General features: G+C 34.1%; 3 protein-coding genes and 2 long non-coding RNA genes across 8 annotated transcripts; 3 read left to right on the forward strand and 2 right to left on the reverse strand.

The window, feature by feature from the left end:
• Window positions 1-35,861: 35,861 nt before the first annotated feature.
• On the forward strand, window positions 35,862-39,598 carry LOC142634842 (uncharacterized). Its single transcript, XM_075809094.1, has 3 exons — window positions 35,862-36,954; window positions 37,081-37,522; window positions 38,797-39,598. Exons 1-3 carry the CDS (start codon window positions 35,862-35,864, stop codon window positions 39,596-39,598), a joined length of 2,337 nt encoding a protein of 778 aa, XP_075665209.1.
• Window positions 39,599-39,676: 78 nt separating this feature from the next.
• LOC142634843 (uncharacterized) lies at window positions 39,677-40,774 on the forward strand. The gene is made up of 2 exons (XM_075809095.1): window positions 39,677-40,550; window positions 40,689-40,774. The coding sequence occupies exons 1-2, from the start codon at window positions 39,677-39,679 to the stop codon at window positions 40,772-40,774; spliced, it is 960 nt and encodes a 319-aa protein (XP_075665210.1).
• A 5,479-nt stretch (window positions 40,775-46,253) lies between these two features.
• On the forward strand, window positions 46,254-46,821 carry LOC142634370 (uncharacterized). Its single transcript, XR_012844128.1, has 3 exons — window positions 46,254-46,383; window positions 46,488-46,645; window positions 46,733-46,821. It is a non-coding gene; the product is annotated as an uncharacterized LOC142634370 (long non-coding RNA).
• Window positions 46,822-51,357: 4,536 nt separating this feature from the next.
• LOC142636855 (uncharacterized) lies at window positions 51,358-54,977 on the reverse strand. 4 transcript variants are annotated; one of them, XR_012844415.1, is made up of 6 exons: window positions 54,747-54,904; window positions 54,529-54,618; window positions 54,017-54,169; window positions 53,024-53,287; window positions 52,793-52,927; window positions 51,358-51,881 (listed from the first exon to the last, which is right to left on the reverse strand). It is a non-coding gene; the product is annotated as an uncharacterized LOC142636855 (long non-coding RNA). The 4 variants fall into 4 exon arrangements; XR_012844414.1 differs by lacking the exon at window positions 54,529-54,618 and having other exon boundaries at window positions 54,747-54,977; XR_012844416.1 differs by having other exon boundaries at window positions 53,024-53,124; window positions 54,529-54,904.
• A 689-nt stretch (window positions 54,978-55,666) lies between these two features.
• On the reverse strand, window positions 55,667-60,403 carry LOC142634844 (uncharacterized). Its single transcript, XM_075809096.1, has 6 exons — window positions 60,116-60,403; window positions 59,414-59,518; window positions 59,150-59,269; window positions 57,778-58,029; window positions 56,822-57,567; window positions 55,667-55,775 (listed from the first exon to the last, which is right to left on the reverse strand). Exons 1-6 carry the CDS (start codon window positions 60,401-60,403, stop codon window positions 55,667-55,669), a joined length of 1,620 nt encoding a protein of 539 aa, XP_075665211.1.
• Window positions 60,404-68,691: the final 8,288 nt, after the last annotated feature.

A 68,691-nucleotide genomic window follows, 5' to 3' on the forward strand; every position in this document is an offset into this window, starting at 1 on the left:
AAGCCTTATGCTTATCGTGATAGATTTGTTTGATATTGTTTAGGTTCTAGCTAATCTTATTTGGAGCTTGGAAAATTAGGCTTTTGTGAGTTGCAAGGTAAGTAGCTTTTTAATGGGATATTTTTGGAAAATAACCATATTGCATAAAACATTATTTTTGGGTTAAGCACATTTTGGGAAATGGTTTATGGAAACTATATTTTCCTCAAAAGCTTTATGTTGTAACTTTAATATATGTGATTATTTATGAAAATGGCATCGTATTTGGCAATGCATATGGGGAAATGCATGATTTGTTAGCATGGAAAAGATTAGCATCTTTAATTAAATTCTTGAGAATGGATTTTATTTCTTATTGCATTATTTGCAAAATTAAAGATGCTTTGATATTTGGGAAAATTGATACAAAATCTTCTTGACAAGAAATGAGTTTGAAGGCTTTGGGAACTTCGTGAATATTTTGGATATTTTAAAGGTTTTTGTAAAACTACTTGAAATTGAATTGTGTTTTGATCTCATGTAAACTGTGAGCTCTTCATGTTTTTACCCTTGGGCTGTGACATGTGATTACCCGGTGATTACCTAGCTAGATACTATAGTCTCTGTGACATTGGTATCTTAGCACCCGTCTTTGTGATGGTTATGAGTTTCGGCTTTGTATCGGCAGATGAGTTCTGCTTTGTGTCGGTGATGAGTTTTGGCTATGTGTCGGCAGATGAGTTCCGGCTTTGTGTCGGCAATGAGTTTTGGCTTTGTGTCGATAGATTAGTTCCGGCTTTGTGACGGCGATTGTCATGTGGCCTTAGGTTAGATTTCTGGTTTGAACGGTGTTATTACTCACAGTTTATAGTATGTAGTTTCATGAGAGCATTTTGAGAAGCTTCATGCCATGTCATTTTATCCATTCTTGTCATATTATTTTTGGAAATGGTTTTGTAGAAATTATTTGGAAATTCCCAAATTTTAGCATGTTTGTAAATTTTTATCATCATGAAACTTGCATTTCCCCCACCCCCATTAATTATGCTACTTACTGGGCTTTGTCTCATTCCATTATCTTTTATAAACTTTTCAGAGTAGGCAACAATATTTTGAGACAGCTTTTTGGTGACTAATAGTAGTTAGACTAACTACTGATGGAGGCTGAACTTTGTAATGGAAACATCTTAGAATAGGCTTGACTCATTTTTATTTTTTTGTATATTATAGTGGTTGTGACTTTATTCCCACTGATGGGACAAGCTAATTATATGTAATTATTTATTCAAACCTCTATTCTTTTGTGGCCAATGGTCCTTGTAATTATTGCTTAGAACTCTGACTTACTTTGAGAGTATATTCAATGGAATTATTATGATACTTCTTGATATTGGTACCTGATAGGATTTATGTGGTTTGAATTGTCAAAAAAGGAAAAATTTACAGGTACTTGAGATGTCTATCTCATGCTTTGGACCCTTTGGGGTTTGGGGCATGACAATATTTTTTACTGTCAATCTCCAAAAATTAAGGTTTAATCAAAATAAAGGACTGTCCTTGGACAAGCGTTGTGGGTTGCCTAACACCTTCCCCAAACGTAACCAAACTTTTGGACTCAAGAATCAAGATTTTTTGCTATCCACATTAGATTAGGGAAAATGCCTTTTTTCTTAGCCTAGAATTGGTAATAAAATCAATTAGAAACAGGTGACCAATCACATCTTTGAAAAACCCAATGATTGGTGGCAACTTCACTCAACTTTAGTAATTCCTTTAAAATTTGGCCAAGATTCCTGCCACACCTCCAAAGGTAGACAAATACCTTCCTCCACCGAGAGAGAGAGCACCCGAAGCACCATGCAAACCACACACGATTATCGAGAGGGGCCTCCAATGGGTCCCGCGTGCACAGGAGCGTCACCACGGTGGGTGGTCAAACAAAGGCCCGATGGTGGTTTTCCAGCCACTAGTGACTCCGCTAGGGATCGATGAGAGTTTAGCCTTTAGAACTTTTGATAAAACCATATTCTTTGGACATTGGCTTTCAATGACACAGAAATTGGCATTGGCCACCAGGGCTTTCCTTTTTGAAAAAGGCTTCTACTAAATCCTAGTAGACTATTTTCAAAAGAACAAAAACGTTTTCCAAAAAGGGGTGTGGGGTATTTTCATAGGGCTTTACAGCTTTCCTCACATGCTTTACCACTTTCTTCACATGCTATATTGCTTTCCTTCACATGCAAACATTGGGTAGCAAAACTTAATTTCCGCTACACCTTTATCTACATATATATATACAGATATAGATATGATGTGCTTTGAAAATGTCTTTCCCTTTCATTGATATTGTATTTTGTCTGCCCTCAAATTGTGTGCCGGACCCCAAGAAATCCAAAAATATCATTTTCTCTCTGTGGGTCCATGAGAGTATCCAGAATGGCATGGCGCAACCCGTTCGGGCACCGAAGCACCCAAAGTGCCTTTTTTAGCTAAAATAACCAAAATGCCCCTAGTCAGCCCTAGGTTTGATCAAAGGTCAAACAAGATCCAAACTCTCATGAAACATCGTTTTCTACAATTTTACATCAAACCCGAGCTTCTTAGAGATTTCTAAAAATTTTGACCAAGTTTGACCCAAAGTCGATCTTGGGTGGGCCTAAAAACCCTAATTTTGATCCAACTGTTAGAACAGGTTGAAACCAATGCCATTGCAGAGATTATAAAATCCTCGTTCCAATGACTATTCATGGGTCAAAATCGAAGTTAGAACAGCCGAGATATCACGAAAACTAGGATGACGTACCTTTTCAGAAACAGGGAGTCAAGATCTTTCCAAGGGTTGCCAGATTGGCACATTTTTAGGCCCTTTGGCCCTCCGAGGGCCACCACCTCAAAAAGCGCCAGAGCTATAAATAGCCTCAAGCATCAGTCAAACCAAAAAAGGAGACATTTTCCTGGATTTGCCTCTCTGCCCAACTTATCTACATGTTTTTTCTCTCTTCTAAACTCCATAAAACACACAAAAAACACCCAAATAATACATCAAAGCTTCTTGATTCTTCTCTCTTCACAAAAAATACAAGGTATTGTTCTTATACCCAATCTTCCTTTCCTTGGTTCTATACTTTGGATTTGGGGTTTAGGGGTGTGGATGTAGCCTTTTTAGCTATCATCCACACCCCTAACCTTCTAAATCTCTTTCTAGCATTTGCCTTGCTATTTTTGCTTACATAACATGATTTATTGCTTTATTTAGCATGTTTCTTGCTTTATTTGTGTTTCTAGCTTAGATCTCTTGGTTGTTATGTCTTATGCCATGTTTTATGCTTAGATCTACATCCTTACATGCTTAGATCTATATACTTAGGGTTTTATGTCATGCTTTCCTTTGTTTTGTTCCTCTTTTTGCTCTATGTTGATGTTAGGGTTATATGCTCATATGTTTGTTATGCCTTGCTTGGATCTATGTTTTTATTCACTTTTTGCCATGTTTCATGCTTAGATCTACATCCGTACATGTCTATGTGCTTGGATTCATGTTCTACCATGTCTAAGTACGATATTTCTATATGTTTACGTGTATATTTTTGTGCCTATATGTCTCGATCTATGTTTCCACATGCTTGTGTGCTTGGATCTATGCTCTCTATATGTTCTATGCCACCTTCCATGTGCTTGTGGGCTCCATGCCATTTTATGTGCTTAGGCCTAGGCTATGTTTGTCATGCCATGTGCTATGGTAGCCCTTTTGTTCCTTTTATCACATTTTCTTATGTTTTTGGCCTAATGGTTAGGACTCAATCTAGACCCTATGGTCTTTGTCATCATCCATATGCCTTGGCCCATATCAAAGGGTTTGGATCAGCCTATTTTCATGTCTATGCTTGCTTTCTTCTGTGCTTTATACTTATGATAGTCTCTCTTATTCTAAGCTTTGCCACGTTTGGCACCCTTAGTAGGTGTGTGGTTGTGTGGTTAAATCTGACGCCTGCAAGGCCTTGTCATGCTTGTTTATGCCACCCGTTAGTTTTATATACATCTTTACACGCTTGCTTACATGTCCATCCATGAGTATTGCTTGCTAGTGTGTCGTCCATACTTCAACACAATAAAGCTATGGACATTCAATCCTAACCTACATTTGTCCCTTGTGGACACCACCTTTTGTTTGCCTTTTTGCTTATTTGTCTTCTTTCTTGTTTGCTTGCCTACCTTCTTACTTTTTTGCTTTCTTGTTCACTCGTTTTCCTATTTGTTTGCTTACCTTTGCCTGTCATGTCTATCGCCACATGCTATACTTGCCATGTCTATCATGCTTATTTACTTTATGCCTTTTTCGTATACTCTACGTATCTCTTTCTTTCCATTGCTAGTCTACTGGTTTCTTCTTCTTGCCTTTGCATGTACACACATGGAGCAATGAAACATAGATCTAGGGCATGGTCTCTCAGGAATAAGCAAAATGGGCACGGGTGGAAGCATGCTAACATGAGCCAAGCAATTACAGTCAGTAGGTTTAGGAGTTTAGCCTTTCCCTTTGGTTATGTACTACTTTAAACCCCTTTCTTCCTCCTCCCTTTCTCTTTTAGATGGGTTGTATTAGGTATATCATGTCGTGTACCATTCGCCCTCATCTTTAGAGCATGGCAACCCCTATTTATTTTCCTACACCTATATTTTAGGCCATGCTCTAGGGATGTAGGCATTTACTTTACTGCTCTGTGTGCTTGCATTGTGCATTATGTATGTATGTATATATATATATATATATATATATATATATATATATACCTGCTCACGCCCTTTCTGTGTGATTGTCACAATCCGTGTCACCTAAGGCAAGCGATGCCTAATTTCCACCGTGAAAGTAAGGTGACTTGTCATCGGATTTTCACCATGGAAATCTAGTACTTTGCTAGAATTCCTTAGGAAAGCATAGATTGGCACCACATCCATTCCAAAGCCAAACCTCAAAGCCCCCATGCATGGAAAGCCCTGAAAGCCAAAGCCAAAGCCAAAATCATATTTTTACTGCTAATTTCCAAATATTAAGATTTTATCAAAACAAAGGACTGTCCTTGGACAGGCGTTGTGGGGTGCCTAACACCTTCCCCACACGTAACCAAACTTCTGGACCTAAGAATCAAGATTTTTTGCCATCTGCTTTAGATTAGGAAAAATGCCCTTTTTCTTAACCTAGGATTGGTAATAAAATCAACTAAAAATATGTGACCATTCACACCTTAGAAAAACCCAATGATTGGTGGCAATTCCACTCACCTTTGGTAATCACCTAAAATTTGGCCCAGATTCCTGCCATAACACCAAAGGTAGACCTACCTTCTTCCACCGAGAGGGAAAGCACCCAAAACTCCACGCGAACAACCACCATCAAATACATAGAGAGGGCCCTCCAACAGGGCCTCGTGCGCGAGGGAGTTGTCGCCACGACGAGTGGTCGAATGAGGGCCCACGATGACGGCGGCAAATTTTTTGCTGCTTCATTCCGATCAAGGTCAAGTGTCGACAGACCGGTGACTCCACTAGGGATCGATGAGATTTTTGCCTTTAGAGCTTTTAATAAAACCATAATCTTTGGACATTGGCTTTCAAAAGACAGAAATCGGCATTAGCCTCCGAGGCTTTTCCTTTTTGAAAGAGGCTTTTACTATATCCTAGTAGACTATTTTTAAAAGAGCAAAAATCTTTTTACAAAAAAAAAAAGGGGGGCCTTTTCCAAAAGGGAGGCTTTGAGATATTTTCACATGGGGCTTTACTGCTTTCCTTACATGCTTTACCATTTTCCTCACATGATTTACTACTTTCCTCACATACTTTATCACTTTCCTTCACATGCAAACATAGGGTAGCAAAATTTAATTTTTGCCACACCTTTATCCACTTTCATATATATATATACACACACATATATCTGATGTGCTTTGAAAAAGTCTTTCCCCTTCATTATGGATTGCATGGCATATACACCCTTTTTTAGCCGAACCCGGGCTCCGTACTGCTGGCGGAGTCACAAATCTTTAGGGCTTTCATCATCCCATCTACAGAAGCCCAGACACAAACATCGGTAGTGTTACCCATAGTTAGATTCAAGGCTAATGTTGTAGACACTTCTGGGTCTATGGGTGGACAGGAGTAGCTGAAAAGGCCCCCTCGATCCTTCCTACGCCATAACTTCCATGAAAGGAGGGGTATGGCGATTGAGTACCCTAGGACAAGAACAACCTACCAGTTAAGCTTTTGAATACAATTGGCCTAGCTATATCAAACTCGTGAGGACTAGATCATGGCCCATCAAGACTAGGGAAAACCTAAAGAGTGAACATCAAAGCCTAGGAAAGTGCACCCTTATAGGGCTAGAGGTCAGGGGAAAGTGTCTCGTAACAGGTGCACCCTTTTTGCTTGCGCCAAAGAAATCGTGCTCTAACTCTAGGTTCTTTTTATCTTGTTTGTACAACATCCTTGATTAAACCCCTAAGGAAAGGAATCCCCGTTGCTTGTACATGCTAGATCATACCTTATCCTTAAAGGTTTACAACCCTACAAGGGCACTCACGCATACACTTTGATAGGATAAAAATGTATTGACCCCTTATGATGGATTAGTTGATTAATTAGCCAAGTTTAATTAATTAATCAATTTAACATGCAATGTACGTGGTAGCACAAACAAATCAACAACTAAACAAATATGAAGTGGAAAATAAATTGATAGGTGATTTCTTTATGAATAGGGAAAACCACCAAGACAAAAACCCCATCAAGTGATTTTAAGGTCACCGCTCTTGAGAATTCACTATTATCAAAACAAGTAGTTACAAGTAAAGGAATCCTAGTACCTTATACCAACCTATAGTTGAACTCTTACCCCAATACCCAAGTGGACTTGTTCTGTTGTGAGAATCTCTCCTTGTATTGCACGGCTCCCAGTATGTGACTAACCAATAGATGCGCGGATCCCTGTACGTAACTTAATCACCAACTTGAGAATAATGTTGGCTACAAAGTTTTTCTGCTCATCACATGATCATGAAGTTATTTGGTCACAAAACCCTACGGTGTAAAAATATAACAGCTTCTTCAAGATGAACTAGGGCAAATTCTGTCTCTAGTCACAATTTGCATGAACAAGACTTTGCTTAATACTCGCACAACCCTAGACGGCCCTTAAAATAATCTTTATATATGTTTAGGGTTGTAAGAAAAGAAAGTCCAAACGTACATTCATGGATTGGATGAAAATCAGCTTTAAAAAACTAAACTTCATAAATCTCGACAGATACCCTAGCTGTCAAGCAGCTGTCAAGCCTTGGGCTGAAATAGCTCTTTTAAACCTCAATAGATTCTAGCTATCGAGCTAGCTGTCGAGCTTTAATGAACAACACTTCTTTATTTGATTCTGGATAGATTTGCATGGCTTTAACACTTGAACTTGAAAACTTGTTTCTTGAAGCATTAACACATTCTAGATCTACCAAATTACAAGAAAAGTGTATTTTGTCAAACGATTAGCCAATACATAAAATGTTGACATATGTTCCTAACATGAATCACATATATCCTAACAATCTTCCCCTTTGGCAATCTGTGACAAAAGCACAACAAACAACTGAACATATGAGAGAAGTCATAAATCGCTCAACTCATACTCACTTGTTAAGTACAGTAAAATCTATTCTAACACAAACTCTTGAAAAACTTTGTAAGAAGAGAGTTCATGGCAAGAAGACTTTGACAACTTGTATTTCTGAAACACTTTAAACAAAACTCATCGAGGCATCTTAGTGTGAAATAGAAATAAAAGATTGCATACGATATATAAAAAGCATGTGCATAAAGAGAGAAAAGAAACAACACATGTAAAGATAGGTGAAAAAACTATAATAAAAACCTCAAATGTATTTATATCATCAACAAGTACAAGGTTTGTTATCACACTATGATCACAAGATCTAAGGTACATGAACAATGTATCTAAAATAGAAAGAAAAGAAAAAGATACATAAAAATCCTCACTACATCTCTCGAGATATGAACACTCCCCCTAACAAAAATCCCTTATACTAACCCTCCCTTATGAGTATGAATACTCTCATATCCAAAACTACTCTCCCTTTTTGTCACGAGTGATAAAGGGTAAGTATATCAAGCAGACATCTCACCAGCACTGGAAGCGCTAGCATCATCATCCTCAGCATCAGAAGCATCAGCATTGCCATCTGTTAGGATTAGTGCCCTTAAATGATATTGTATGATGCTATGTATGATATTATGTATGACATTGTGTATGACTTAATATTGTGATTAATAAAGTTGTTTTATTATTATCTAAAATAATGGTAACATGAATATTGGGACATTATCATATAGTCCATGAGATGCATAGTATGTGATTTATGTGAAAAGTCACAGAAGATATAAATCACAAGTTCTTTGTAAACTCAGAATTTTAGTTCGTAGTCAGTGATGAAATTGGGCATTTCATCTGTGAAGACTATAACGTATCAACTAAGATGATTTGTCTTGATCATGGAAGTGGAGACTTCTAGTTGATATGTTTAATTCATGGTACTACAGAATATGCTTCTTAATGATGGATGATATGTATTTTTACATTAAGAATGACCACACTACCGTGGAGTTACTTAATGACTCACATAGAATTCAGTCAATGGTGTACACTAGACTAAGTTTAATGTTAACCTCCCTTCGGAGCTATGTCATTATTACTTAGAGGCTAAAGGAAATACGGCATGTTATTAGTGTTTGATAAGAGTTATCATGATAGCACTAATAATGAGAATAGTTCTCAATTAATCATACTGTTTATAATTTACTTGCTTCCAAGGAATTTTAAACATGGGATTGGGTTGTCGTTGCATATATTATATTATAGTTTTATTAAGGTTCCATACTATATGTTTATATGCCAAATTGATGATGTCCATTTTACTTATTATATTTATGTTTATTATTTTCAGATTTTATCATGGTATCATTTAGCCCACTTGTTACTATTCTTAATTAAAACAAACTGACTAGATCTAACTATGTTGACTAGAAAAAAAATTTGGACATTGTTCTTACAGCTAAAGAGCACAAATATGTGCTTACTCAACCATGTCCTAGATTTCCATCATTAGATGCTCCTCTTGAGGAAAAACAACAATATGATCATTGGCAGAAATCTAATGAGATGGTCAAGTGCTATATCCTAACATCTATTTCAAATGTTCTACAACATCAAATGCAGGATGTAGAACTAGTTTCGGACATAATGCTAAGTCTGAAGAAGATGTTTGGTGAGCAAGGTCGTTCTGCAAGGCAAGAAACTATGAGGCAAATTTCTAATACCAAAATGGCTATAGGAAGTTTAGTGAAGGAGCATTGTCTTAGGATGATTGCTAATCTGAACACATTAGAAGTTTTAGGTGCCGACATTGATGGAGAATCCCAAGTGGATATGATACTTCAGTCACTACCGGAATCATTTAAGGAATTCAGACTCAATTATAATATGAACAAAAATATTTATTCTTTGTCTGAATTAATGAATGAGTTAGTAGCGGTAGAACGCATCCTTGGTACTTCTAGTGTTGAAGCCAATGTGGGTGAAGCTTCTACTTCTCAACCTAAGTCGAAAGGCAAGGGTAAAAAGAAAAAGAAGAAGAAGAAGAAGAAGGACTTCACTAAGAAAGATGGTAAACAAATTACCTTAGGGGTTGCTGACAAACGAAAGAAAACCAAAAGAAAGTGTTTCTATTATGGTGAGAAAGGACAGTGGAAGAGGAATTGTCCAAAGTTCAAAGCTGCCAAGAATAAGGGTATGAAAAGTTCCTTTCTTCTTGAAATATGATTGGTACAAAATCTCACGGATTCTTGGTGTGTGGTTTCAGGTTGTACTAATCATATCTGCAATTCTTTGCAGGAGTTTCAGGAGACCAGAAAGCTTAATGAAGGGGAATTGTTTCTTACTTTGGCTGATAGGAGCAGGATTCCGGTTGTAGCTGTCGGTGTTGTTAATTTATGCTTTGAGTCTAGGGTTTTAATATTGGAAGACTGTCTATTTGTACCTAATGTTTGTAGGAATCTAATTTCTGCAGCTTATTTAGGTAAACATGGATATTGTGTTATCCTAAAGGACAATGTTGTAATAAAGAATGATAAAATGTTTATCTGTTCTGGCAATATTGTGGATGGTCTTTATATTTTAACTCCTAATAAGCATGAATTATATAATTTTGAATTAGATAGTAGCTCTTATGTAAAATCATTAAAGAGAAAGTTTCCTTTTACAAATGATGCATATCTATGGCACTTGCGTTTAGGTCATATTAATTCAAATAGGATTCAAAGACTAATCAAAGATGGACTTTTATAACCCATGGACTTTGATGGATTTCCAGTTTGCAAATCTTGTTTGGAAGGTAAGATGACGAAATAACCTTTTAATGCAAAAGGTTGAAGAGCCCAAGAATTGCTTGAATTAGTTCATACAGATGTATGTGGTCCTATGGCAACCCAAGCAAAAGGAGGTTATGAGTACTTCATCACTTTTACGGATGATTACTCAAGATATGGTTATGTGTACATAATGAGACGAAAGTCCGAAATCTTTGAAAAGTTCAAAGAGTTTAGGGCTAAAGTTGAGAATCAATTGGGTAAACGTATAAAAGCTATTCGATCTGATCGAGGTGGCAAATACCTTCTTGGGAATTTCAAGGATTACCTAATTCAAAATGGGATTGTCTCCCAATTGACTGCACCTAGACCTCCTCAACAAAATGGTGTAGCGGAAAGAAGGAATAGGACTCTTTTGGAAATGGTTAGGTCCATGATGAGTTACTCAACTTTACCAATTTGTTTTTAGGGATATGCTATAGATACAGCAATACATCTTTTGAATTTAGTTCCATCAAAATCTGTTCCCAAAACTTCCATGGAATTGTGGAGTGGGCGTAAACCTAGTATGAGATATCTCCACATTTGGGGTTGTCCAGCACATGTACTAAAAGGGAAGTCTAATAAGTTGGAACCAAAATCAAAAGTATGTTTAATTGTGGGTTATCCAAAAGAAACTTGGGGTTATTTATTCTATAGTCGAAATGATCACAAAGTTTTTGTTAGTATAAATGCTAAATTTTTGGAAAATGACTATATGAATAATTTTACTCCTAGAAGTAAAGTTGTATTGGCTGAAATGAATGAATCTGTAAATCAATAAACATTGGATAAAACTAGGAATGATGTGGCTATATTGGGTACACCACAAGATACTACTCATGAGATGTCTAGTACACAAGTGCCTTGTCGTAGTGGGAGAATTGTTCGGCCTCCTATAAGATTTATAGGTTTGGGAGAAACTTATAAAGCTATCTCAAAAGAGGCTGAATCGGATCCTTACACTTATAAGGAGGCAATAAATGATATAGATGCACATCAATGGGTCAATGCTATGAAATCTGAATTGGATTCTATGTATTCCAATCATGTATGGGATCTTGTAAAGGCACCTAATGGCATTAAACCTGTTGATTGCAAATGGGTTTACAAGAGGATGAGAGGGATAGATGGAAAGGTTGAAACCTTTAAAGCAAGACTAGTGGCGAAAGGGTATACGCAAAAAGAATGTATTGATTATAATGAAACTTTTTTGCCAGTAGCCATGCTTAAGTCTATCAGAATTCTCTTATCCATTGCTGCTCATTATGATTATGATATTTAGCAAATAGATGTCAAAACTACATTTCTTAATGGCAATCTAGAAGAAGAAATCTATATGATGCAACTGGAAGGTTTCATAGCAAAGAATCAAGAGCATATGGTATGCAAGTTGAAAAGGTCCATTTATGGACTTAAGCAAGCATCTAGGTCATGGAACATTAGATTTGATCAAGCAATCAAATCATTTGGTTTTAAACAAAATCTTGATGAACCATGTGTGTATAAAAGATATCAAGACAAAGTAGTAATGTTCTTAGTGCTTTTATGTTGATGATATTCTACTCATTGGAAATGACGTAGGAGTAATGTCATTGGTAAAGGTTTGGTTATCAAGCCAATTTGATATAAAGGACTTGGGTGGGGCTAACTTTATTCTAGGGATCAAGCTTTGGCAAGATCGCAAGAATAAGATGTTAGGCTTATCACAAGCTGGATATATAAATAATGTTCTAGAACTGTTTAGCATGCAAAACTCCAAGAAATGATTGCTTCCTTTTAGACATGGAGTTCCTCTGTCTAACGACCAAAGGCCTAAGACTCAAGAGGAAGAAAATATGATGAGACAAGTTCCTTATGCTTCTGCAGTGGAAAGTCTCATGTATGTCGTGCTTTGTACTAGACCAGATATCTGTTATTCATTTGGCATGGTCAACCGATATCAATTAAATCCAAGACCAAAACATTGGCAAGCTGTAAAGCATATTCTCAAGTATCTTAGGAGAACGAGAGATTATATGCTTGTTTATCGGTGTGAGGATTTAATTCCCATTGGCTATACAGATTCAGATTTTCAATCGGATCTAGATTTCAGAAAATCCACGTCGGGTTATGTATTTACCTTGGGAGGTTGAGCCATAAGTTGGAGGAATGTTAAGCAATCTTGTATTGCGGACTCCACCATGGAAGCAGAATATGTTGCTGCTTATGAAACAGCAAAGGAAGCTATTTGGCTCAAGAAATTCCTTTTTGATCTTGGTATTGTGAGAATGGAGCAAGTTCCTATCACATTATTTTGTGACAATAGTGGAGCGGTTGCTTAATCCAAAGATCCAAGAAATCATAAGAAAGGAAAACATATTGAGAGAAAGTACCACATCATCCGAGGCATTGTCGCTCGTGGAGATGTAGTGGTAGCAAAGATTGAAAGTGCAAACAATCTAACAAATCCCTTTACCAAAACCTTGCCTTAAAGGACTTTTGAGTCACATTTGGAAGCAATGGGAGTTAGATTAGTGCACAATAGTCTTTAAGGCAAGTGGGAGATTGTTAGGATTAGTGCTCTTAAATCCTATTGTGTGATGCTATGTATGATATTATGTATGACATTGTGTATGACTTAATATTGTGATTAATAAAGTTGTTTTATTATTATCTAAAATAATGGTAACATGAATATTGGGACATTATCATATAGTCCATGAGATGCATAGTATGTGATTTATGTGAAAAGTCACAGAAGATATAAATCACAAGTTCTTTGTAAACTCAGAATTTTACTTCGTAGTCAGTGATGAAATTGGGCATTTTATCTGCGAAGACTATAACATATCAATTAAGATGATTTGTCTTGATCATGGAAGTGGAGACTTCTAGTTGATATGTTGATATGTTTTAAGAGTTAAGACATATTGAACTGGACCGTGTGAGATTTATTATTCTCCTAACGACTGTCAAATGAATAATAAATCTCACGAGATCTGTTTGCATGAACTCTTAATCCTGAGAGAATAATGGACTTAATCATAAGGTGTAGGTTGCTTTGATATATCAAGAGTGAGATCTAAAGTAATGGTCAAAACCTCAGTATGTTGGACAGCCACATTTAGTGTTGATGGAACATATATTCTCAAGATGGAATTCATAATCTCTTAACGGAGATACAAAATATTCCCTTAAGATAAGTTTAATGGGTTTGTTATTCAGAGAGTTAGGCCTAACCACTTTGGTAAGAAGTTACTAAAGTATATATTTATGATATTGGATTTCATAAATATATGATGAATAACTTTAAAGGATTAAACCGGGTACTCAAGGATAAGATGTAGTAATTTACAAAGTGGCAGTCTACATTCATGACTTTGTGTTACTATGAATATTTTATGAAGGGATTGCATGTATAATAAAGTCTTGGGATATAATTTATTAATTCAGCCTAGAGTGCAATTATATTTATATAGTGGTATTAAATATAATCAATAGTAACTTTGGACTTGTCAAGAGTTGATGAAAAAGCCCAAGGCCCATTGGAGCTAGTGTCTTACTAGTCCCTTTTGATCCCACTCCAAGCCACACACTAAAGCCCAATTGGAAAGGCTCAATAGGCTAACCCAATTAGATAATTAGTTAGATATAAAGGGAGAAACATACATAATTTTTTATTGAGAAAAAGAATTAAAGAGAGACATCATTGTAAAATGGTGTGTATGTGAGAATGAGACACTCTATCATTCTCCCTTGAAAAACTGATTGAGAGACCACACATCTTGGGCATAAAGTGGAATTGGAGTGAAGATTAAAAGTGTTCCCAAGTACTTCTAATCTTTGTTTTGAATTTCTACACACCAAAGTATGCTATCTTGTTCTTAAATTCTGAAATTTACATAGTGCATGTTGTCAATCATGAATGAAATAGATCTTTGTTTGTTGCATCTACTATGTGTTTTGTATGATATACAAAACCAGTTGTTTCCAATACCATCATCGTCCTCATCCTTAGAAGCCTCTAGAGTAGGAGGAGGAGAAGCAACGAAGCCACCTATGACAGCTTGTCATCGTGCAAGACGACTAACACGAGTGTTCACTTGACACAACTCATCACTGAGAGTGTCGAGGCGAGTATCCATGCGCACAAGCTGTGCCATGATGCCCTCGAGAGTCACACTGCCCATAGAAGAAAAGGGAGTGGATGTGGATAAAGCTATAGAAGCTGGAGGAATCGTCATCCCGGACTATCTCGAACATAGTTACACCTCACTCCGTTTAACGGTAACGGGGTTTTTTGACACACATAACATGGAAGTGGTTGGAAATGAGAAAAGGGACAAAAAAAATGGCATAGAATCCTCTTGATAGTCAAAGGGAAGATGAGCTTATCATGGGCCGCTATATCCCTATACACATCTATGAGGGAAAGAATGAAATGAGAGGGAAAATCTATGGTAGGATACTCTAAAAGGGAAAGCAAAGATTGAGCACGGGGCTCTATAATGGAGTTATAATGAGATAAAGGATGCAACACAAAAGTCATAACCATATTAATGAACCTAGGACCTTTAGCAAAGGTCGAACAAGGAGTGAACTAACAATCACCCCAATCAGAGGGACGCTCGCAAAAGGTGGACATAAGCTCATCTTTAGACACGATCTTAAGACAATCACAACCAGGGTAGTCAGGATGCGCTACCCTAGGGACATGGAGCATGTCAATACAATATCCGAAGTGACCACGATGCGTGTACCTCAACCGCAAGTAGAAAAATAAGGTACTAATTAATCAAATCCATGCATGTTGGAGTAGAACTCCTCTATAAGCACAGACGGACAAGTGACCTAGACGTCACACAATGACTCCCAACCCCTACTGTAAATGATAGTGGGTAGGTTAGTATTGGAGAAGTTCGATATAATGACTTGGCATTCCGAATTAAGGCCTCATCTAGAAAAGTTCTCCAAAAAGTCCTTGTAGGCTTTATCATCATGAAACCAAATATAAGAAGGTGTAGGGTCAGAAGAAAAGGATGCCCCGGAATGAAGAGGGTTCTAGGATGGAGTAGATTTTCATTTAGGTGCCATAGAGCAACTAACTGGAAGAAGAATGAAGGGAGAGAAAGACAAACAGAAAAGCATCAATCACAAATATATAAGAATATAGAGAATGTAAGGTAAGAATGCATGAAAATGCATGAGCATGTGTTATGCAATAGTAAATACATCATAGGCTTAGCCCAATCCAAACCTACTAGCACACAATCATTGCAATAAGGTAAACACACATCTAAGATGCATGAAACATTGTTATAATGTTGATGCTCTGCAATGCATGATGATTTAAAGCCATTTAAGCAAGACCCATCCCAAAAATTTCACAAAACCTCATCAATTTTGAAAAACCCCAAAATTTTTTAAAAACCCAAAAACTTAGGTCAAATGCATGAAATGCAAGGAGAATGAAGGATTAAGGACCCTTACCAATGAAGAAATACTTGATCTAGGCTGAAGAACCCTTGAGGATGAGGTTTGGAGTGAGAAGAAAGTGTTTGAGAGGTAAAAAGGCAAAAAACAATCGAGGGAGATTAAGGAGAAATGAAGAAAAGTCACGCAGATCCTATATATAGAACCTCTTAATTCTTGACAAATCAAGAGGTGTCAAGCTTTAAAATCTTGAAAAGATCTAGCTATCAAGTAGTTGTCTAGGGGTGTCCACAGCAAAAATGGCTCAATGGATTGAGGAGCTATCGAGATTGCGATAACAAGAAGCTAAAGAGCTCGATAGATAGCCTAGCTGTCGAGAAATGTTGAGGAGCTATCGAGATTGCTTTAAAAACAGTTTTTCAAGAAGAGAAAAACACAAACATGAATGTAATCAAACATGCAACTCAACCAAGGATCCAAACAATATTTTAATCTCTCAAAACATCTCTCAATCAAGAAAAATTTAAGCATGTAGATCCAAACACACACACACACACACACACACACACACTGAACAAGTATAACCAATTTTATATTTCAAAAACAAGTTGAGACAGTTTAGTGAGCATACATTAACACAAGTAAACCTTGTGATGACCAAATCACATTGTACCTACACATGTATCAAGAGTAGCAAAGAATATTGCGTGTTGTGCGTAAAGACATCACAAGATTACATAAGTATCTATGTGTTATGATGATTTATGATATAAATAAATCAATTTAATTCACACACAATCATAACTGCTTGATGGGGCTTGATGGAGATTATCACCTTCGAGGTACATCCTATAACTCCTACATCTCCTAGAATACATGCTTGTAATCATGTTTTAAAGCATTTTTTTTTTATTTTCTTTAATTTTCTTTCCATATTTTCTTTTAAGCATATCAAGCATGGGCATACAAGAGAGAGAAAAGAAATACCCAATTATGTTATGTTTTTTGCCATTGCACTTTTGCTATGTCAAAGCATACCAATGTTATTTCATGATTGGCAGGCAAGCATGATAAGATGGTTATTTATGCTTTTCTCTTAGGATTGTTTTAGTCATTCTCGTCAAAAAGAGTGATACGAGTGTTAAGTACAAGAGATTACTTAATTTTACTCATCACAAACAAGAGCCACAAAGCTCACTTACTTAGTTGTGCATAGAGATGCTCATCTAAGCTACAAGAGATACAAAGTTTAGAAAACTTTGTTTCATTGGCCATTCAAGGTACACAAGTACCAATGTACACAAACACACACTGTTTTTGTATTTTTCTGATTTTTCAATTTTTTTATTTTTATGAATGAAAAACAAAAAGAAAAACAACCTAACAAAAACATGTCAAATAAAGCAAAGCATAAAAACTAGATGTAAATGCATGAGGAAGGAGGAGGAGGAGGAGAAGAGATCATTCCATGGAAATAACATCGATGTTTTGATGAAGGAATTCAAATCATTTGCTATCAAGAGGTTTGGTGAATAAATCAGCCTTCTAATCATCAGTGTGAATGAACTCAAGAGTAAGTGTACCATCTTCAACAAGCTCACGAATGAAGTGATGTCGAATCTCTATGTGTTTGGTTCGAGAATGTTGAATTGGATTCTTAGAGAGATTGATAGCACTAGTATTGTCACAATAGATAGTGAGGTGTTCTTGACAAATACCATAGTCATTAAGGAGTTTTGCATCCATAGAAGTTGGGTGCAACAACTACTGGTAGCAATGTATTAAGCCTCTGCATGTTAGGATTAGTGTCCTTAAATCCTATTGTATGATGCTATGTATGATATTATGTATGACATTATGTATGACTTAATATTGTGATTAATAAAGTTGTTTTATTATAATCTAAAATAATGGTAACATAAATATTGGACATGATCATATAGTCCATGAGATGCATAGTATGTGATTTATGCGAAAAGTCACAAAAGATATAAATCACAAGTTCTTTGTAAACTCAAAATTGTAGTTCTTAATCGGTGATGAAATTGGGCATTTCATCTGCGAAGACTATAACATATCAACTAAGATGATTTGTCTTGATCATGAAAGTGGAGACTTCTAGTTGGTATGTTGATATGTTGATATGTTGATATGTTTTAAGAGTTAAGACATATTGAATTGGACTACTGTGAGATTTATTATTCTCCTAACTATCAAATGAATAATAAATCTCACGACTTCTATTTACATGAACTCTTAATCCTAAGAGGATAATGGATCTGATCATGAAGTGTAGGTTGCTTTGATATATTAGGAGTGAGATCTAAAGTAACGGTCAAAACCTCAATATGTTGGGCAGCCACATTTAATGTTGATAGAACATATATTCTCAAGATGGAATTCATAGTCTCTTAACAGAGATACAAAATATTCCCCTGAGATATGTTTAATGGGTTTGTTATTCAGAACGTTAGGCCTAACTACTTTAGTAAATAGTTACTTTTATTACATATGTGGTTCACTTGTTAAGAACATATGTCGTTCTTTTATGTAATTGGTTAATTCTTTGACAAAATGCACTTTACTTGTATTTTGGTAAATTTAGGATGTTTTGATACTTCAAGAAATAAAGTTTCAAGATCAAGTGTTAAAGTCATGCAAGCCTGTTCAAGAAACAAGCTAAAGAAGTGCCTGTCATTAAAGCTCGACAGCTACATCAATCGAGTTTTAAGAAGCTGTTTCAACCCCGAGACTCGACAACTGCTCGACAGCACCTCGACACCTCTATCTATCGAGGTTTAAGGAAAACAGATTTTCATATCTGTTTTGATTCCAATCCATAGATATATCTTTGGGCCTTCTTTTCTCATAACCCTAGACAAATAAAATGATTATTTTAAGGGTCATCGAAGAAGACACAAGTTACATAAGTATTGAGCAAAGTCTATTCAAGCAATTTGTGACCGGAGACAAATTTTTCCCTAGTTCATCTCTCTGTGAAGAAGCTGCTGTGTCTTTGCACCGTAAGGTTTTGTAACCAAGCATCTTCTTGTTCTTCATTGTGAGGATGAACTGAAGAACTTTGCAGCCAACATTTTTCTCAAGTTGGTGATTGAAGTCAAGTACTGGAATCCGCATAATTGATTAGTCTCGTACTGGGAGCCGTACATTGAAAATGAGAGATTGTCACTACAGAATAAGTCCAATTGGGTATTGGGGTAAGGGTTCAACTGTAGGTTGGTATAAGGTACTGAGATTCCTTTATTTGTAACCGCTTGTTATGATAATAGTAGATTTTTAAGAGTGGTAACCTTAAAATCACCTGGTGGAGTTTTTGCCTTTAAAGTTTTCCTCATTCATAAACAAATCACCGTGTCAATTTAATTTCCACTGCACTTTAATTTATTGGTGATTTATTTGTGCTACCACATGTTTGCATGTAAATTTGATTAATGAATAAACTTGGCTAATTAATCTATTAATCCATCGCAAGGGGTCAATACATTTTTGGCCAATCAAGTGGTATCAAAGCAGGCAGACTATAATTAGGGTTTAATATTTTTGTGTGATCCATTGACCCTTGTTTGTCATGGATAGAGAACAATCTCTTATTATCCCTCCTTTATTTGATGGGACTAACTATGCATACTGGAAAATACGCATGAGGGCTTTTTTGCAGTCTCTAGATGAGAAGGTGTGGCAAGCTATAGAGATTGGTGGGATCAAGCCAAAGGAAGCACTAGCCGATTGGGATGAGGCTAAGATCAAGGCAGCAAACTTCAACAGCAGGACATTGAATACATTGTTCAGTGCAGTCACAAATGAGGAATTCAATAAGATATCCTCCACTGAAACTGCAAAGGAAGCATGGACCATCCTCCAAACAACATATGAGGGAACGAAGGCTGTCAAGGATTCGAAGCTTCAGAAGCTCACTACAAGCTTTTAAGAGATAAAAATGGAGAAGGATGAGTCATTTGATGAGTTCTATGCAAAACTCAAAGACATAGTGAACTCTGCCTTTAATCTTGGAGAAACTATCCCAGCACCCAAGATTGTGAGAAAAGTGTTCAGATCTCTACCCGAAAGGTTCCATGCCAAGATCACTGCAATTGAGGAATCAAACGATATTGACAAAATTCCTTTGACAGAGCTAGTTGAAAATCTACAAACCTATAAGTTGGGTTTGTCTAGCATCAGAGAAACGAGCAAAAGCAAGAGTATGGCACTAAAGGCCAAGAGTAGTGAGACGGAAGAGTCTTCAGATGATGAAGATTCTAAGATGAAGTCCTACATCATCAGGCAATTTAAGAAGTTTATGAAGAATGCCAATGGGAAAGGCTTCAACAAGGACCATAGGCAATCCAATTCCTCTCAGTTCAAGGGCCAAGACAAAGGGAAGAAGGATGCTAGGGATGGCGGTCAGTACACTATTCCTACTGGACCTAAGTGCTTTAGGTGCCAAGGCTTCGAACACATGAAACAGGAGTGCCCAACATATCTCAAGACGATTGGGAAAAGCAAGGCACTTGCTAGATGATTCTGACAATGAGGATGACGGAATCTTGAATGCCTTCACTGCCACAATTAATCCTACTGAAGGGATTGTTGAAGATGTGGATGAAGAAGAGGAATTGGTGGAATCCAAGTTTGAGAAGATGAATGTGTTGGGGTTTATGCCCTAAAATCCATTTTATTGGCATATAATAAATAATTAAATTGTTTAATTATATGAGACTATCTATAAATGAACTAACAGAACATTATTTTAGTCCATGAAATGCATTGTATGTGATTTATGGGATTTAGTCACAGAAGACGTAAATCACAAGTTCGATGTAAATCACAAGTTCCTTGTAAACTCAAAATGTAGTTCATAGTCGGTGATAAAATTGGACGTTTCATCTGCAAAAACTATAACATATCAACTAAGATGATTTATCTTGATTATGGAAGTGGAGACTTCTATTTGGTATGTTGATATGTTTTAAGAGTTAAGACATATTGAACTGGACCGCTGTGAGGTTTATTATTCTCCTAACAACTGTCAAATGAATAATAAATCTCACAACTTCTATTTACATCAACTCTAAATCCTGAGAGAATAATGAACTTGATCATGAGATGTAGGTTACTTTAATATATCAGGAGTGAGATCTATTAGTCACAGTCAAAACCTCAGTATGTTGGGCAGCCGAATTTAGTGTTTATGGAACATATATTCTTAAGATGGAATTCATAATCTCTTAACGGAGATATAAAATATTCCCTTAAGATAAGTTTAATGGGTTTGGTTATTCAGGGTGTTGGGCCCAACCACTTTAGTAAGGAGTTAATAAAGTATATATTTATGAAATTGGATTTCATAAATATATGATGAATAACATAAAGGATTAAACTAGGTACTCAAGGATTAAGATGTAGTAATCTTCAAAGTGGCAGTCTATATTCATGACTTTGTATTACTACGAATATTTTTATGAAGGGGTTGCATGTATAATAAAGTCTTGAGATATAATTTATAGATAAGACCTAGCGTGCAACTATATTTCTATAGTGGTATTAAATATAGTTAATGGTAACTTTGGACTTGTCAAAAGTTGATAGAAAAGCCCAAGACCCATTGGAGCTAGTGTCTTATTAGTCCCTTTTGGTCCCACTCCAAGCCACATACTAGAGCCCAATTGGAATAGCTAAAAAAGTTAGCCCAATTAGATAATCAGTTATATATATAAAGAGAGAAACATACGTTTTTTTATTAAGGTTTTCATAAGACTTTTCATGAGGGTTTTCATGAAGATCATACGAGAAATGAAATGGTTTGTATGTGAGTGTTGGACACTCTCTTATTCTCTTCTTGGAAACTAATTGAGAGACCACACTTCTTGGGCATCAAGTCGAATTGGAATGAAGATTAAGAGTGTTCCCAAGTACTTATATGTAAATTGTTTTGAATTTTACCATACCAAGGTACGCTTTCTTGTTCTCAAATTTTGAAACTTACATAGCACATGTTATGAATTGCAAATGAAGTAGATCCATTTATTTTCCGCTACGTATGTTTAGTATGCGATACAAACATGTATTTTTCCAACAAAATGATCAAGATGACATTCACACAACCTATGCTAAGCTATACAAGGTCTCAGAAAAGCACGAGAAGCTGTATAAGTTGACCGCCAAGAAATATAGTGATGTGGAGCTTGAACGTGAAGATCTTTCCACAAAGTTTGATGAAGCAAATCAAACTATTGGAGCACTGAGGTTTGAAAATAACTTCTTGGCTGAGAAGACTAAGAAGCTTGAGGCAAAACTATTTCAAATCAAAGCTCAGCTAGAAAGGACTTCAAGTGCTAAGCTCGATGAAATGCTTAGTTTCCAAAAATCTGCTTCAGATCGAACAGGTTTAGGGTATGATTTTTCTTCCTCTAATATTACTTCTTCCAGTACTACTATTTTGTTCCTCCTAGTAATAATGTTGAAATTGAGAACACTAATGTTAAAACTGAATTAGCTAGTGAGAACATAGAAAGGGGTAAATCTATCTTAGGAGCACCCCTAAGCAGGATAAGAAGGAAGTTAAAAACCCTAGGGCTAAAAAGGCTAACTCTCAAAAGCCCAAACAAAAGAAGCAGCATCTCTGTCATCACTATGGAGCAACTGGTCATACTCGACTAAATTGCTATAAGTGGTTAGCCACTCAAAATAGCAACAGCATGTTGGCATCGGGAAACTAGAATCAATTTATGTCCTCGTTTGCTCCTCTCAAAGATCTTTTCAAAGCCCTCATGTTCCTTTCAAACTTAAATGGTATCAATCCTTCCCCATTACCACCGATTCAAGGGTTTGCGAAAAGAAAAGGTTCTTCCAAGGTGTGGAAGAAAAAGGGTTCCAAGTGATTTAATCACTTTTTCTCTCTCCATCTGTTTTTTTTTTTTTATTGCAATACTTGTGTGTTTTGCTTTAAATTTTTGAGTCAGTCTAGTTTTATGCATTGCTTTGTTTTGTCTTACATGTTTTTGGTTATTAGTTTTTCAGTTTTAGTTATTTTATTTTATTTCAAAAATAAAAAAATAAATAAATTAAAAAATTCTGAAAAATATAAAAATAGTGTGTGTTTGTGTACATTGGTTCTTGTGAACCTTAAAATAGCCATTGAAACAAAATTTTCTAAACTTTGTATCACTTGTAGCTTAGATGAGCATCTCTATGCACAACTAAGTAAGTGAGCTTTGTGGCTCTTTGTTTGTGATGAGTAAGGTCAAGTGATCTCTTGTACTTAACACTTGTATCACTCTTTTTGATGGGAAGAACTAGAAAATCCTAAGAGAAAGATATAAACAACCATCTCACCACTATTACTTGCCAATCATGATATGACATTTGTATGCTTCGGCATAGCAAAAGTACTATGTCAAAAAACTTAACATAATTGGGTATTTCTTTTCTCTCCTTTGTTTACTTATGCATGGTTTGCTTAATAAAAAGAAAATATGCAAAGAAATAAAAGCAAAAAGAACAAAATGCTTCAAAATATGATTACAAGCGTGTTTTCTAGGAGATGTGGGAGTTATAGGATGTACCTCAGAGGTGATAGTCCCCATCAAACAGTTATGATTGTGTGTGAGTTAAAGTGATTTTCTCATATCTCAAATCGTCATAACATTAAGAGACTTGTGTAATCTTGCAATGTTTTTCACACACAACACGCAATATTCTTTGCTACTCTTGATACATGTGCAGGTACAATGTGATTTGGTCATCACAAGGTTTACATGCATTGATGTATGCTCACTAAACTGTCTTAATTTATTTTTGAAATATAAAATTGGATAGACTTGTTTAGTGTGTGTGTGTGTGTGTGTGTGTGTGTGTGTGTGTGTGTGTGTTTGGGAGCTATATGCTTAACTCTTCATTGTTTGAAAGATTATTTTGAGAGGTTAAAATGTTGGTTGGATCATTGGCTGTTTTGCATGTTTGATTGCAGTCATATCTGTGTTTTTCCCTTCTTGAAAAACTATTTTTAAGCCATCTCGACACCTTCTCGACACCTCTCGATACTTGGCTTACCTGTCGAGCTCTTCAGTTGCATCTTATCGTAATCTCAACACCTCTCAATAGCTGGTGGATCGATCGAGAAACCTCCTGACCTCTCAATAGCTCCTTGATAGCTTGTGGAGCAATCGAGAAACCTCCTAACCTCTCAATAGCTTCTCGACAGCTAGTGGATCGATCGAGCTTCTTTTGTGTGTCTGATGTTTGGTTCCTCGATAGCTGCATCTGTCGACACCTATGTTCTTGACACCTATCTCAATACCTTAGCTCGACACCTTTCAACACCTATATCTATCGAGATTTATTGAGGTTCTATAAATAGGGTCGGTGCATTTTCGGACCTCATTTCTCTTGATCTCTCTCTCAATAGTTTTGTCTCCTTACCACCCTTTTTCACTCTCTCTCACTCAAATACTCTCCTCAAGGTTTCTTCAAGCTTTTTCAAGTTTTTCTTCCCTTGGTAAGCTTCTTATCTTTCATTCTACATGCATTTCATGTTTTGAAATCTAGGTTTTTGAGTTGTGGAAAAAATTTGGGGTTTTTTCAAAGTGTTGAGTTTTTGTGAAAATTTGGGATGGATTTTTCCCTAAATGAGTTTCAAATCTCATACATTGCATCTCATAAGCATAATAACTGTATTATCATGCATTTAAATGTGTGCAAATTGATTGTGTGCTGGTAGGATTGGATTGGGCAAAGCCCATGATGTCTTTTATATGGCATGTCAAATGTTCATGCATTTTTCATACATATGTTCTTTCCTTTCAATATACTTGCTATATTTGAACTGTGTTGGAACTTTTCTAAGTGCTACTTTCTGCCCCCTCTCTCTCTAGTTTACGTTAGTGCGTCAATGGCACCAAAACATAAGTCTATTCCGTCCCAGAACCCTCTACGTTCTAGGGCCTCTTCGTCTTCTGATCCTACTCCCTCCTCTGTTTTGTTTCGTGATAAGAAAGCCCAAAAGGACTTCTTGGAGAACTTCTCTAAATGAGGTGTTCATTCGTAATGCCAAGTTGTTTTGTCAGACTTCATCAATACTGACCTTCCCAATGTCATTCACAAACGGGAATGAGAGTCACTATGTGACGTCCCAGTCACATGTCCTTCCGTGCTAATTCAGGAGTTCTAGTCCAACATGCATGAAACTAATACTTCAATACCTCTATTTCATACTCGCGTTCAAGGTACGTCCATAGTAGTCACACCGGAATTGGTATCCGATGTGCTTCATGTTCTGCGGGTTGCGCATCCTAACTACCCCAGTTGTGAGCGTCTACGGACTATGTCCAAAGACGAGATGATCTCTGCTTTCTGTGAGCGCCCAACTAATTGGGATAAGCATTAGTCTTCATCATGTCGACCTTCTGCTAAAGGTCCTAGATTCTTGAACATGGTGATAACGTTTGTGTTGTATCCTCTCTCTCACTACAACTCTATCACAGAGCCCCGTGCTCAGTTCTTGTTGTCCCTTCTTGATGATCTTTCCATAGATTTTCCTTCACACCTTATCTTTTCTATCATAGATGTTTATAGGGATAAGGCTACCCATGATAAACTCATCTTTCCTTCTACTACCATGCGAATCTTACGCCATTTTTCTATTCCTTTTACCTCTTTTGACCACTTCTCCTTTATGTGTGCCATGGACTACGCTACCGTTAAACGAAGCGAGCCCCAGTTTCATTCAAGGCAGTCCGGTTTGGCAACTCCTCCTACTCCTTCGGCTCCTTCTACCTCTACTCCCTCTTTTTCAGCGGAAGGTGTGACTTTGGATGCCATCATGGCATAGCTTCAGCGCATGGATGCTCGCCTTGATACACTTTCTACTGAGTTGTATCAGGTGAACACTCGTGTTAGCCGTATTGCTAGATGGCGGGCTTGCCTTGGTGGCTTTGTGGAGTCTCACTCTCCTCTTCCTGTGGCATCCGAGACAACTGATGATGATTCTGGTGATGATGATGATAAGGATGGAGATGCTAGCTCTTCCAGTTCTGACGAGATGTCTACTTAACACTCTTACCCTTTGTCACTCGTAACAAAAAGGGGGAGTAGTTTTGGATATAATAGTAGTCATTCTTAGGGAGAGAGTTAAGACATAGGAGATTTTTGTTAGGAGAGAGCTTGTTTCTTTTTGAGGGATGTAGTGAGGATTACATGTATCTTTTCTTTTCTTTCTTTGTTGGGATACATTGTTCTTGTACCTAGGTCTTGTGACCATTTTTACATACATGATGCTTATCAAGTGATATATATATATATATATATATATGATGTATGTTTTATTCACCTATCTCTACATGTGTTATTTCTTTTCTCTCTTTATACACATGATTCTTATATTTGTATGCAATCTATTATTCTTGCTTCACACAAAGATGTCTTGATGTGTTTTGTTTAAAGTGTTTCAGAAATACAGGTTGTCAAAGTTTACTTGCCATAAACTCTTTTGTTGCAAAGTTTTTCAAGAGTTTGTGTTAGGATAGATTTTATTATATTCAACAAATGAGCATGAGTGGAGTGCTTTATGACTTCTCTCATATGTTCATTTATCTGTTATGGTTTTGTCACGGATTGCCAAAAAGGGAGATTGTTAGGACATATGTGGTTCACTTGTTAAGAACATATGTCGTTCTTTTATGCAATTGGCTAATCCTCTGACAAAACGCACTTTACTTATATTTAGGTAGATTTTGGATGCTTTAACTAAGCCTTTTAAACATGAATAAACTCATGATTAATAAATAAATAAAAAACAAAACCAATAGTATCACTTAAATAATAAAATGCAATATTTTTTTTTCATTGTTTTATTAAATTATATACATTCCCGTGCGGTAGCACGAGTTACATACTAGTTTATATCTATATCTATATCTATCTATATTATATATAATAGACGAAACTGAGAGAAAGTTGGTTCCTACATTTAAGGACGTGTTGACAAATAGGATAACTACTTATCTAAAATTTAGACACATTTCACTTTAAAGAGCAATACATTATATTGTTTTGCAAGTTTAGCACTGTTTGAAAGTGTTTTTTTTAATATTAAAAAAAAGTGGTAGCAATAAAATAATAAACACATTGCAACTAAAAAACCCCTAGCCATCCCTTCTCATCACTCCGCTTGACATTTTCTCTCTTAAAAAAAAAAAACCCTGGCGATACTGCAATACAAAGAACGGCCAGCCATCGCCATCTGATCTGCTGTTCTGCCTCATCTCTCCTCTGCAACAAAATTTGTCTAAAGGTCAGCGTACTCTTTTCTTCTTCAAATACTGTTTCGGTTTTCTGAAACTTTTCACCATTGCTTTTCCTTTTCGAATTAGCATATTAAATCTCCAATATGTATATGTTTTTAGTTTAAAAACAGATGTTTATACTACAAGAATTACCATCTTCCTTTTCAATATATCTGTATTTCAAAATTTTCTCCATTCCGAATTGTCTAGGGTTCTTCTTTGCCTCCTTTTGAAATATGGATGGGTTTATTTCTCTTTCTATGGAAAAATTATAATTCCCAGATTTAAGTACTGGTAACATATGGGATTTTGCCCTTGATTTTAATGGCCAAATTTCAACTTAGATGGTTATAAGTCTGAAAGTTTAAAGTGTGTATGATGGGTTTATTCTCTCTCTATGGATGATTTAGTCTGAAATAATTATTTTTGGTTTTAATTTTTTGTAACATTAGGGATTTCACCCTTGATTTAAATACTTGGATGGTTTAAAATCTGAAAGTTTAGAGTGTATAGTAATTAATAATTTTTTTCTAAGTCAAATGATGGTTTTTTGGAATTATTACTGGGTTTTTGAAAAATAAATTAATTAATTAATAACCAACTGATTATTATACACCTTCTAACAGTTTGTTAGACACTATGTTATTTAAATTATAAAAAACCTTCTTACCCTGTCATTTTTTTGAAATTCAGATTTGCTGCAGTTCTCTCTGTCAAGTACATATCTTGAGTAATTTGCAAGATAGGTTAGGAAAGCCTAATTTTTCCTTTGTTTATCTGATAATTCTGTCCATTATGTATTTGTTGTTTGAATTTCCTCTGTTTTTGCATATTTTAGACAACTTTTTCTATATATAAAAAAAAAAATGCATTCCATGATTCTTTTTCAACTAACCTGTAAAATTGTTATGTTTTTTTTTTGTTGGTGTCATGCTTTGCGATCAACTTCCTTATAATGATTACTCATCGATTAAGGTAGATCAAGATCTTTTTTCATATTTAGGTGTGGGTAGACTCATTACATGAATTTGAGTGTCCATGCGCTGAATTTGAGTGTCCATTTTTTAAATGGATAAATTTAGAAATATGTTTTGAACCAATTCAGTCTTGGTGTCCCATAAGCAGTCAATGGTACTATGGGATCAATCTTGCGCATTTTTTCAATTCAAGCCAGATTACAACTTCAATTTTTTTTCTATAATTTAAGAAACATCCTTTTCCCATCCTTTTGTTGAAGCACACATTTACGGAGTTCTCTTTCATATAAGACATTTGGGTGTTTTTTTAAGACATTCAAATGCAAGTATAGGGCTTTGTTTTGATCGTTGCTTAATTTAGTTAAAGTAAGAAATAGTTTCAAAATAACATATTAGTCGAATTCCTTAAAAAAAGAAGAGTGAAATGTAAGTGGCACTTTAAAAGATAGAATTTCAAATGAGTGTTTCCCAATTGATGTATTTGGGTTTGAATTGGTTTTTGTTCTGGATTCAATTGACCTATAACCCTATTATGATTCCATTAATCTTATTCAATCTTCTTCTGATAGCCAAATAGATAGAGTTCTCTTTGATTTTTTTTTGTCTGCTATGTTTTGTAATCAAGTTGGCTTATTTGTGTTTATGAGGTTTTCCAATTCTGTCTAACTCAATGATTACATTGTCTTGCTTTTGATGGATTTGAGTTCTATTAGTGATATTTTGTAAGCATTGAAAATGCATGATTTATGCTTTACGAATAAAAATTAGTGATTCCCACACATGAAGTGCTGTTTATACCTAAATTTGATATGTCTAGAAGTTTACATTACAGTTAAAATTTAAAATAAATATATATAAAAAAAAAAAAAGACAATACTTTATGATCTTATGATTGCCAAATGCTAGAATTACGAGCTTGGATTTAATTATTGTTACTGGATTACCATATTTTGAAGTCTTGATTTTGGTACATCTAAATATGGTAGAGACCACTTTCAATTCTTAAGACTCAATTTGGTTAGTGACTATGTTTTGATTAGAAAAAAAGTTTTGGCTTCCCATCAGTCAGTTATATTTTAAATTTTTTAATACATTTCTAGGAGTCATTATGCCAAAAATATATTGAAGATTAAAGGTAACCTGATTTCCCTTTTTTTTTCCAATTTTTTGGGTTCTGTTTTGTCTATTATTGTTATTTTGCGTCGAAGTAATGCTAGGATATTTGAGGCCGACTCAAGAATGAGGAAGGTGAAATACAAGCCATTGAGGTCAAGTCTCAATTGGTAACCAAAGTCTCAAAGATGAGATGCCTCTATTTGTACTTGGCAAGTAAACTGAAATCTTTATTCATTAATGAAGCGGTTTTTTCCTTGGCAAGTAAACTAAAATCTTGACTGTTTCTGCAGAAGTTTTCACTGTGGCATGCCACTTAGTACTTACCACACATAGGATATGTACTCTCACTTTTGCTGATTGGTGTAGCTTTGAGTGTTATCTCATGAAGTTGGAGCAACATAGGTGTTGTGATCCAAGCTGATACAAGAATAGCGGTGATGCTAGCTCCTGTAATTTAACAGGAGCATAGCTAATGTATGATCTGTTAGTGTAGGTCTGTTAGCTAATATATGAGCATAGCTAATGTATGAGCATAGTTAATGTTTTAAAAGTGTATCTCGAAATGTGAATGTAATTGCTATTAAGTTGATAGAAATTGCATGTAATTCATTTAGTAGATCATTTTTGGTTGGAGGACACCTCTTATTCTTTGAGTTTAACACAGTAGAATACATTCAAAGATTGTGTACAGCAGTCAATGTGGCATGACCACAAAGCTGAATCTACAAAGGGGTATCAAAGATTTGATTGATTTACAGATACTTCTTTTAATTTGCTAAAAATTCTACTGCACCAATAATATATGGACATCTAATCATGGTTAAAGACCATTTTAAAATCTGTCTGTCAATGATCATATGGAATTTTCGACTTAGTGCTATTTTCCCGATGTTTTTAACATGTGAAAGCAATCAGTTGGATGGTGTGGAATAGTAAATATGGGTACTGGTAGAAAGAATTTGATATTTTGTGAGTATATGTGTGTGTGTGTGTGTGTGTGTGTGTGTGTGTGTGTGGCTTGCGGAAAATTGTGTTCATACTTCTAGCTGCACTTTAACTTTGTAGTTTCCACACAGGTTCAAAAGATTAAAGTTTGCAAAATGAACCAATTTGATTGTCATGCCAATCTAGACACTAATGTGTCATGAATTTGGCATATTAGCAACAAAATTATGGAATTTATGATTAATTCACTTAACAACCAAACATTGCAACCTTTTCCTTTTTTTTAATATTTATTTTTTAAAATTACCAAGGAAATATCTTTTAAGGACCTTTCCCAACAAACAGATTGAGTATATCTTCAGTAAAACCAATTGCTTTGTGGACATTTGCAAGTCCCAAGAATTTTTAGATACAAATATATTACTGCTTTTCTTCAACAAAAAATTAAAAAATTAAAATGCAAAGATAATACATATAGAAGAGATGGAGAGAGAGAAATCTTAAGATTTAAAAAATATTAAACCCATGATGATAAAGTAGTTTTAAATTCTGATTTTGGTTTTGACATTTTGAGTGCTATTTTAAAATTTTTAATTTAAAAATTTATAATTTCTAATACATTGGCTACATACTTATTTAATTAAATTTATTTAACTAAAACTTTTAATATAAAATATTCACTTCAAATATTTATCTAAAATTATTTGAATATATTTACTTTCTCATATACTAATTATTTTTTACGAGTAGATGTTTATTTTTGAGCTACAAAGATAGGGTAGCAACAAATTGGTAATTGACTTAAAAATTCGTATCCTAAAATATAATAGAAAATCGTTAGATTTAACAGATGGCTTGGTCAATTAGGAATCACACCAAAGCTCTAGATGGAGCTAAATATATGTGTGTGTTACAATGAGAGAATACTATGCATTTTGATTGTGTTTTTGCGATGTGGCTTTTTTCTCATTGATGTAAGTGTATTTTTTAAGTTAAATAGTCACATGACAAAATCTTAAGAAGGTAACCTAAGAAACAGCACCTAAGATACTATACATAAGTTTTGTCTATAGTTAAAAATGTCATTTTTTAAACAATGTTTTGTTTAAAATAATATTGTTTCATGGTTATAAATGAGTTTTTTTTTCTTCGTTCCATAACATTTAACTTTTAATATATGTTTTAAAATATATTTCGTCTTCTTATGAACAATTCTTTCCCTATTTTACCATCATAAAATGATCCCGCGCATTGCGCAGGTTAAACACTAGTCTAAATCTATATTCTATATCTATATTATATATAATAGACGAAGCTGAGAGAAAGTTGGTTCCTACATTTAAGGACGTGTTGACAAATAGGATAACTACCTATTTAATATTCAGACACGTATACAAGTTTTTTTTTAAAAACCGTACGTTACGATGGTTAGCTTTTTAACCCTGCCACGTCTGACAATTAAAAACCAAGAAGGGTTACATTAAAAATAAAGTCCGTTTAAAAAAAAAAAAAAAAAAAAAAACCATTTCAGTTAAAAAAACCCTAGCCGTTTGTTTTCATCAGATTACGTTTAATATCTTCTCTCTCTAAAATAAATCACCTACCAACATTGCGACACAGAGAAAGGGAAGAAGGGGAAAAAGAGATTGGGATCCAGTGGACGTTCGTGCGGCCGGTCATCACGATTTGATCTTCTGCTCTGTTTCATCTCTTCTCTGCAACAAAATTTTCCTAAAGGTCAGTATCTTCCTTTTCTGTATATCTGTTTTTCAAAAAAAAATTCTTGCTGAATTTTCTAGGGTTCTTCTTTGACTCCTTTTGAAAAATAGATGGGTTTGTTTCTTTTTCTATGCAAAAATTATAATTTCGGGTTTATACTACATAAATAAGCATCTTAGTTTTCTATATATCTATTTTTCAAAAAAAAATTACTACCGAATTTTCTAGGGTTGTTCTTTTGACTCCTTTTGAAAAATAGATGGGTTTGTTCCTTTTTCTATGCATAAAATATAATTTCAGTTTTATGTCCTGGTAACATAAGGGATTTTGCCCTTGATTTTGCCATCGTCAAACCCATTCCCAGTTTTTGTTTTATGGTTTTTAACTTTTATTTTTATTTTTATTTTTAAAATGTTTTTAATTTGAGGTCATATCTGATTTAGATTGGGTTATTCTTTTTTAATATTTGTGCTTCTGAACGTTTGTTTATTTAATTAATAACTTTTCAAGCTCTTTGAATTGCCGCCTCTCCTCTCTCCTTACTATTTGTGCTAAAAAATCATGTTCCCTATTTTATTGTGAATGTATATTTGTTTTAAAGAATCAGTGAATTTTTTTTTTGACAGTATATTATGTTTTTATTTTTCCCTTATTGTATTTGATTAAATACCCAATATATTGCTTGAAATTATGTCGTTAAATATTTAGGGATTAATTCTTAAAGACTGTTGTGCGGTGTACACATTAATATTTCGATTAGTTTGTTTATATTTAGAATAAAACTTTTTATTCTTCTGTTTTGAACAGAATTTCAGTAACTGATACATAGTAGAGCAGAATGCCAATCTAGACTCAATTCTTATCCTTGAGCATAATCTCTTGCTAACAGAACTTTGTGATTTTTTTAAGGTTCCACCTTATTATGGCTCACCATATATTCATCGAGAATGAACAATCACAAAACAAGTGATACCTACTTTCAATTATCTTTTTACAAAGAACACACTGAGTATCAAGATTAGTACCCCATCACTGTAGACTTAATCTATTGTGGATATTTTTTCTTCCTAATACAGTTTCATGCACCTGCACAAAAATGTCATTGTTTTCTCAGTAATCCAAATTAGCTTATTTTCCCTTCGATATTAGTTTGTAGTTTATATACTGTAGCTGTAGAAATATGTGTAAGTTAGAATTTAGTTGACTCAACCTATATCATCCTTTTCTGACTTATAAATAACTCTCTCTCTTTCTCCACAAATTTATTGGTTTTTTTTCCTTTCTCCCATTAATTTGAGATCGATATACAACTAAATCAATGCAGTTGTTTCAATAGAATTCATCTTTTGAAAATAACTTTCAAATATTTACGACTGAAGAGTTTCTTTCTTTGACCCCAGTATTGTTAATTAATTCCATAAGAATTCTCACATTGTGTCAAAAAGTGTTACTGTTTGATGTTAATTTTACCAAATTTTTTGCCATCATCATGTAGGAAATATCCAATAGATTGTTAAGAACTAAAACAATCTTTCATATTTTTTGCAACTTAAACCATATTACAATGTTTACTTCCGCTTCTTTTGTATTCTCGTTGTCATCTTTCTTTGCTGCAGTTTTAAAAAACTTCTTACCCTTTCATTTTGTTGAATGCTGAGTTTTTTGCCAGGTACAACACAGTTATTTTGCAAGAAGAGTTTCTGCATCAAACTAAGAGGTTTTGATAGCCTGATTTTCCCTCTATTTATCTCATAATTTGAATTAAATTTGCTCCGTTGATCTTTTTAGTTTTGATTAGGCTCTGACTTGCATATTTTACTCTACTTTTTCCTTCAATTTTTATTAATTCAATGTATTCTTATTTTGTATTTTACTGAATTGTTAGACTGTCATTACTTTTATTTATTTATTTATTTTGCTATGCTTTTAATGGCCTGCATTTGGTACCTCCACCATGTTCACGTATTGGATTGACTTAATTTGCCACATTCTTAAACAAACGGCACCTTTGTCAATAAAAAATTGACATCCAATCTGTTTTGCTTCTTTTTTGTCAGCACCTGTACCCAAGGTCAGCATTTTGTTACTTGATGTGTTATATTCTTTACTTTGATGCTTTCTTTTTGAGTTATTATAACCCAGCTTTTTTGTGAGTGGCGTAATGGGGTTTACCTGTTGAATATATGTAAGGAAAAACATGTTTGGCATTTAATAATGGTTGAATATTGATTTGTTATGAATATTAATGTTTATGGGATGGACAAGAATAGTAGAACCATCTATAAATCAGATTGACCTCTATATATGCTGAATTTTGAAAAAACAGGCTGAACTTTTCATTTAAAAGGAACATTAAATGGTAAATTTTGAAAAAACAGCTGAACTTTTCATTTAAAAGGAACATTGGCAAGTTAATTGAAAATTAAAACCACTTTACAGTTTAGTACAGTTTGTTTAAATGCTGATTTCCTTTACTTATCTCATATTTAGAATTACATTTTATTCATTTACTGTAATCCTGTTTTAATTGGCTTTGATATACATGTTTTACCTAACTTTTGTCTTTACAAATTCATTTCTTCAGCCAATTCTCCCTTTTACTTATTTCACATCCTCACCACTATTTTTTATTATTTGAATTTGAATTAAAATCCGGATGTTTATTATCTCTCTTTCAATGCTTTGGCCTGAGATTTACTGTGTTTTTTCATATTGAACTGCATTTTCTCTGATTGCCTTTGTTGTTTTTCTTCTTGATAATTAATTTTACTATTATTTCATTATTGATGTATGCCTCTAATTTACTAGAATGCTTATTAAACTTTTTTTTTTTAAGCTTTGTACTTCTGCTTATTAAACTTTGTTTCTTTTAATTTTTGTACTACTTAGGCTATTGGGCACAGTTTATTGGCAGGCTTTTATAAATGTTGATGTTGTTAGTTTTGTTTATTTTGTTTATTCATTTTATTTTTATTGTGTTTACAATAGTGTTTTGGATTGAATGCTTATAGATGCTTTAATTTTTTATTTATTTTATAACACACTTTCACATATGTATAAGATCCCAGTTTATAGCAGCTCATTTCTGAGGTTTTGAAAAAAAAATGGAAAATGCAAGACAAGCACGATTAAAAAGACGAATGCTAATGTTTGAAAGACGATCCAGCAGAAAATGGCATGAAAGGAAAAATAATTTACAAAATAAGCTTATCCAGGCTAGGAAATCCAAGGGAATAGTCATTGCTGAAAAGAGGAAAAAAAAACAAGAGAGATAGAACAGCATTAACGCATGACTGCTCTATGGTCCATTCACCTGGTACAAATATAGATTTTTATGGGTCAAGAGGTACGTTTCTGTTTCTGCCACTTTACTCTTATAAATTTTTTAAACATTTCTTCATAAAAAATTGAAAATAAAACTTTCAATTCACATTGGTTATTAGATATTGATGTTGGCATGGATCATTCCTATGAAGAAACTAGATTGAACATAAGTACGGATGATACTTTGGTAGAAGATGAATTCAATAATTGTGATATATCTCAACAAATCCAACAATCAAAAAGTCAGAGTGGTTGCGAAGAATTTCCAAGTAAATGACTTGACTTAAATTTACAAAGGAAAAAAAAATTATATTCTTATTTGTTTATATCATTATTGTTGTTCTCATATTTTAAAATTCATATAGGAAAATATACTGAACCTTGGAATTTTGGCTCGCCTTCTTAGATATGCATGCATTGCGGTTCAATTTTATGGTTTGAAGAGAGAACAGTTAAATCTAAGAGGCCTAGGAACCCAAAATTCTCTCTCTGTTGTATGGAGGGTAAGGTTAAGTTACCTTTGCTTAAGAAACCACCTCCTCTTATTGATGAGCTTTTAGATCCTCTTGGTAGTCAACGATCTAAAACGTTCAGAACTCAAATAAGAACTTATAATGCAATTTTCGCAATGACATCTATGGGTGGCAAAGTAGATAGTAGAATTAACGATGGAAGACACCCTTACATTTTCAAACTTAGTGGCCAAAACCATCATAGAATTGGAACTCTTCTTCCTAATGATGGCCAAGATCCACAATTTGCACAATTATATTTCTACGATACTGAAAATGAAGTTGAAAATAGAATGAATATCTTTAGTAATGGTGAAATTGATAGTGACCTTGATCCATCTATTGTTGATGCATTGGTCCAAATGTTTGATGAAACAAACACTTTAGTGAAGATATTTCGGATGTCTAGAGACCGTTTCTTTGATACTGATGTTCACCATTTAAGATTGCGCCTTATTGGCTCCCGAACTACAGATGGAAGAGAATATAACGTGCCTACATGTTCAGAAATTGCAACAATTATCATTGGTGATATTGGTGCTGAGAATGCACATCGTGATATTATTGTTGAGTTAAAAGAAGGAGGGTTACAACGTATTAATGTGCTGCATCCTTCATACATGGCATTACAGTATCCCCTTTTATTCCCATATGGTGAAGATGGTTTTAGGCTCGGCATTTTGTATAGTAATGTAGATGGAATCAAATCTGATACAACTGATTCTGTCACTATGAGAGAATATTATGCATATCGCTTGCAAGAACGTGAACATGAAGGACATACTTTGGTAAATGGTGGTAGATTGTTTCAACAATTTGTTGTAGATGCCTACACATGTATTGAAGAAATCCGGCTTATGTGGGTAAAAGAGAACCAAGACAAATTAAGGATAGAATTGTATAAAGGACTGAAAGATGCAGTTATGAGAGGAGATACCACCCCTGCATCTTCAGGCAAGAGATTTGTTCTACCTTCAAGTTTCACTGGAAGTCTAAGGTATATGATTGAAAACTATCAAGATGCAATGGCAATCTGTAGAAGGGCAGGTTATCCGGACCTATTTATTACCTTCACTTGCAACACAAAATGGCCAGAAATTGATCTTTTCCTATCTAGGAAACCTGGACAGAAAGTAGAAGATCGACCTGATGTGATTGCAAGAGTGTTCAAGATAAAGCTTGATCAACTCTTATATGATTTAAAGCATGGTTAACACTTTGGGAAAGTAATTGCAGGTATTCTAAACTTTATATTTTAAATATTTTTCCCTTCTTCTTTACTTGGTTTAATAGTAAATCTAAATAAATGTAACTAACTTACTGTTTTGGTGGCAGTTGTCTACACTGTTGAATACCAAAAGAGAGGGTTACCTCATGCACACATTTTACTTTTTCTACATCGTGATGACAAGCATCCTACAGCAGCAGAAATTGATAGAATAATTTCAGCAAAAATTCTAGATTTGAATGAAGATTCTTTGGTTTATGAAGCTGTCAAACAATATATGGTTCATGGTCCTTGCGGCTCTATTAATTCAAAGGCAAGTTGTATGATTGAAAACAAATGTACAAAGCACTTCCCTAAAAAATTTTGTTCGCAAACCACTGTTGATGAAGATGGTTTCCCAATATATAGAAGAAGGAATAATGGAAGATTTGTTGAAAGAAATGAAGTCAAACTTGGTAATCGATTCATAGTTCCATACAATATTGAGTTATTGGTGAAATTTCAAGCACACATAAATGTCGAGTGGTGTAATCGTTCAAGATCTATCAAGTAATTATTTAAATATATAACAAAAGGACCTGATCGTGCAACTTTGATTCTTGAAGAAAATTTACATATTGATTCTTCTACTGGAATGCAGCATATGACAGATACTGATTGATGTGGGATGAAAACACTTAAACCACCCAACCCGTCCACGGACAGTCATCACCTGGGCAGCCGTCCAGAAGTTATCCTCAGGACGAGGGTAACGAACAAGGACGGCCAGAGGGTGATAGCGAAGCTACATCCCTCGTCCGTGGGGTGCGCACAGCCTACCCTGAGAGGACTCGTCCACGTGAAGATCCATGGTGCGCACAGCCTACCCTGAGAGGACTCGTCCACGTGAAGATCCATGGACTAGGATTTTACACTTGGAATCAGCGGGTGCACTCGACGAAGGAAATGCAGGACGAGGATACCATACTTGGGAAAATCTCCGAATAAAATGTGACAATCCCTTATCCCACGCATAACGGTCATGTATCCGTTGCGAAATAGAAATGTAACTCCTGGACGGTTATGGCAGTTACGTTTCAGCCTCGAATCCAGGAGAGGTTCCCATTTCGAATAACTGTCTATGAAGGCACTATATAAAGACTGATTCAGACAAGGCAAAGGTATGTTCATTTTATGACTCCAAAAAAGTTGGAACTCAGATTACTTAGAGGAAAAACTAACTTTACCATCGGAGGATTTTTGGCCGGCAGCCCCGGTCGCCTTTGATACGTTTTTCTTTCTTTTTCAGGCCGTAGAAAGAACCAGTAGTCCTTTCAAGTCCGAAGCATCCAACCTACTGATTTTCTTGGCATCATCACTGATGAAGTTAAGACATATTTAAATTGTAGATATGTATCTGCCATAGAGGCATGTTGGAGGATATTGGAATTTCCTATTCACCATCGAGAGCCTACTGTTCAAAGACTGAATTTTCACAATGAGGATGAGCAACCAATTGTTTTTTAAGATACTGATTATTTAAATAGTGTTGTGAACAAGCCAGATATCGAAAAAACCAAATTTACAGAGTGGATGAAAGCGAATGCATTGTATGAAGAAGCAAGGGAATTGACTTATTTTGAATTTCCTACTAAATGGGTTCGGCATAATAGAGACAAAGAATGGAAATTAAGAAAATCTGGAAGATGTATTGGGCGTATATATTATGCTCATCCTGCAAGTGGATAACAGTTTTATTTGCGGATGCTACTCAATGTTATTAAAGGACCTAGATCATTTGAGGAAATACAAACTATAAATAATGTTGTGTATCCAACTTTCAGATCAACATGTTATGCACTTGGTTTGCTTGATGATGATAAAGAGTGGCAGTTGTTATCTAAGGATATTCTGCATCGTCAAAGAACAGTTCTACGGTATGACAACCTACATCTTGATGACTTCCAATTACAAAACTATGCACTATGTGAAATTGAACAGATTTTGATAAAGAGTGGCAGGTCTTTGCATGAATTTGAGACAATACCATATCCAAATACATTACTTCTCAGACAAAGTAACAATAGAGTATTACAAGAAGAATTGGATTATGATAGAAACTCTTTGGCAGCAGAACATATTAAACTTCTTGCTGGTCTTAATATTGATCAAAGAAATATCTATGATGAAGTAATTAATTCTGTTTCAAAGAATAAAGGTGGTTTTTTTTTTGTTTATGGCCATGGAGGAACTAGAAAGACTTATCTCTGGAAGACTATTATATGCCAATTGCGCTCAGAAGGTAAAATTGTCATTGTAATTGCTTCATCTGGCATTGCTGCATTATTGTTGCCTGGAGGGAGAACAGCTTATTCAAGATTTCAAATACCAATAAATGTAACAGACAACTCAAGTAGCGGTATTAAACAAGGTTCACAAATTGCAGAACTTATGTCAAAAGCAAGTCTTATAGTTTGGGATGAAGCTCCTATGGCACACCGAAATTGTTTTGAAGCTGTTGACCGGTCATTAAGGGATATATTGTGTTTTTCGAACTCAAACAGTGCAGAGACACCTTTTGGAGGAAAAACTATTGTTCTTGGCGGTGATTTTAGACAAATATTACCAATGATATCTAAAGGATGAAGAGAACAAATAGTTGAAGCATCAATTAACAAGTCATCATTATGGAATAGTTGCAAAGTTTTCATTCTGACAATAAATATGAGGTTGACACAAAACCCAGGTGATATTGCAGCAAGGGAATTTGCTGAATGGATATTGAAAATTGGTGATGGTGAACTTAGTAATAGTGAAGATGAAACATTGATTGAAATACCGCATGATTTACTAATTCAGCCTGGTGCTCATCCTTTCAATGATATTGTAAAAGCTGCCTATCCTGACTTTGATACAAAATTCAACAACTCCAAGTATTTAGAGGAGAGAGCAATTTTAGCTCCAACAAATGAAGTAGTTGAAGACATAAATGGTTACATGATTGATCTTATTAATGCTGATGAAGAGACATATCTTAGTGCAGATTCATTATGTAAAGCTTCAAGCAACATTCTAGACCAAGATGTCATTTATCCAATAGAATTTCTCAATTCATTGAAGTTCCCTGGTATTCCAAATCATAAACTCAGATTGAAAGTAGGTCTGCCAATAATGTTACTTCGAAATTTAAACCAAAGTAATGGACTTTGTAATGGTACTAGACTTTTGGTCACTCAATTATCAAAATGGGTTTTAGAGGCTCAAATAATATCAGGAACTCATATTGGAGAAAAAGTGTTTATTCCAAGAATAGTCTTATCCCCTTCTGATTCCAAATGGCCTTTTGTACTAAAAAGAAGGCAGTTTCCAGTATCTATTTGCTTTGCTATGACAATTAATAAGAGCCAAGGTCAATCTCTGCAGCGTGTTGGACTTTATTTAGATAGACCAGCTTTCAGTCATGGACAGTTATATGTTGCCGTATCAAGAGTTACAAGTAAAGATGGCCTCAAGATACTCATTGTAGAAAATGATGATACTGATCGTTTTCATACAAAAAATATTGTCTACAAAGAAATATTCGATAATTTGCCTAAAGGTAACACATACTGTTTATTAAAATTATTTCAAATTGTTGATAATGTAAACTAGATTGTCACTTATATTGTAAACAGTAGGTTTTTCTCCATTATTATATATAAATTTTACTAATGTTTAAAATGTTCTAATATTACAGTTTTAGATCGCAATGAAGTAGAAAACTGTGAAGCAGATATCAGTGAATGTGAGATGGAGTTAACGGAGCAAACAACCATGATCTAACCAATATTTTTATGATTTCGGTTGATTAATAGGTAAGTTTTAACTTTTTTTTAAACAAAAGATAATAACTTATAGATGTTGATTTATCTCAATCCTATAGATTGTCTTTGAATTCTGAGCTGTTCTGGACCATATATATGAACTGCTTTATGGAAAATCGATTGGTTTCTGATTGGAGGATAAAAGAGTTTACATATATTACATCAAAAACAACTTTGGAACTTAAAGATTGCATTGCTCCTTTAAATTGGCCTGCCCCATGACAATATGACCTTAGAGACTTACAATTAACTGGTCTTCAACTAATTATGTTTAATTTTTCTGACAAATTAAATCAAACTTAGCTATGAGCTTTGTGCCTTGGTGATACTGTCCTGTCTTCCCGTTGGGTGAACCTGAATACATATCTCTCATCTCTCTCACTTGAAAAGAAAAAAAAAAACCGAACTTCATGTCTTCAACTTCCTAAACTATTAAACCATGGCTAGAGTTTGGGCTATCATTTACTTCTTATCAATTATTATGTTGTCTGCCCCCATCCCTTCTCTTCAACGGTGTATTCTGAAGGTACGCACTTATTCGAATTTGAATTAAAACCTGGCTGTTTATTCTATTTCTTTGGATGCTTTAATCTCCGATTATAATCTCTGTTTACATGTTTTAATAACTTTAGGAAAATTGCCCTTAATTAACGTTTTATGCTTTCAAATCTGAAAGTTTAGTGTACAATTATTGAAAGCTTAGTTATTTGGGTTAAGAGAGAAAAAAAATTGAGAAATCTGCCCCCAACTGCATCAAGCAACAGTCCAAGTCTCTGCCATCGTCAAACCCATTCCCTCCACCAATATAGTCTCTGTTTTTTGGTTTTTTACTTTTATTTTTATTTTTTAATTTGGGGTCAAATCTGATTTAGGACGGGGTATTTTGATTGGATTGGATTGCATAGAGTTTTTTGGCTTAGATTTGGTTTTGAATAAGGAATTTGGATTAAGAATGGTTTTTAATTGCCATTATTTGTGTTGGATTTAATTTTCCTTTTGGATAATTGGGTTCAATTTGTTCTGAGTATATCTCTACACTTTAAAGCTTTCATTTTATTTATTTTGTTTTAAATTTTTTGTTGAAACATTTTTTCCCTTTACAATTTCATTTCCCATGTTTCTTTTCTAGCATTGTTATCAAGTTTTTCCAGTATATACTTCTGTGTATTAGATTTTTTTTTTCCCATATAGTTCACATATCACAATGATTGTGTCAATTTTATTTTTAAATTGTATTACGTTGGTATACACACACTTTGTAATGTAGAATGGGGTTGGCCATATTTGATCAATAGGGCTAAGATTGCAGACTTTGCATCTAAATTGGGTTTTCGTTCCTATTTATTGATAACAGATGAAAACAAATACATATAAGACAACCCTGAAATCCAAATACAGAGGAAACAAGAAGCTGAAAACAGAAAGAACCAGAAGCTAAATACAGCAGAGAAGTACAGACCAATAGGTTCGCGCAGAGAAATTCAGAGCAACAAGTATGCAGATTGCAAAAAATGCAGACCAACAGGTGCAGAGAAATACAGACCGTGACAAATATTTTTAGATGTCAAATATTTGAGCTTGAAGTCCCAATATTTAATTATTTCAAATATTTGTTTAGTGATGTGCTCCACCTGTTTTTTAAAAGAATAGAATCAATAAAATTTTCAGAAATTGTTGTTTCCTTTGAGATACGAGTTTAACAATATGAACAATTTGAAGAATCCTTTACTCTTTCACTATGGAATTGTTGTTTTAAATTTTAACGCATTATCCTTTCTTATTTATCCATTCATATGCATTTAGTTTCTTGCTCTTTCCATGTTTGATGCATCTTAATTTGTTATAATATTTTGCTATCTTGGAGGGTTAGTCATGTTGTTCAAGTTTTTTCCACTAGAGTCACTAAGTACATTCTCATGTTTGTAAGATTTCAATTTAACTTTTCAAAGTACAGAATTTTAAAAATCTTTCATTGGGCGTGGAATTACAGACTTTTTTAGGCAAAGTACATATATTTAAAGAAGTATATTGATACATCTATCAGAATTGAGATTTCCTTGAACTATTCATACATGGATGACGAAAAATATTTCATTGTAAAAGGGGAAAGCTACTGTTTTGTTTTTGATATAATTTGTAGTGTATTTTTTTGGCCTTATAGAATCTAAAAGTTACTAAATACTTAAAAATGAGGAGTTCGTTATTGTGACCTTATGATTATTACACTTCATTTATTTATTTATTTTTGCATCCTATTGATCTTATGGTTCATTTTCTTTAATAGGAGACTCTGTTTTTATTGCTTTTCAGAACTACATTTTAATTTCTGATACGTTACTTTCTGAATTCTTAACTAAATTTTATGAAGTGTGTATGGTTATGGTGCAGTGGGTATTCTTTGCTTAATGATCCCCAGGCCAACAAAGTACTTACCAATGCATTCGTCATTCAGTAAGCTCCTTGCTGCCAGTCTATAGTTGCTGTCATGCTAGCAAAAACAGGAGTTTCAGCCCGTTTTACTTATTATTCGATTTGAAGCAATGACTTACTGCTTACTATTCAAAAGAAGGCGGAGTGCTAAAAAAGAGAAAGCATTATCACTATTTGAAACTGTTTTTCATCCTATCTGATCTATTGTTTTTGAAGAGTGATTGTGGGTCATCAGTTTGCATATTAGGCCATTCTTTCCGTTGGATATGTGTTTGAACAACTTTCAATGAGTTCATTTGGGTGTTATGAACACATATTCCTATCTCTCTTTTTCGTTATTTTCTATAAATATGAGTTTGTGTTTAATAGAAGTTATGAAATTCAATCATCTAGCATAAAGGGGAAAAAAAATATGTGGTTGTTTTGCTCTGGAAAAGTTTTTCAATATTAATAAGGCACAGTTATACGTAAATACATGGACTTTAGCAACCAGATTTGTAACTACATTCAAATTTTTTTTTTTGGTAATAACTATGACTTATTAAATATCTGAAGTAATAAATATGAAGTAAATATCTGAAGTAATATAATAGTATGTCTGCACAAAATATTTACTCACATAAAATATGAAACTATACTGGAAAACATTTTCTATTATCAATTTAAGCTAGCAACATGATTCACGCTTAGAAGTTAAATATTTTTCAGCAAATATTTTTCAGCAGCTTATGTATAGACATTGTATTTGGACAACCGGCTTTTAACTTCTATCTTAATGACCATAGACATTGTAATTGTAAAAAAGCCCAATCCATTTCATCTAATAACCATGAAACCTATGGAGTTACGTGACAACATCATATACAATTAGAGCCAATCCCAAGCCCAACCTCACTTTTAAGAAAAAAATGTCATTGATTGCATGATATGCTTTTTTTTACTGAAGTAAATTAATGGGCCGGCCCGTTGGAATAAATTAATCAAGTCCAAAATTGATGAATCAACTCAAGTAGTGTACTTATTCAAGTGCCGAATCACAACATAAAATCTTCAAACAGTACATTGATTCGGACAAACACACAAACACACACACACACACACAAATAGAGAATCTCTTCCTCAATTGTTTCAACCGCCATTCCTTCACTGCAACAACAAACTATTCAGAACACTTCTCTGCAACAATAGACTATTAAGAAGGTGAGCATGATTTTTTCCTATTCAATTACCCTTCCCAATTGTTTATAACTGTTCACAATTCATTTTCCATCTTTTATTTCCATTTAAAAGATTTTTGTTAGGATTTCACTTTTCTTTCCCAATTGTCTTTATGTTTTGTTGAATACTAAAGAGTATAAATTTGTTAATGATTTTTCTTAAACTAAAATTATGGTTTCCCTAGAATTATTTACTGTATATTAAATTCTGTTTTGCTGCATTACTTAATAAGTATTAGGTTTGAATATCTTTTTCTCTATTTTTCCAGTTAGTTTTTCAAATTCTTAAAATCTTTTTGTTTGATTTTTGTATTGATTAAATATTGTTTTTGTTTTATAGATTTTTAAGATGAGTATGGAGTATACAACATTGAAACAGATATCAAGGGACAAAGATAATTCAAAACTGAAAGTTAGAGTTTTACGAATGTGGGATGCAATTAATATAGCAAACAACCATGATCTGATCAGCCTTGATATGATATTGGTTGACAAAGAGGTAAATTCATAATTGATTCCCTTCTAGAATAAATTGTACTAATATTATTTTATTAAAACTTGAAACCAGATAATGTAAATTGATTGTTATTTACTGCTCCTATTGATTATAGAATAATATTACTTTATTAAAACTTGCAACCAGTCAATGTAAAATGGTTGTTATATATGGCTCCTATTGATTAAGGAATAATTCATTTGAAATATTCGTAGGGAACATTGATACATGCAAGCATCAGAAAGAATCTTGCTCAAAGTTTTCGTCCACAACTAAATGAAGGCAACATATATATAATTACAAATTTCTTAGTTGAAGAAAATAAAGGGAACTATCGTCCAGTACATAACCAACTCAAAATACTTTTCAATTCTACAACTTCGGTCTCAAAATTCAACGGATTTGATCATTCAATTCCTCAATCCCAATTTGAATTTGCTAATTATGGAACAATAACTTCCCGTTGCTATGACAATACTTACTTGACTGGTAATTTTAATTGTTTTACAAGCCAAGCATCTACTTTTACAGAACTAAAAAATAATGAAATTCATACGTTAATACTGATTCTTACTTTAAAAAAAAATGTGTTCTTACCAGATGTGATTGGCATATTGGACTACATTGGAGCCATTGAGGAGATCAAAACAAGAGGGCGTCCAACAAAGATGAGAAACATTCAACTGTTGTTAGAAGAGTAAGATATATAAACATCTTTTCAAACTCATATGTTATAATTTTTAAATAACTCAAATTTACATATATACAAATTCAGGAGCAAATCAATCCGAACAACTTTGTGGGGAAATACTACACAACAAATAGATGATGATTTCTACAAAACAAATAAAGGACCATTCATTGTAATAGTCACTTCAACTATTGTGAAATCTTTCAGAGGTAACAATTGATTAACTCATTTATTAAATACATAATATTTATGTATCTATAATGCTTATAAATTTTATAACTTTTTTGTAGGTGAGTATCAGCTATCGTCCGCTTTTGCAACAAAGTTGTACGTCAATTTAGACGTTCCAGAAGTTGCAGAAATTAGAAACAAGTAACTATTATTACACTTTCTCTTTTCAACAGTGTACCTACTTAGCAATATTCCTTAAATGATATTAGCACAAAATTGTATAAAATAGATGCTATACAAGTTTTTTTTTTTAAAAACCAGCAGGTATCTTTAAGAAAGAAATGTTTATTTCAGTTTGCTTTCATATATATACATATAGAAACTGTTCTATTTATTTTTAAATGAATTATACCTAATTTTTTGTTAGATACACCACAATGGACATAACCGTAAAAGATATACTGCCAAAGGAACTACCTAAACCACAAGATGAAGAACTTGCCTTACATAATAAAAAAACAGTGGCTGAAATAAAGGACTTGGAATGGAACTCAAACACAAAGGTATCAACTATACTCTCACATTATGAATTTATCATAATTAGTAACTGTTTATATGTTTTATAATAAGATATAATTTTATAAACTGACTAAACTTTGTATTATAGGACTTACTGGTAACATGCAATGCCAAAATCATTAATATCAACAACAAATATGGATGGTATTATGTTGCATGTCTTATATGCAAGACGAAAGTGAAACAAGTCAAAGGAGTTCTATGGTGTGAACATTGTAAAAATCAGCCAAAATTTGCAGTCCCAAGGTAATTATTCTACTAACAACTTTATAAATTCTCAAACACACATAAAATATATATAATATTCTACTAACAACTTTGTATTTCAAACAGCTATAGAATTCAAGTCCAAGTACAAGATGAGACCGGTTCAACCACATTCATATTGTTTGACAAAGGAGCTGAAAGAATTATATCTAAAACTACAAAAGAACTTGCAAAGATGCAAGAAGAGGTAATTTCATATATAAATGTCAGCCCCATATCTTTATTATCTGAAAACTGAAATTTTAATACATTTTTACTAATGTTGTACACACACATACACACACACACATATGTCCACGCACCATTTAATATAATCTACACTGACACACACACACACACACACACACACACACACATATATATATATATATATATATCCATGCACCATATACATATTGCTAATTATATGAAACTTTTTTCAAACAGATTTTCAAATTAGATGGGAATACAATACCAAAAGAAATTCAAAAAATAATTGGCAACGAATATTTGTTCCAACTGCATCTTGATGAATATAATTTGAAGTATGGAAAAGAAAATTACACAATTTCGAAGATTTTGGAGATAGAAATTTCACATAAGCAAAATGACTCATGTAAAGTTGAAGAGCATCAGGTAATTAAAGCATAATTACTTACTATATGATTCAAACATTAGTTTACTCATAATTTACTATATAAATCTAACTGATACATAAAAATGCAAATTATTGCAGGACACAATGGAGGAAATTGTAAAAAAATCAAGGAAGGACAAGTACATAGCCAGTCCAAAAATAGAAATAGGAGAAACATCTGTTGAAAGACCTGAAAGAATGCCGGTCCAAATGCTTCAAAAACGTCAAAAAAGTGCTAAGCAAAATGCAGCAAAAAAGAAAAAAAAAACTGAACTCTAATGTATATACTACCTTACTGTACAAGTCTTTGTGTATTTCATTGTATTGTTATTTTTATTTTCTTTAGAAGAGTAAACTGAATGTTCTACTAAATTACTGCAACTGTAATATTTTGTTTATAAATTATCATATTAAAATTGTAACATTCACCAGGTATGATGTGAAATATTTATATGATAAGATTTTTTAACCTAGTGTTGTGTGTTGTAATTTTAATGTCCTCTATTTTATTTTTCTCCACTTTATAGTGGACCTCTGAGGGCTTACATTGAAGGTTTGCATGCAATTTTGAGTAATAAAATTGATCAACATAATTTCATCATGTGGTTCTCTTCATTTTAAAACATATTCACCAAATTGCAAGTTACAGGAAATTAGAAATATTTCTAAGACTTATTTGGGAGAGCAAAGAGTATTTGATTTCAATTGATTTTGATTGTGGTTGTTAAATTTCTCTTCTACTTATGAGATTACAAATGACTCCGCGCATTGCGCGGGTTAAACACATGATGAATTTTAATGTATTTTTATGTTGATTGTTTTTTATTACATAAAATGATCCCGCGCATTGTGCGGGTTAAACACTGGTAATAACTAATAGTCGAAACATTTGAATTTTGTTGACTGCGTCTCATTGCGCCACGTGGCTACATAAATTTATGCCACACACTTATATTTAAAATTTGAACAATTGTGTCTTTTCGTTTTGCAAGATAAGACACTAAACAATTATGTCTTTTGGGAATTTAAATAACTAACCATAACCAAAAGAAATAGGTTGTTTACACTGTATCATATAGTTGTTTTCCCTTTGTACATATAATTATAACCAGACTGCCCAAAAAAAAAAAAAAAACTACAATTTGCAAGCAGTTTCTCTTTTCCAACCACACACCTCTGTCTTTGAAATAAATCACTGACAATCTCAACGCCAATACAGCAAGCGATCAACATGTTCATGAACTGCCATTTTCGTCCTTATTTATCACTTCATTCTGATCTGCCTCTATTTTTCTACTATTTCTTTTCAATTTTGGCTACTAATTATGTTGTTTTTCAAGGGGTACTCTTGAATCATTGTTGAAGAAAATGGAACAATTACAGCCAGTAGTGATGATAGTACACCACACGATTTATATTTATTAACCTCAAATTTGTCTAACACTAACAGAAGTTGACTTCTCTTTAAAAAAACCATATTGTTTCACTGAATACAAGTACCATACAATTGCAAAACAAAAACACAAAAAACACAGAAGAAAAAAAAATGGAGGCCAAAATAATAAAATCTTAATTTCATGATCTGATGCGTCTCTCTACTTTTCAACTTTACATGTCCAAACTCCACCAAACCCAACAGTTTCCCATTTTTCAACTTTTACAGCATTTGACAGAAGAAGAGGAGGAAGAAGAAGATGATGAGAATGAAAGCAGTGGATGATCTTATTGTGGGGAAAAGAAACATAAATAAAATAAAAAATTGAAAGCATAGGAGAGAGTTATAGAGGCACTATGAGAAAAAACAAGATAAAAAAAAATAAAAAATAAAAAAGGAGAGGAAAGAATGTCAGAGAAAAGATAAGCATGAAGAGAATTAAGAAAGGGAAAGAATTAAAAAGAAAAACAAAAAGTGGCATTGCAGAAGAGGAGATGATAGTCACGTGGGGGGGGAGAAAATAGTAAAATAGCTTTAAGTTTCTAACTATATAATTAGTTGTTACGGTTTGCAAACTATATATTTTTTTAGCATCTCGAGTCTAAAAGACTCGATTTTGGGGCTATAAATCGAGTCTTTAATGCTCGATTTTTATAGTCTGATTCTATCTGATGTGGCATTTTTTCCACGTGGCGACTACTTGAAAATCGAGTCTTAGAGACTCGATTTACCCCAAAAAATATTTCCTGGCCTCCATTTCCCAGAGCACCACCACCAAAAAACAAAAAAAAAACAACAGCCCACCTGGGTCGCGCGCTGCCTGGGCGCGCGACCCAGGCCACCGCGCGCCCAGGTCGCGCGGACCTGGGCGCGCACTGGCCTGGGTCGCGCGACCAGGAAGCGCGCGCCGGCCCGGGTCGCGCGACCGAGCGCGCGCCGGCCCGGGTCGCGCACCCAGCCACGCGACCTGGGCGCGCGGTGGCCTGGGTCGCGGGCCCAGGCAGCGCGCGACCCAGGCGTCCGCGCGGTGGCCTGGGTCGCGCGCCCAGGCAGCGCGCGACCCAGGTGGGCTGTTCGTTTTTTTTTTTTTTTGGTGGTGCTCTGGGAAATGGAGGCAGAGGAAATATTTTTTGGTGGTAAATCGAGTCTTAGAGACTCGATTTCCAAGTAGTCGCCACGTGGAAAAAATGCCACATCAGACAGAATCAGACTATAAAAATCGAGCATTAAAGACTCGATTTATAGCCCCAAAATCGAGTCTTTTAGACTCGAGATGCTAAAAAAAAATATAGTTTGCAAACCGTAACAACTAATTATATAGTTAGAAACTTAAAGCTATTTTACTATTTTCTCCCGTGGGGAGTTGAGTTTTGCTACTTTAGCAACTTTTGAGCAGAAAGGTAACTTCGTGGAAGGTACACATAAAATACCATTCCATCCTTACTTTTATTATTTTATACCAAAAAAATACTAAATTTGTTTCATTTATTTATTTCATCCTTTCTTTTATTATTTTATACCAAAAAAAATACTAAATTTGTTTCATTTAGTTATTTCATCTTCTTTCACCTGGGCTTTGTTTCCAACTATCTCCCAATAGTGTTATTAGAATATTTGTGTTACGTAACTCTATTAGTTAGATCTACACAATTTCCTTTTCAATTGGTATGGGCATATAATATACTACAAAGACTAGAGTAATGCTTAAACATGTATTCTGTATAGATTTTTGTACATTGTTGATTCAGTATTAATCAAAAAACAATTTTAAAAATTGATAATTTAAAGATTTATTTATTCAGTTAGTTTTTTAGGCCTAAATTTATTATGTTCTTGATATCAATTAATTAATTTCTATAAAAAATTTCCAATTAACTATGAATATATATCTATAATATTAAGTCATTTTCTTATGTCCTTTTATTTTCTTTTAGTTATACGGTGTTATTTATTACCTATTTATGATTACTTTTTTTTTTAAATGATTCGAATGACTGTTGTGGATAGATATAGCCATCTAACCATCTCCTCACAAGCATTTCATGCATCTATGCTACATTACTAACTATTTTTCTTTTTATAGTCTTAATAGTAACCATTTAAACTCAAATATAATGTTTCTTATTTTTCCTTCCAAACTCTTTCAGTAAATTAACCCGTGCATCGCACGGGTTAAACGACTAGTATATAATAATAGGTGAAGCTGAGAAAAACTCAAATTAAAATTCCAAATTAGAGTTCTAATTTTGCGCCATGTGTCTTAAATTATTTATTCTTAAAGAGTTTTATTTCTTAATTTTAGAATCAAACGTGGGACCACATCATAAATATTCATCCAAGTGAGTTATTAAGTACAAAAACTAAAGAGTCTAAAATAAATGAATCCTAAAAAAAATAAAGTGCTTCACAGTAATTTTTTTTTTTAAATGTGAAAATTTTACATTTTATACTTAACTAATCGCTAACCCGTGCAATGCACGGGCTAGTTAAATAAATAGATAATTAATCAACCACATGGTAAAAAAAATAACTAAAAGAACCAATAAGAGACTATTAATCTATTGTCAAAGTCAAATGACAATGTGGAAAACATTTCATAAATAACTTATTGATAACAAATATATAGAGAGGGGACTTTCGTAAATCATCAATGGAATTGGAGTCAACGTCTCATTGCAAATGAAATGTAGCTCTATATTAAAACTAAAAGTGAAGTTTCAATCATTCTCATTCTATAAAACATTATCAAAACTATATGTAGTTTACCTCGGTTTCAAATAGAAATTACTTGAAGAAACAACTATATCTATGTCCTCAGCACCATACATTTCCATCACATATTGCTGTGTCAAGCACGCCAACACAGTGAAGAAACAGTTACCAATACATGCTCTCAACAATCAGAGAAGTTGGAATGCCAAATTGTGACGATGCAGAAGATACCATTGCCATACCATAAAAAAGATTCTCTCTTTCGTCTTATTCAACTTCAATTCCATTACTCTTTCCACAAAATTGTAAAAAAATGAAATGAAAAAGCATGAAGTAAACTTTGACATCACAGCCACCAGGAACGTTGTCTTTGCTAAAAATTGAGCGATGAGGGTTCACACCCATCACAACTTGGCAACAAAATTCATTCCTCTGCTTCAAGTTCATAATTTCTGTAAAAGCCATAAAATGTTAAATACTATCCCACGTTTCACTATTGCAATTGAAACCTTCATGACTACCTGTTTTATATGCTTACGATTTTAAATAGGAAGATAAATACTTGATAGATCTCATTTACCTACTTTGCCCAAGTGCTTCAACATCTTCCAAATATCCTTTTTTTTTTTTTAATTTTCTATTATTATTATATGGTACATCTTCTAAATTACCTATGACATGGGTGTGATGATTAAAAAAAAAACCTGAACTTGATATTTTTTCCTGAGATTGATTGCCTCAATCCTATCTATGTATGTAACCTTGAGATTTTGGAAACCTAACTGAGCCAAGTCTTTTAGTAGCTCACAGCCCAATCCATCAGCCCCTACTACTAACACTTTTGCATATTTTGCAAGATCCTCACTCAAGTCTCAACTACCACCAATTAAAACAAAAACCTAAAAAGTTTTAACATATTTGGATAAGGATTAGACCCAAGAAGATTGAAGCTGAAAATTGATAAGAAAGAGCACTACCATGTGGGGTACCTTGTTTGCCGATTAAGTCCATGAAATAAAAGAAAAAGAACTAAACCCATAACAGTTGAATGAAAAATAAAGACCCAGAAATTATAAACTAAAGAAAATAAAAATTACTTTAAGAAAGTGAGTGAATTTGAAGGAAGATTTAAAAGAAACATTTCCATCACATAATTTAGTATATGCTTTGAAGAGCATCCCAAAAAATAAAAACCTATACCTGAAAGGCCAGAGACAACCTTCATGGCCTTCTACTTTGATCTATCATCGTATAATCTTAAAATTCACATAGGCTATTTGAGACTTAAAGATTCCATTTGTGGCACTGTGAGATGATAGCCTACCCTAATAAATAAAAATAGAATTGGTAAAGCAAATAATACCTTCATAGATTTCATCCCATCCAGTGTAGTAATGATGTCCATTTTTCTTTTCAAATCCAAGGCTTTTATTCTCTAAAGATTTCATTGCATCTTCCATCTCTCCAACTTCTCTTTTATGGTTATTGTCTCTGCTACCTAATGAATTAAAAGAATAATCAAAATGTTTAGTCAAAAACCATGTTATATGTACAAAAGATTGCAAGACTTTTATTTTTATTTATTTTATTTTACCTCATCCTCTTCACACAAGTTCAAAATTTTTGGTAGCACCAGACTTAACAATATAGTTGAAATTTTGTGGGTCAATCTTGATGGTAAGCTCAGCAAAGCATCTGTACATTTCAAGTAGAATCAGAACTTTCGAATACCTAAATAATTGTCACCGATAACATCTACTTATGGGGATCATCATGTGTGCTTGACCCCTCAAAAGCCTCTAGGTTGAAAATAGGTGAGTAGTATTTGTCTAGCACCTTCCTCTTTCCCATCCTTCAACTATTAAAACCAAGAAAATTTTCAAAATCCAACACCTAATTGTAATGTGTAAGACACAAATAAATACTAAATCATAAGAAACAATTTGTTAGTAATCTCCATCATTTAATCAAACAAAACACATTCACTCAGCTTATTTTTATCAGTCAGCATCTAATACCAAATATCCCCCCTTTTTTTTTTAAAGAGAGAAGAGTTCAGTCAACATCCGATACCAAATACCCCTTTTTTTTTACAGAGAAAAGAGTTCAATAGTGATACACATTGTGATTTCTTAGAATGAGCCAACAATTATGAACAATCACATGATAACAAAGTCAATGTTTGGTACATGTTTAGTCATATAATATACAAACAAATAAAAGAAATGAAAGTCAATGATTTCAAGTTTTTCATATCTCCTCTTAGATTCATTGTGACTATTTTGGTTCTCATTAAAATTATAAAATATGCAGATTGAAGTGGCTTTTCATTCTTCTTCTTACAGTCATGCTCCAGTTCCTCCTAACACATAGACACCTAATAATTAAATAAAACATATATAAAAAAAAATATGCCAGAGTTCCAAAGATTGGTCATTTGGTTGCATTCAAATAAAATAATAATAATAATAATAATAATAATAATAATAATAATAATAATAATAATAATAATAATGGAAAAGAGAAGAACAAACAATCTATGCAAGAGTATAAAACTAAAAGAGAAGAAAAAGAATCTGTCCAATACCAGAAAAATCTCATATACATAATATTCAACTCCATGCTTCATCTGGTTGTGTCAGATCAACAATTAATATAGCAATCTCTTCATCAGTATTAGAGGGCACCGGTCTGACAGTGGTGAAGGGCCTCCCGTAGATCTCTTTCTCTCCAACTCTCTCTACACAACACATATTCATTACCAAAAAAAAAAAATAGAATCAAAATTAAATCACTGAAAACTATAACAGAACAAATGGGCTTGAAACAAAATTGGAATAGAAAATTAATAATTCCGTTGAAATTGCAACTCCAAAAACATACTTTCAATAAGCTAAACTGCATAAAACACATGTAACTACCACTGTCAATATGGTTTATTATCAAAAATCAGACCAACTAAATATTACTTATTCAACAATAGTAATTCAATCAAGGAATCAACAAAAAGAAGCAAAGCCAATGAACATTAAAAAAAATATATTTAGAAAGAAAAAGAGAGAGGAAAAGATTAGATACATGATATTAAGAGCACCTCACCTACATAAATGGGCCTGCGTCATTGGAGATTTTTTGATGGCTATGATGGGTAACGGGTTAGTCATTGGTGGGAGAGATGGCTATGGTGGACTATCAGGGATGCAAAGAGAGAACGGTTGGTTTTTATTAAGAACACTAAAATAGGCTGCCTTTCCTCTGTTTGGTTTCAATTGAAAAACTTAAATACGGAGAAAAGAGAAAGAGGAAAGCAAGCGTACCTGGCGAGTCGTTGCCAGAGGGAATGGTGGTGTGTTCGGGTATGGAGACCTCCACCGCCACATCATCTGCCATTTTTTGCTGATCGATGCTTTTTAGGTTATTTTCAGTGCTTCGGATTCTCTCTCTCTCTCTCTCTCTCACTGTGTCTCTGATTCTTTGCTTTGCTTTGGGATTCTGTTGGTCTGCACAAACACAAAGTGCCTTTGCCTAAGGAAAAGAATACCCAATTTTATAGTTTAAAATATAACCTAAAAGAATCTAAAATAAAAGGAAAAAAAAAATAGTGATGACGTGAAAAATTGTGGGGCTTCAGAGTTTCGGTTTTATATAAATATATATATATATATAATATCCTTACAAAAAATTTTTAAAGAGTTAACAAAATATATAAATTACCATATTTAATTTAAATTATACATAGGAATTATATTATGCATCTTATTATATATCTTTAAGTATATTCATGCATATGTATGGAGATATAAGCTAGAAACAATAAGACATGAAGAAACAATGATTGTAGCAGTAAGTATATGACAAATTGACAATCAAACTTCTTCAATCTCCCTCTCTCTTTTTTTTTTTTGGATAGGTAATAAGAGTATTATTAATCAAACTGTAAAACTGAAGAAAGCAAATACAAGGTGTTCGTGATACTGAATACATGAAAAGCAACAAATAACAAACAACAACAAACAACAAGGAAAAAACTTAAGGTGCAATATTAATAGAAGAAAGAAACTCAATTATAGAAGAGCAATTCAAGAAGCCCCAACACCTAGACCAATCAAACAAAGTCTTTTGGCATATAGCTTGTAACTGAACCAAGGATTTCTTAGTATCCTTAAAAGAACGCTGATTTCTTTTCGTCCAAACAATCTACATCAAACAGCCAAGAACCAAATTCCATATGTCTGAATTAAATTTTCCCAGCCAATAGCTCCAACACAACACAAAGCTTTCCATAGAACCTTGCATAACCAATTGGATCCCAAAGAACTGAAGCATATGCACCCACAGCAAGTGAGCTACAAGACAATGAAGGAGAAGGTGATCCACAATTCCCTCATTACAATGGCACATACAACACCGATTCACCAAAGTGCATTCCCTAAGCATAAGATTATCCAATGTAAAGATCTGCCTATGAATCACTGTCCACACAAAAATGCCACCCTCATAGGAATCCTAATTTCCAAACACCCTTCTAAGGAAAATTGGAGACAAGTGCACCCTGAATCTTATTGTAATAGGACAGAATATCAAACTTGCCATTCCCATTGAGACACCAATGTGAAATATCACTCCCAGAACACCTAGGAATCTAAGATTGAATGTACTCAAGGAAGGAGAAGGCAGCCTCTAATTCCCTTTCATGAAAATCCCTATGAAATCTCAAATTCCAAATTATATCGTTTCCACCCTCCTGGTAGCATAGAACATCAAAAATGTAAGCTTCCTTGTTATTTGAACACACATACAACTGAGGATAGAGCATTTTAAGTGAGTTGTCGCCTACCCACTTATCATGCCAAAATAGAATACGAGTGTCATCACCCACCACTAGGGCCACATGTTTGGAGAAACTCTCCCATCCATCATGAATACCACGCCACAAACCGCATCTATGGGCCCTTCTACATACTTTAGTAGTCCACCCCCCTTCATCCTCTCCATATTTAGTTGCAATAACCCCCTACCAGAGATGAATGCCTTCTCGTCCAAACCTCCATAACCATTTCTCTAATAAGGTTTTATTAAAATGCATTAACTTCCTGATCCCCAAACCACCAATTTCTAATGGCAAACACACTTTCTCCCAAGCCACCAAAGATATTTGAAACACTCCTCTGAAGATCCCCATAAAAAATTTCTCTAAATATGCTCCAACCTATCAGCCAAAGCCACAGGGATGATAAATAAGGATAAGTAGTACGTAGGAAGGCTAGAAATAGTACTCTTCAACAGAGTAGTCTACCACCCTTCGATAAATAAAGATGCTTCCAACCTGAGAGTTTCTTCTCCATCCTCTCCAAAATAGGATTCCAAATAGATGTTGTTTTATATGGAGTACCCAACGGCAATCCCAAGTATTTCATTAGGTAGACTACCCACCCTACATCGAAGTATGGTAGCCAAAGCACCTATATTTTCAACCTCCCCAACCGAAACAATCTCACTATGCCCCACATTTACTTTCAAACTAGTAAACGCATGAAAGTAGGTCAAAACCAGCCATATGGACAACAACTGATCTCTAGGAGCATCGCAAAACAAGATGGTGTTATCTGCAAACAACAAGTGTGAAATGCATACCCCGATAAAGGTAATTGGCCCTACATGAAAACCACGAAGCAAACCACAATCCTTGGTTTTCTTCAAAATCTGACTTAGTACTTCCATAATTAAAAGGAAAAGAAGAGGGGATAGCAGGTCACCTTGTCTAAACCCACGAGAGCTTCTAAAAAAGTCTACTGGAGATCCATTCACAAGAATAGAGAAGTGAACAATAGTGATGCAAGCCTTAATCCACCCCCTCCATTTCATCCCAAAACCCATCCTACCCAACAAATAAAATAATGCATCCCAATTCACATGGTCATAGGCTTTCTCAATGTCCAATTTACAAACCACGCCAAGAACATGACTCTTCAATTTGCTATCTAGACACTTATTAGCAATATACACTGAATCCAAAATTTGTCTCCTACCAACAAAAGAATTTTGAGACTCAGGGATGAGAATATCTAACACAAGCCTCAATTTATTCGCCAACACCTTGGATAGCAGCTTGTACACACTTCCTACCAAACTAATAGGCTGAAATTATTTTTCTTGGGAATTAGAGAGAGAAATGAGGTATTTAAAGACCATTCAAACACTGAATACCTATGAAAGTGCTCAAAAACAACCATAAAATCCACCTCTACCACACTCCAACATTTTTGAAAAAAAAAAAAAAAAAGCCATGGTGAAGCCATCTGGACCAAGTGCTTTATCCCTTTCCATCTCCATCAAAACCTAGGTAACCTCTTCTTTTGAGAACTCCCTCTCCAAGGACAACCTTTCACCCTCTCCAATACAAACAAAATCCAATCCATCCACAATTGGATGCCACATACTTGTCTCTGTGTAGAGATTTTGATAAAACTGAATTACTTGAGATTGTACAGCAGATCCGTCCTCATATAAAACACCATCTACCTTGATGCTTCTAATGTTATTAGTTCTTCTATGAGAATTCCCTAATCTACGAAAGAACCGAGTGATATTATCTCCATCCTTAACATACAGAGCATGGGAATTTTATCTTCAAAAAGTCTCATCTAAGGCAGCTAACACTGCAATATCACCTTTAACCTGTGTTCTGTAGGATAGTTCCTAATATGAGAGTCCCAGCAGTTCTTCCTTTGCATCTAGACCTGTTGGGAAATTTAGACCCCGGTTGATAGAATTAACAAGTTTTAAACCCAAGTTGTTAATTAGATTTATTATGCATAAAACTTGTTAAAACAAACAAACATCAATATCATGTCACAAATAAAGTGTAGAGGAAAAATAAATAAGACAAGATATGATGACTCAGGAAAACCAATGAAACCAACCAGTTTCACAGTAAAAAACCTGGGGGGAAACCTTCCTAAAAAGCAATCCACTATAGTAAAGAGAAGTTTTAGATTTAGTACAAAACCTTTGTCCCTAGACTCTACAATCCCCGTAGATGAACTCATAGTAGAAACCTTCTACCGCTTCAGAACCTCTAAACTCTTCAATATATGAACGCCACCCTTTGATGCACGGATCCCAGTACGTGACTCACTCTTTTGCACGAATCTCAATACGTGACTCACTCACCAACTTGAGAAAGAAGAATGTTGGTTGTAAAGTTCTTCACTTCATCAACAGTGAAGATCAAGAAGCACTTGGTTACAAAACCCTAAGGTGTAAAGACGCAGTAGCTTCTTTTAAAGAGAATAAGGCTTCGGTCACCTTTTGCATATGTTCTCCTTTTATTCTCTTTTGTGATGACCTCTAAAATATGCCTTATATATGTCTAGGGTTGTGAGAAAAGGAACCCTACACAAATACAAAAGCCTGGCCCAAAAATCAAATCTGAAAATTTTGATTTCCATAACCTCGATAGATAGCCTCAATAGATAGCATCTGTCGAGCCTCAATAAACTTCGATAGATAGCTATCTGTCGAGCAGGTGTCCAACAGCTATCTGCAGGTGTTCAGCAGGTGTCCAGCTTTAGTAAACACCTTTTCTTCACTTGTTTCTTGATCCAATCTTCATGGCTTTAATACTAGACTTGAACAACATTTCTTTGAAGTATTAAGCACATCCTAGATTAATCCAAATACAAGTAAAGTGCGTTTTGTCAAAGGATTCACCAACTACATAAAATATGTCCTTAACAAGACCCATTAATTTAGACAACAAACACTTCTTCCTAAAAGCTAAATCTCCAAATTCCTCACTATTCCACTTCTTGAGATCTTCTTTATGAGCCTTTAGTTTCTAATCCAGAACAAAATTTAGGGAACCCATTAAGCAAAACCCATCCCACCATTGTTTAACTTTCTCAACAAACCTTCAACTTTGAGCCACATATTCTCAAACTTAAAAGCACAGTACCAAAAGTGGACAATGGTAAAAAATTACACAAGGAAGCACCCTTTGAGACACATTTCCAAAATGATCCACCCAATCCACAGAAACCAAAGTCCTCTCAATACGAGACATAGCTTGGGGCACAGCATCTCTAAACTAGGTAAAAGAAGCCCCATCCAATGGTAAATCCACTAGATAATTATTCTCAATAAAGTCCGAGAAGGAAAACATGGCTAGGCTAAAAGACTCACAACCAAGCCTCTCACATGGATATCTAAGAATATTAAAATCACCAAATAAGAAACAAGTATGGTTCCACCTAACATGCACCCTAGACAACTCCTCTCACAAAACTAGCCTATGATGATCAACATTGAGACCATATCGACCAGTGCAGATCCATTTAAAACCATCCAATACTCCCCTAAGAAGTACACTAACAGAGAACTAACCAATAGAAATATCAATTTTCTCGACCACCCATTTATCCCAAATTAGCAAAACCCCCTAGATGTTTGAACTACATCCAATACAGCCCAATCAATGAAAGGACTACCCCATAAGCTCTACACAAGAGCAGAATTTAAAGAAGAAAGCTTAGTTTCCTGCAAACATACGATATCACATCTCCCTTCCTTTAAAAGATTCTTACAAACCTCCGTCTTTTAAGGGTTATTTAACCCCCTAACATTCCAAGAAAGAAGTCTTAAGGACATTTATAACTACCAGTTACCCCTAAACTAGCCGACGAACCTCTATTCCAAGACTAAGTCCCTCGTAGTTTACTATAGATAGCAGGCTCTGCAATTCCCTAAGACCTTTCTGTCCAACTTTAATAAGTCTCCGATTACCGCCATCATTAGCAACCTTGAGACACTCCTGTTCCAGTAAACAAAATAAAGTCCCACATTGAGCTTCATGTTTTACAATAGGAAAATCCACCATTTTGCAGAAACTATTCATCATTTTAGACACCCATTTTGAATGTTCCACCTTTGTCACATCAAACTCACCCTCTTCAACCACCGTGTTCAACACCATATCCTCAGCTACCCTAGGGTCCCATTGAGACAGCGGACACACTCTAGAGGACCACTCTTGTTCTTCCCATTACCAGAATCTCTAGTGTCAACCCCACTTTGTCCCCATGGAAGACATAGAAGCTCAGACTCACAATTTTTCAGTCCATCAGCATATGCAGCATCCGACACTGTTGTACCTATTCGAGAGTCACACCCCTCTTTGTCACTCACATGGGGGACATCCGTAGATACTTCCTCCACCTCCTCATACCAAAGGATCCCCCTCCCTAACCAAATTAGTCAAGGGAGAAAAATGATTAGAAACCTCCCGCTGATGATGATGGAGAGGATCACCACTCACTGTCATGTTCTCCGACGTCTGCACCGCCGGGTGTAAGCCTTCACCCATAACTTCGAGCTACCCAGGACTGATAGAATCCACCGTGTTCCTTAGATCGTCCCCAATCTACCTCACAACCTCCCTATCAAGATGGGAAGCCACCAAGATAAGGGTAGGAAGTTCCGCTAGTGAGCAAGAGTTGAGAATCATCGACTGGGCCCTCATTGGAGCTGCAGGAACCAATATCAGAGACTCCGCCGCTGCCCCAAGTTCCCTCGAGGTCTCGCCTAACTCACTCGTGCCCTGATTGTAGAACAATCTCTCGCTCAACCCATTCAGATAAGATTTAGTGTCTTCCTCTGAATGGGTTCTTCCTCTGAATGGAATTAATGGACTTAGGCTTGGGTTTGATTAACCACAGGCCCCACTTTATTAGGCCTTTGTAACTTATATTGGTCCATCCAAGAGACAACCCGTTTACCCTCATCTGGTTTAAATACTCTTAAGGCCAAATTGGCAGAAGTCAACTATAAAACAAATTCACATATGGGTCTGCCATTAGTATTAGAAACAGTAATGGCAAAATCTCCCTTTATCACGTTATATCCCAAAATATCTCTAGAATTTTGAAATTTCCTATTCTTCCGCTGATTACCATAATTGATAAACTTCTTCCCATTCTAGCCAGCACCGGCCATCAGACCACCACCAACAATACCAACTGATGTCATCTCTGCCACCGTTACAGTATTCTTGCCCGATAAGAACCTGTCTAATTCTTTCTGAAATGAACACCATCTAGAACGATTCAAGCTAGCTAGTATCATCACACAACCACGGCAAGCTCCACCATAATACACAGCTATATCCACCAAGAGGCTAGCCTTATTTGATCTTCCATAGAATTCGAAAAATTTATTGTTTTCCCTATAACGCTTGCATAACAAGTCCTTCCCTGGAACCCAATCCCTTATATCAACAAAACAAGAGCGAATCCATTCCAACCCTCTACGTCCCACCCAAATGGAAAATTTGATATTCCGGCGACTCTCATGAATAGCATAAGAATCAGCCCGCCTGCCATCAAACAAGAAAGAAAAAACTTTAGAATCAATAGAAAAAGATCATTTACTACCCCCTCGGCCAAGGGCGGAGGCATGTATATGGGTGGGGGCCCAAAATTTAAATTTTTTAAAAATATTATACAATTATTTTTATGTTTTCAAAATTTAGTCTACAAAAATAAGAGTTGGCCCCCTCAAATGTTTAAATTAGTCCAATAATGCTCTTAAAAAAATAATTGATCTAATATTTATAGAGATATAACTTTATTTTTCGCAATTCTATTTTTTATTGTAAAATGTGTTTTTATATCTGTTAAATATTTGATAAAATTTAGTATCAAACATGTTTGAATCTATCTTTTTCAACCCGTTATGTGATGATTAACAAGTCATTGACTCATTAAAAAAAATTTGTTACTAAAACTACACATGAAATGTGTCTGTAGTTGCCATATAATGGGTTAAAGTAAGGTAGCTTTAAATATGTTTTGAAGCCTAACTTATTCCTTCAAGTTTTGGATCTTTCATGTTTTTGAAAATTTCATTAGTTCAATTGAAAATTTTTTTACTTACTTAAGCATAAAATTTGATAATTTGTATTTTAAAATGAAACTTTTTAAGAATTTGACTATGAAAATGGAAAAAAATGAATTTTATTTTATGAAACATCGCCATTAAAAATAATTTTGATTGAAAATACTAAGCTCTTTTTCTTTTGTTGGGTGTGTGTATATATATAACTTATCAAATAAAAAAGTGTGTATATATATGTGTGTATATATAATAAAAAAGCGCACGTGTGTATATATATGTGTGTGTGTGTGTGTGTGTGTGTGTAGAAGTTGTCTTAATAAATATATTAGTGTCACAACTTAGCCCCCCCCCCCCCCCCAAACAAAAATTCCTGGCTCCGCCCTTGCCCTCGACCAACAGGAGGTTTAGGTGTTGTGTTATGGAAGGTCAGTTTAATATTGTTATTTGGTGTGGGTGATATAATGGTGGTTATTTTTGGCATTGTTTGTGGAGGTAGTTTGGATAGAAGTGGTGGTGGGATAGTCGACGAAGAACGTGGACAAAAAAAGTGGTATGGGTAAAAGCCAAAAGGTGATCAGAACTGTGTTGGGAAGAAACCAGGAAATTGAGGGGGTAGCTAGTTGAATGAGGGTGGTAAAAAGGGAAACAAAGGTGGGGGTGGTAGTGATGCAACACCACTCCGCCTTATTGTTTCAACACTTAGATGTGTTATATCCACGACCTTTGCTCCACTATTGAGGGAGAAGAAGTGCTAATCGAGCTAGAGCCCATTGGTGAAATTAAGTGGTATGCTTACCAAAATAATATTTTAGAGTATAGTTTAGAGGGAAAAGAAAAAGTAAAAAAGGAAGACAGATCTTGAATGAAAATCAATTCAATTAAATACCCAAACCTAAGACTAAATCAATTCAAACATTTAAAGCAATATTTTTTTTTTTTTTTAAATTACCGATAAGGGTTTCTAGTGGTCTGACTGAAAGATGTCAAATTTCTCTTGTTACCAACGCTCTTTCCGAATAGCGAACTCACGTTCTCTCTTATTTCTCTGTCTTTGCCCTTTCCAAACCTAAATCATATATAATCCCAAATTTCAAAAAATCCAATCAAAACCTACTGTAACCCAAATACCTAAATAAAAATCAACCAAATTTCTCAAAACTAATTCATATTCATACCCAAATCTAAGAAAGAATGAGAAAAAAAAAAAAACCTTATCAGTGGTAGTTCTCTCTAAGTCCGTATCTCAATTCCTGCATACACCTTTAGGTTACTAGTGCCGATTCCAGTGGTATAAGTCAAACAAGGGAACAGATGGTGGCAAGAAAATGATAGTGATGGCTGGTCGTACGAACTCTGTCTCCTTCTCATCTTTGTATCGCAAGGTTTTTTTTTTTTTTCTTTTCTTTTTCTATCTCTGTATCACAAGCATAATAGTATTTTAATTGATTTTTTATATATATATATTGAGAAACTATCAATTGGTATTAAGACCATGAAACAATAGAATTTATCATTTTTTAATTGTGTATGTGGCAAATTTTTAGATGGCCTTTTTTCTTTATGTTGTAGCACCACCTTAATTGCAAAAGAAAGCTTATGCTTTTATATATACTAGTGTTTAACCCGCACAATGTGCGGGATCATTTTATAATTTAGGCTCACATTTACATAACTCACACCATAAAACCCCTTTGATAAGTTTGACCTTTGAATTGCATATAAGACATGCAAAAATAATACCCATTTGTTGTTGACATTAACAATCTTGGCTTTGCATGTCACCAATTAATTTCATCTATTTGTGATAAAATTGTATATATGTTAAGATTAGGCTATTCCTTTTTATTTATTTAATAAATTAACAACTTTCCTAATACTTGAACAACTTGGACTTCAAAAAAGGGAAAATGGTTTGCATTTTGATTTTCTCAACTCGAAATATTTGCCTTGTTCATGGCCTTTAGTTGTTATTTGTATAATATAAACCTAAAAGGTCAACAATCAAGCTCAGTACTTAAAATTAGGACCTAGATTCATTACTTGAAATTAGAAGCTTTTTAATGTAGCACCTACAAAAATGCATACTCATAGCATTCTCAATTTTCATCAATCTTGTATTCCCAAAATAAGGTTGCACTGAACAGTGCGGCAATCTAACAGAGACAAATGAATTACAATCTACAATTATAACTAAGTCCAATATTAGAATCACATATATTACAAAACTTAAATTCATATTGATATAAGAGTCTTAGGATGCTCAGATTACAAAACCATAGCCTAAATACAGAAAATTAAATCTCTCATAATCTGAAATAAAACAAAAAATTAAGTAAATAAGAAAAGGGTATAAAGAATAGAACTTGGTGCATACTTCTTAAGCATTTTTTATGCTTCCAAGTCTTCTATTTCAGCAACTATTTTTCTATTATGTAAGAAAGTTATCCATCCAGTCCTTTAGGAGGTCCTTTTGGCATAATTTCCTTTATGACTTTTGGAATGCCAAAGTTGATGTAGAGCTTTGTTGCCCATGTAGTCAATAGTTACCTACAATTTTTTTTAATCAGTTAGGCATTAACATTTGTCATGTTTTCATTTAAAGTATATGAGAATAATATCTAATAATATTTAAAAGAAACACCCAGACGATCAAATAGTTAAACATAGAGGTGAGAAAAACATAACTTTCATTTCACAAAAATGATATAACTCTCATGCTCAACACATATTGCAAAGATCAATTCCACATCTATATTTCATGCCCAACTGACAAAACACAAAGTAGCAAGGCACAGATTAATTAAGTTTAAATATAACTTAAGAAACCAAAATGCTCTAAAACAGAAAATGTAGTGAGCTCAAGTATAAGCGAAATCTGGTTTTCGCTTATACTTTACCTAAGGATTTCGATGGGTAATAGTGATCTGTGCAATTATTCTCTTTAGACTCTATGATAATATCTACTCCCTTTAATTTAATTTAACTTAACATGATGTTTCTATGGATGATAGTGATATATGCAACTTTTCTCATCTCAAAGTCATCCTCAATGATTTATTGGAACTTACGTACTTAAGAATGTCCTTCCATTGTTCAAAGATTTCAATTGAAACCAAATAATGAAATCATCTAGCTGAGCTGGTTTTTGGTTTGCACAGCATGTGAAACCAAAAAATGACATCTCTTAACCATTAAAGCAGAGATTGCAAACTATTTTTCATGTTGCATCAAATGTTGTAGCCTTACTTCCTACTTTTAAAGTCCTACAACAAAAGGTAAGATCCAATTCATGTCTAGTGGAATTTCAAGTGCATTGTATCATGCATGTGATGTGTAACTAGTGTACTCTATCTTTTACTGCTCTACAAGTGCATGATCTATGCAAAACACCTTGCTTAGCTCCACTATTCATAAGATTTTAGTTTCAAGTTTAACACTTTTACTACTGCTTTGGTATCAGTTTATGGATTTTTGGTTTTCTTTCTTGGCTGGCTGTGGTGAGCACTTTTGTATACCTAACTATTCTTAGTGAAACTGCAAAGAGGACAATCCATATAATTGCAGCCATTATTTTCGATTGCTCAAAAAAAAAAACATAGCAATTTTAAATTGCAACAGAGAAAGATGAAAGAAATACTGCAAACAAAGCCTAAGAAAACATTGAAAATATGCGTTGAATTGTAAAAAGTAATGCAACGGTTCAGTGAAAATTTAAATCTGAAAAATGAAGGTTTGGACCACGATTAATCAAACCTTGATTCTGCATTTGTTAGTGGTTCATGTACAACCTAGAATTCAGATAGCTTCAAAATCTATCAATAAATTATCAATAAAATGGAACATAGTGGTTATAATGAAGTCCATACATATTAGAGTAGAATACTAAAGTCACAAAATAGAGTATATATTCTTGAAACTTAACGTTATCTTGATTAACGGATTGAAAAAAAAAACCCATAGAACTCCATATCCAATCATTTTGACAGGAAGCCAACTTATTTAGAACTAACTAAAAATTAAAGAATTAAGATACCTACTTCAACATTACATGGTATTGGCATGCATTGTGGAGGCACGAAACCTATAGTAAACAAAGATGACCCACTATTTTAACATATATGATCATAGCTACAAAAAATAAATAAGTATCAAAACAATTCTCATTATAGTCAAATTTCCTTTAAAATATTGATTTTCAATTGAAAATCTTATAAATTATATGTTAGCAATACTATTAACCACTCTTCAATTGACATATCTGATCCACATAAAAGAAAAAAGATATAATAGAAAAAACTTTGAAATTACAAACTAAGAATAATTTTTTTTTTTATAAGTACAAACTATGGATAAAATTGGACAGAAAATAGTTAGCATTACTTTTTTTTAACCACAATAAAACACATATATGTTCAATCTACAAATCTCACCAATAATGGAGGATTTAGAGGATTTAAAGGTTCTCTCAAAGAGAATGCATCAAATTTTTTATTTTTTAAAAAACATTAAAGCATAAATATTTCCAATTGGTGAAATTCCCCAATAATGGAGAATTAAAAGGCTTTCTGAGATATAACCCCCAAAGTAAATTAATTTAATCTGTTCTAGCATGTTCTTATGTTGCAGTTAGCCATGACGATGAGCCCTACTTATTATCCATTTTCCTTCATATCATCTCCTAGAAGTGTGCTACAAAACTTTAAAGATGAGTGGCAGATGTGAAGCCAAAACTTTTTTTCTAATTAAAACATGATAAGTCACTAACCAAATTGAGTCTTAAGAATTGAGAATGATCTCTAACATATTTAGATGTACCAAAAGCAAGGGTTCAAAATACGGTAATCCAGTAACAATAATAAAAATGAAGATCGTAATTATAGCATTTGGCAATCATAAGCTCATAAAGTACTGTCTTTTGTCTTTTGTAATTATAGTTGTAATGTGAACTTCTAGACGTATTAACTTTAAGTATAAACTGTTAGGATGTGTGCCCTTAAATCCTATTGTATGGTATTATGTATGACATTTTATATGACTTAATGTTGTGATTAATAAAGTTATTTTATTATTATCTAAAATAATGGTAACATAAATATTGGGACATTATTATATAGTCTATGAGACGCATAGTATGTGATTTAGTTACAGAAGATATAAATCACAAGTTCTTTGCAAATTCAAAATTATAGTTCGTAGTCAGTGATGAAATTGGACATTTCATCTACGAAAACTATAACATATCAACTAAGATGATTTGTCTTGATCATGGAAATGGAGATTTCTAGTTGGTATGTTGATATATTTGAAGAGTTAAAACATATTGAACTGAGCTGCTATGAGATTTATTATTCTCCTAATGACTGTCAAATGAATAATAAACTCATGAGTTTTATTTATATGAACTCTTAATCCTGAGAGGATAATGGACCTGATCATAAAGTGTAGGTTGCTTTGATATATCAGGAGTGAGGTCTCAAGTCACAATCAAAACCTCAGTATGTTGGGCAGCCAAAATTAGTGTTGATGGAACATATATTGTCAAGGCGAAATTCATAGTCTCTTAATAAAAATATAAAATATTCCCTTGAGATAAGTTTAATGGGTTTGGTTATTTAGAGTGTTAGGCCTAACCACTTTAGTAAGGAGTTACTAAAATATATATTTATGGACATAGATTTCATAAATATATGATGAATAATTTAAAGGATTAAATTGGGTACTCAAGAAATTAAGATGTAGTAATTTTCAAAGTGGCAGTCTATATTCATGACTTGTATTACTACGAATATTTTATGAGGAGTTGCATGTACAATAAAGTCTTGAGATATAATTTATTAATAAGACCTAGAGTGCAATTATATTTATATAGTGGTATTAAATATAATTAATGGTAATTTTGGACTTGTCAAGAGTTGACAAAAAAACTCAAGACCCATTAGAGCTAGTGTCTTATTAGTCTCTTTTGATCCCACTTCAAACTACACACTAAAACCCAATTGGAAATGCCCAATTAGATAATCAATTATATATAAATGGAGAAACATACATAATTTTTTATTAGAGAAACATCATTATGAAATGGTGTGTATGTGTGGGTGAAGCCATTCCTTTATTCTCCCTTGGAAACTGATTGAAAGACCACACTTCTTAGGCGTAAAGTGGGATTGAAGTGAAGATTAAAAGTGTTCCCAAGTACTTCTAATCTTTTGTTTTGAATTTTACCACACCAAGGTACGTTATCTTGTTCTTAAATTCTGAAATTTACATAGTGCATGTTATTAATCATAAATGAAATAGATCCATGTTTGTTACTTCTGCTGTTTGTATGAGATACAAAACCAGATTTTCCAACAATTGATATCAGAGCTA

The sequence above is a fragment of the Castanea sativa genome, chromosome 5, assembly GCF_040712315.1.
Source record: "Castanea sativa cultivar Marrone di Chiusa Pesio chromosome 5, ASM4071231v1".
In the NCBI taxonomy this organism is placed as follows: Eukaryota; Viridiplantae; Streptophyta; class Magnoliopsida; order Fagales; family Fagaceae; genus Castanea; species Castanea sativa.

Excerpts from the sequence above, each read along its gene's own strand:
- LOC142634842 (XM_075809094.1), top strand. The coding sequence starts at position 35,862 with ATGACATCTATGGGTGGCAAAGTAGATAGTAGAATTAACGATGGAAGA. Across the intron at positions 36,955-37,080 it reads CTTATATGATTTAAAGCATG|TTGTCTACACTGTTGAATAC; the intron begins GTTAACACTTTG and ends TTTTGGTGGCAG. Across the intron at positions 37,523-38,796 it reads AATCGTTCAAGATCTATCAA|ATCAACATGTTATGCACTTG; the intron begins GTAATTATTTAA and ends TCCAACTTTCAG.
- LOC142634843 (XM_075809095.1), top strand. The coding sequence starts at position 39,677 with ATGAGGTTGACACAAAACCCAGGTGATATTGCAGCAAGGGAATTTGCT. Across the intron at positions 40,551-40,688 it reads ATTCGATAATTTGCCTAAAG|TTTTAGATCGCAATGAAGTA; the intron begins GTAACACATACT and ends CTAATATTACAG.
- LOC142634844 (XM_075809096.1), bottom strand. The coding sequence starts at position 60,403 with ATGGTGTTGAACACGGTGGTTGAAGAGGGTGAGTTTGATGTGACAAAG. Across the intron at positions 59,270-59,413 it reads CTCAAAGGGTGCTTCCTTGT|AAACTAAAGGCTCATAAAGA; the intron begins GTAATTTTTTAC and ends GTTCTGGATTAG. Across the intron at positions 55,776-56,821 it reads ATACTTGGGATTGCCGTTGG|CTCACTTGCTGTGGGTGCAT; the intron begins GTACTCCATATA and ends ATTGTCTTGTAG.